Below are 72089 nucleotides of genomic sequence, written 5' to 3'. Positions count from 1 at the left end.
GACTGTAGGAAGGGGGACGCGCATACGGAATTGTCGCAGTGGTAATAAGGCGTTCTAATTGCCCCTAACATGGGCCTTCACAAGTTTGATTGTTTAAATGGGACAAAATGAGCTAGGAGAAAAATAATGTAATAAATTCATAGATAAATGAACCAGTAATGACAAAACATCTCTTTTTACAATTTCTTCTGTCGTTTTTGGGGTGAAAACTAAAAAGCTGTCTGGGCTAAAACTAAAAAGCTGTCTGGGCTAAAACTAAATGGACAGTAAAACAAACATTTTATGATAACTTGAAAACTTTTACAGTTTAAAGCCTCTAATTTTTCGTAAAAATATAGAACCCTAATTCCTAGTATCTCAAATTTTCTTGCAACTAAATCCCTATAATACTTCAAGTGGCAGAATTTTTTTTAAATTGCCTATCGTTCCAATTGCGCCCACGCTCTTCTACCATTGTTTTTTCGTTTGTTTTGTTGTTTAGTTGTAGTTGATGCTTCTGCTGTGGGCATCACGATTTGGAACACAAAAATTCTGGTTGATACCTAGCTTTGGCGATGTTGTAAAACAAAGCATACCCATGGCGATCCTAATTGATACATAAAAAACGATTAAGTTTCAATATAAATATCCGCATATAAAATGTATTAATATCTGTTTTTTTTTGTATTGTGTCAAACCGTATGTACTTTTCTCTTCTGATTTAATCCGGCAATGTTACTCTGCCCTTTTCCCCTTACAGTTAAGATTGCAGTGCGAAAAAGAGTGTAAGCTCAAGTGTGTGCTTGTTGGGAATATATTTGATTCCCAACAGCAGACGACGCGGTCTGGACGCCGCACGAGGCTGCAAGCCGTTTTAGTGCACGAGGCTGCCCAGCCGTTTTAGTGCTTTTGAATTGGGTGGTCCTCGATAGAGGGCCACCATTGTACATTTTTTACCATGGAAACGAGACTTCCCATCCCAAAGTCTGTCTCCCGTAGCCTACTGCAAATACAATTTGTAGTAGATTTGTAAAAATTTTTGGCCTGTATGTAAGCCCCGCCCTAGGCCTATTGGCCGTCTCGGAAGAGAGGGCAAGGGGCATTCAGTCACAAAATACATCTCCTACAGTCCACAACTAGTTCCAACCAGTGCCTCCCGTGTGTTTCAATTCTTCAACTTCAATTTGTTAAAGGTAAAGTCAGACCACGGGTTGACTATTCCCTTCATGGTCCTTCGTAACCGTTTAAGTATTCTTAATCTAAGTTAAAAATTTCTTACTTTAAGTATTTACTTTTTGTGTTCTGTGGGGGAGTTTTTCTGGGCTCACCCCTTTTAGTCCCTAGACACCACGTGGGAATTTTCCTTTTTTGAACACGTGTTAGCTTAAGCGTGTGAAACTTTTTTTGCTGTTTCACCACGCGATTAGTTAAGCTTGTGAATTTTTTTCTTTTTCGCCTTTCACCACTCGTTGAACTACCGGGTGAAAATTTTTTTTTTCTTTTCACCACGTGTGGAGTGTGTAGGCACCTAAGAAAACCTTTTTTTCCCCATTTGCCTTTCAACTGTTAGGGCAAACACGTGGTCGGCCTTTTTTCAAATTTTGAATTTTTTGGTTAAAATTTTTTCCTTTCTCCCTTTGAGAAACGTTTTGCTTTTTTTCCTTTTTCATCTCCCTTTCCATTTACTTCAAGTAAGGTTAGGGTTGAGTAGGGTGGAAAATTTTTCTTTTTTTCCTTTTTGCAATTTCGGTCGCGTGGTCTGCGGCCATTGCTAACTCCACCCCAAAATTTTTTTCTCTTTGCTTTTTTTTTCCTTTTTCAAATACACTGCTTCGCCTTGCCGCGTGCAGCGGCCATCTTTGTTGCTTTACAGTTTTGGGGGCTTTTTTCCCCTTTTTTCTTTTCTTTTTCTCCCTTATTGGAGGATATTTATATCCTCCCACCTACACTCCTTTCTTCTCCGCTTTAGCGGAGCACCATTAAGGTCTCCACAACAGCTTCAAAATTCGTGACGCCGAGAAGAAGGAGGAGGGAGCCTTAATTGTACCAACTCCAAGTGAGTTGAACACCCCCGAACAACAGCAGCAAAGAAAGGATTTTCTCGTGGACGACGTTAGCTACTCTCCACATTTGTCAACCATCGTGAAGAGCCCCAAGTCGGAGCAATAGCCGCAAGTGGAGCTGATCGACCAATCTCTCCAGTCGCCAGTGTTCCTGAGCAGCCCAAAATCGAACTTGGTAGAGCACGCGGTCGTGGTGGACAAATTTTCACTGTTTTTAACCACCTCTAGCCATTTGATCAGCTGTTACCCACCCCAGGCGGGGGGCGTAGCAACGCGTTGCTGACTAAACTTGCACCTTACAAGTCAGGGCCAGGTAGCACACGTGGACGTGGTCGGCCATTACTCAAGGAAAACCCTCTGCATGCTCCAATTCAAGACCCAACTTCGGCGTTGGCACCAGCCAGAGTAGTGGAGCGCGCAGCTAGAGAAGAGGAAGAAGAAGACATCCTGCAAATTGATGCCGATCCAAGGGATCTTATTGATCTTTATAAAAAGTTGTAATTCCCCATGTTACAATAAAATAATTGATCACTAACCCTTTTTTCACTCACCTTAAAGCAGGAGGAAACGGTTCAACCGTGCTCCACCAAAAGAAAAAACTTTCTCACATTTTATGGAGTTGGGCTCAAAACCTAAACTCCCACTAATTAATTTCTCTTTTTTTTTCTTCCTTTAGAAAACTAGCGCCATCTAGCGCTCAAAATTTCAAACCTTAATTCTCTATTTTTCAAAAAAAAACTTATTTCTTTTCAGAAATGCAAGCTTACGCCATCTAGCGGTCGAAAGCAAACTAAAAATCCAAAAAATTTCAAAATTCTTTTCTTTTTTTCAAAAACTAAAGGCCTGCGCCATCTAGCGGTCAGAAAAACAGACTTCTCTATTATTTTCATTTTTCTCGATTTTTGTTCAGAAACTGAACCCACCTGGCGGTCAAAAACCAAAGGATGGTAAAACTTTTTCTAATTTTTCTCATTTCTTCTAAAACTGAAAGCTTATGCAGCCTAACGGCCAAATAAGCAACTTTAATTTCCAACTCATCGAAAAATAGTCCTTTCCCATTCCTACCCATTGAGCATCGTGCTAGCAACTAAACAAATCTTGACATTTTTCTTATTTTTACTGACAACAAGGTCGGTTTTTTTCGCTCGAAAGTTACCGAAAGCTAACCAAGAGCAACAAATTTAAGCTTCTACTTTTCAAAAAATTGTCTGACATAGCAAGGAGGAGAAACCTCAACCAGTGGAGTTCAAAAAATACGCCCACTGATTGGAGCACGGCGTCAGCGCTGCTCCCTTTCCATTCACCACAATTTAGTGGAAGCACTAAAAGTAAAACTTTTTTCCCAAGTTTCCTTTTTTTCTTTCACTCCTTCAAGGGAAATCCAGGAGTGAACTCCGCTGAGGATTGCAAAGAAGAATCAACTTTCCAATTCCAGAAAAACAAAAAATGTCACGATCGGTTGCAGCAACACGAGCGTGCCTGAAAGGCCACCTTACTATGGACAATGGAGAAAATCAAGGGTTACAAGGATCTCACGATGACCGCGGAACTGGATAACGATATTGCAACGGATACAGAACTCCTCAAGCAACGTTACCAGAAATTTATTAAAGCAAGCGACCAAGTACGTTGGGCCTTGCAAACTACGAACGCTACCGAGGAGCAAATCGAGCAAGATTACTCCACAGTAGCAGAAGTAGAAGAAGAAATGAGCATCATACTCGCCTTCGTTAAAAACAAACGAGATGAGTATAAAAGACAACAAGACTTGGAATTTCAAGAGCTGCAGAGAAAAGAACAGCGCCAAATTGAGGAGGACAGAAACAGATTGCTCCAAGACCTGCTTACTCAACAGCAACAACTCTTCGCATATCAGATCCTCCAACAACAGCAAGCCTATGCCGTACAGATACAACAACTTATGGCGCAAAATCAGGCTCCAGTAGCAGCAGCAGCAGCCCCAGTCCGACAAGCAACACGTCTTCCCCAAAGACAAATCAAACATTTTAAAGGAGATATTCTTGAATGGACATCATTCTGGGAGAGCTTTAATGCCTCCATTCACTCGTCTACAATGTCGGATGTTCAAAAATTCGACTACTTAAAAGAATACTTGAAAGAGGAAGCGTACTTGTGCGTGGAAAATCTGGAACTTACCGCAGCAAACTACAACATTGCCATAGCAGAGCTGAAAAGAGTCTACGCAAAACCAAAGGCTCTTATTCAAACCCATTTATGCAAGTTTGACAACCTCGCTCCTGTTAAAACAATGGCAGATGTATCGGCGCTGAGAAAACTGCAGCTCACAGTCCAGTCGCATATTAACGCCTTGGAAACCCTCGGGATTCGAAAAGAAACGTTTGGAGGACTCCTAGGCACAAAATTAATGAAATTGCTTCCTGCAGAATTGCAGAAAGAGTGGTCGAGCTCTGAAGAAAACGACATTACAGACATCTCATCCCTACTGGATTTCATCAGGGATGAAGTTGACGCATCGGAGAGGTATAGCCGATGGAAATCGGAAACCACAAAAACGCCACAGCAGTCAACACCGCCAAGTCCAGCGAAACAACTACACGCTGCCACAGCATCACAGCTGGCGATTGGAGCCAGATCACAACCAGCTCCACACACCAGCAAAAATTCCAGACAATTTGTGCCCCCGTCAAACACCCCTTTTAGGAGACAGGACAATTTTATCATGCGAGAATGCACAAGACCATGCATTTTTTGCGGGGAGGTTCACTACCCCACGGTTTGTCCATTGAACCTAAAAGAAAAAAAGGCCATCATTGCTAAGAAGAAAAGGTGCGTCAGATGCTTCAGTGCAAATCACGAACTGCACCACAAACTACACCTGCAAAAATTGCTAAGCTATCCACCACACGGCTCTCTGCGATAAAAAGCAGACTCGCTTCGCGCACCAAACTGTTAATGGCAACAGTGCCATCACAAATGTTACGGCGTCTGCTGCAAGCGCAAACGCCCCTGGCGATCTCGTGGTGAAGACAGCTACAGTAAATGTAGTAGGCCCAAATGGCAAACAAACAATAGCCATTTTATTTATCGACGACGGCAGCCATAGATCTTGGGTTACAAGATCTATCTCAAAATTGTTGGACCTCAAGGTGGTAGCAGTGGAAAATATTGGTACCAGAGTTTTCAAGCAACGAAAACCCAATCCAGTGGAGAAGACCAATTCAGTCGAGTTGACATTTAGGGGCACTTGGCATGGTGCCCCACTCGTCAAAATTACAGCACTGGAGACGGACTACATTGGAGACACTGGTCCATATGCCCACACAGCATTTGCACGAAAATTGTGGCTGGACAATGAAAAAATGGCTGACGACAGGTTCGAAACAAACAGCCAAGAAAAGGATGTCGGAATTTTAATAGGAGTCGACCAGATATTTGAAATCATCCCTAACGAAGCAGCTATCCAAAGCCCGTGTGGCCTAAGGGCCTACAACACAAAGCTTGGGCGGATGATAGTTGGACCTTCAAAGGAAAGAAATTCGAAAAAAGGCAAAGCATTGATCCAGCAAATGCTGCAATGCAGTAGTTTCTCAGCCCAAACAGTAGCATCATATGCAGCCAGCTGCCTCAATTCAAACTACACCTTTACAAACCTTCCAGAAGAAAAGGAGAAAACGCCGGATGTAAAGGAGAAAAAGGAATCTTCATCTCCCCACCCGACGTCTATGGAAGAAATTTCCATAGAGAACTCCACAATTAAAAAAGAATAAAAGAAGATTGTGAAAGAAGAATGAAAGTTGCAGACGGACTTTGATCTATCCTTGTTTTGGAAGCTGGAACACTTTGCCATCTTAGACGATTGCGATGCAGTGGAGCCAGACGATCCTCTAGGCTCCTTTGGAGACAAAATCACCCGTCAAGAAGATGGGCGATACTGCACCCCAATCCCCTGGAAAACGGATAAGTGGAGGTTGGAAAAGAATTTCCTGATGGCTAAAGGAAGACTGGAGAGTCTTTTAAACAGACTCAAGAAAACGCCAGCGCTTCTATCTGCTTACCACCAGGAGATCGAACAACTTAGAGTCCCAAACTTCGTAGAAAAGGCAGACCTAAACTACGATGGACTCCACACTTATCTGCCACATCATCCTGTCATTCGACAGGACAAAACTACCACAAAGATCCGACCGGTCTTTGACGGAGCGGCTAAGTCCAAATTTGGACCAAGCCTCAACGACGTCCTAGAAACCGGTCCAAACCTGAATCCTGACCTGCTAGCCGTTCTAATGCGATTCTGATTAAATCGGATCGCATGGATAGTCGAAAAAGCTTTTTTAAACATCACCCTGCATCCTGAAGACTCAGAAGCAGTACGATTTCTGTGGGTAACGGAGCCAGAAACACCTGGCACCCCTTTAGTTGCTTACAAATGGAAACGAGTTCCATTTGGACTCAGTTCCAGCCCATTCTTGCTTAGAGTTACCCTCAACAAGAATTTGGATGGAATGGAGCCGCTGTACTCTACTACAGTTAAACAACTAAAAGAACAAATTTACGTCGACGACTCCCCACGGCATCCCCACAGCAAAAAACAGGATTCAGGAAACAAAGGCCATCTTCCACGAGGCCAAACTCAACATGCGAAACTGGGTGACAAACGACAAAACACTTCGCAAATTTTTCTCAGTGAGAAGGGGCTTATCAACCCCATTGTAAAAATCTTCACTCAGAAACTGGAAGAGGGCCAACCAAAGGTCCTAGGCATTCGGTGGGACACCGAATCCGACACGTTCCAATTCGACCCCGCGCCTATCTTTGAAGCCGCTACAGAATTGGGAGACCGAGTAACAAAAAGAAATATCCTACGGATATCTGCAAGAGTGTTTGATCCCATTGGGCTCTTGGCACCCACCACACTCTTGCTAAAAATCATCTACCAGAAGCATTGGGAAGCAGAAATTGATTGGGACGTCGAAGCGCCGCCGGAAATAAAACAAACATGGATAGCTGCAATGACTGGGTTGAACGAGATTGCCAAATTGAAAATCCCTCGCTGGATAGGCTACTCGAAAAGGGTCATACAATCAGCAGAAATTCACGTCTTCGGCGATGCGTCTGAGGCAGCGTATGGAGCCGTTGCTTACGCAAGGCTCCAAACCAAAAACAACGAAACCAGTATCCACTTTCTCGCCAGTAAAACAAAAGTGGCACCTCTCCCAAAGAAAAAAGTTACCCTACCACGACTGGAGTTATTGAACTCGATTTTAGCCGCACGGAGAGGAGAAAAACTGAAAAATTTTCTCCACATAGAGTCTTGGCGAACCATATTTTGGGCAGACTCTTTGGTGGCACTTGGGTGGCTCAGAGGAGATCCTAACAGATGGAAACCATTTGTTTGGAACCAAGTGGAAGCTATCAGGAAGCTGTCTGGAGTAAGTTGGTGGCGGCACTGCCCGGGCATACACAATCCTGCGGATCTTGCCTCCCGGGGAGCGTCAGCGTCAGCGCTGGTACACTCCGAGCTATGGTGGAATGGTCCACCATGGCTAAAGGACGAAACAGAATGGCCGGATTCAACACCCGAAGCAGGGGAGACGAGCATCTACGAAAAGATCGAAGCGAAAGCCAAAGGAAAAACCGTCATCATGTCGGTGGCTACCGTGGAACCAGCTACCCCAATGGAATGGCAGCTGGAACGAATTCCATCATGGAATCGCCTACTTCGACGAACCGCCTGGATGCTTAGGTTCATCTCCAAGAATCGCCCCACCAACAGAACGAAATACAAACTCCAATCAAGATAGGAGACGAAAAAGAAATACTAGTAGACCATCTTACAGTAGAGGAACTGACGAAGGCGGAGCTACTTATCTACAGGCAGCTCCAAAAAGAAGCATTTCCAAAGACGTTTCAAGACCTACAAGAGGGAAGGCAACCACACCACAAGGAGAAAATTGCCAAACTCCGACCCGTGTGGGATGAAAGAGACAAGGTGATCAGAGTGACCGGAAGGGTCGAGTTGGCACTAAGAGACAGGGACATTGAACCTGCCATACTGCTGCCCACTCACCACCCAGTTGTCAAATTGCTCATCGCGGACAGGCACGTCTCACTTAAACACGCCGGAGTGAAAACTACCCTCTCCGATTTAAGAGAACGTTTTTGAATTATTAAAGGACGTCAGCAGACTAAGTCAGTTTGGCATGCCTGCGTCAAGTGCCAACGGCTAACTTCACCGCCATTCACAGAAGTAGCTGCACCTCTACCACTGAATCGATTGAAACAAGGGAAAGCCTTCGAAATCACGGGTGTGGATTTCGCAGGGCCATTGTATTACAAACACCCAATATCACGTAAGAAACGCAAGCAAGCGGAACTTACGACCTCCGTGGATCCCCCACAAACGGATGATCCAAGTATGGAGACTCCAGCAGATCCTCCAGCCATGGAACAAATGGAGGAAAAAGAAAACCTCCAACCGGACGACTCAGGCAAGAAGAAAAAGGGTACAATCAAGCAACCCAAAAGTTATGCCTGCTTATTCACCTGTGCGGTGACTAGGGCCGTCCACCTGGAGTTAACTAAAACCATGTCAGCACGTGACTTTCTCCTAGCTTTCCGAAGATTTTCGGCTAGGAGAGGTAACGTGTCTGTCATGTATTCGGACAACGCACAAACCTTTAGGTGCGTTTCCAAACACTTAAAGGTCTTGAGATCCGATCCAGCTATCCATGACCTCTTAGCCATGCGAAAAACCGAGTGGATCTTCTCCGCCAGCCTAGCCCGATGGTGGGGAGGCTTTTGGGAACGCATGGTTAGGACAATGAAAGACCTACTACGGCGTTCCAATGGCCGTGCGTGTCTAGAATACGACGAGTTGGAAGTAAGTTTGATCGAGACAGAAAGCGTAGTGAACGCAAGGCCACTCAGCTATGTGGCAGAGGGGAGTGATGATCCACTTCCCATCACTCCAAATCAATTTCTGAACAACAGACGATCTAATTGCACTCCGCCGGAGCCAGCAATTAATCTACTGACTCCCGACCCAACCAACGCACGACTCATCGAAATGGACCGTCTACGCAGAGACTACGTCAAGGACACTTGCGAGCGATTCGTGAATGACTACTTGCTCCAAGTAGACAATTTCCATTGCAAGGGAGGGCCTGGACGCAAGATCCGAGTAGGCGAAGTTGTCATCATCCACGATGGCAACACGAAACGACTTATGTGGACCGTCGGCGTAGTGAAGGAGCTGATTTCCAGCCGAGACGGGCTGATTCGATCGGTAACAGTCAAGACCCCTAATGCGAACTTGATTAACCGAGCGATTCAGTCCCTACACCCCCTGGAATTATGCGACGACCAGCCCGATGACGTTGAAGCACTACCCGCGCCGGAGATGGAGCTGGAAGAAAACACAACTCCATCCGTGTCAGCCGTCAGCCCGGTCGAAGAGAGCGAGCCGTGGAGCACGGGCTCTGGTGGGGAGTGTGTTGGGAATATATTTGATTCCCAACAGAAGATGACGCGGTCTGGACGCCGCACGAGGCTGCCCAGCCGTTTTAGCGCTTTTGAATTGGGTGGTCCTCGATAGAGGGCCACCATTGTACATTTTTCCTGTATGTAAGCCCCGCCCTAGACCTATTGGCCGTCTCGGAAGAGAGGGCAAGGGGCATTCAGTAACAAAATACATCTCCTACAGTCCACAACTAGTTCCAACCAGTGCCTCCCGTGTGTTTCAATTCTTCCACTTCAATTTGTTAAAGGTAAAGTCAGAGCACGGGCTGACTATTCCCTTCAGTGCTCTTGGTCGTGTTCTGACTGATTACAATCTAGAATAAAAGTGAAAAACGTTACTCGCTAGTTCGGCTACTTTGTGAAGTTAATTCAACAGGTTATGGGCCCAGAATTAACGACGGTTTATACAGATAAACAGTTGTGAAAAATAAATCAAGAGCTGTACATCAAAGATGGCTACCGGAACGTTTTCTGCAAAGGACATCTATCACATTTCTATGTTCGATGGTACCAATTTGAGTTTTTGGAAATTCCAATTGAAACTGGTCCTAGAGAACCATGGGCTAATTGATACTGTGGAAGGTGCAGATATAAAGCCAATCCCAATTCAACTTCTAAACGATCAGTCCAACGCTGCAGCTGTAACCGCAAGAGACGCCCTAATCAAGAGCCGGAAACAACGTGATATAACTGCCCGCAATTTTATTGTCATCTCTTGATGAAAGATATCAGAGCATTCTAATAACTTGCCAGCAGCATGTGGACTCGACTCAAAACTCAATATGAACTTACTTCACAAGAAAAGAAGCACTTGTTGATGGCGAAATTTATGGGTTATGAGTATGAACAAGGCAATAACATCATGAGTCACATCACAGCCATAGAACAACTCGCCACTCAACTTAGTGATCTAGGCTCTGCTGTTTCTGAAAGTCAAGTTATAACAAAAATTACTATGACTCTTCCGCCAAGTTATCGACTATTCTTATCAGCATGGAATAACATAGATGAGACCAGGAAAACACTCTCTTTGTTAACACCTCGTCTTCAGGGTGAAGAAAATATTTCAAAAATGTCTGGCCTTGACGTCAACGATTCATCAGATGCAGCGTTCTTTGCTATTAAAAAGGAACAAAAGTGGCAGCAAACCCCAGCAAGTAATACGAATCAAGCAAACTCAAAGATTGAATACAAAGAATCCAAGAAGAGCCAATGTGGTTTTTGTCGAAAAGGAAACTTTCGATCATCTCATCGTGAAGAATTTTGTTGGAGGAAAGAAGCATACTTGCAAGGAAAACGTGATGCTACTGAAGAAATAGCATTAGCTGCAAGTCTGCAACACAAAACCAAATCTGATCAAAGATTTTCCGATGATGAGTACGCATTCAATTCAACCGAATCAATCATCTGCACAGGAAGCTGGTATGCAGAATCCGATGGCAGCCAGCACGTGACCGATCAAAGATCTATGTTTACAACATTTCGTTCCATCCAACATGAAGTGAGGATTGTTAAAGGTGTTGGAAAAGAAAATGAATCCCTGCCTGTACTTGGTGTTGGAGATATCAAGATTCGATCGAGAGTTAATGACGTATGGAACGATGGCATCATCCAAGACGTTTTGTATGTTCCAGGTCTAGGAGCGACTCTTTTCTCCATTGGAGCTGCAACAGACCGTGGATTCCAGGCAGTTTTTGACAATGATTCAGTCAATATAGTGAAAAAGGAGAAAGTAGTAGCTGTTGGCAAAAGAGTCGGAAAGAAACTTTATCAGATGGATATCACGTCACAAGAATTATCAGGCAATGATAATGCATTAGTTGCAAGTGATAAATCCCAAAACGTGGCACGAATGACTTGGTCACGTTAGCCATGTTACGATCAGGAAAATGGCTAGCATGAACATGGCTAACGGTCTCCTCGTCAACAAGAACTCCAGCGTACCACCAATATGTGAAGGATGCATCATGGGAAAACACCATCGACTACCTTTTCCCAGCCTTGGTCGCAATCGAGCCACTAGAATTGGCCAACTAGTTCACAGTGATGTTTGCGGACCCATGCAAACCCCATCTATCAACGGATCGCGTTATTTCGTCACTTTCAAAAACGACTATACGGGGTATGGAGTTGTTAAATTTGCCAAAAGGAAATCCGAAGTGTTTACACATCTGAAAAACTATGTTGCTGGGGTTGAAAATCAAACGGGAAATTCAGTTGTCACACTCCGCAGCGATAATGGTGGAGAATACATCGGAAACGAATTCAATGCCTGGCTCAGTGAGAAGGGCATTTGCCATGAGATGAGTGCACCCAAGACACCAGAACAGAACGGTGTGTCAGAGCGATACAACCGCACAATTATTGAATCGGCAAAAAGTATGCTCCATTCATCAAAATTTGATGTAGAAATGTGGGCCGAAGCCATAGCGTGTGCTGTTTACCTTCAAAATCGTGTATGTAAATCTATGGCAGACATGACTCCATATCAAGGGTGGCATGGACGAAAACCAATTTGTCTCATTTTCGCATTTTTGGTTCAGTTGCCTACATGCTTATTCCCAAGGATGAAAAATTCAAATATGATCGAAAAGGGCGAAAATGTCTGTTTGTCGGCTACTCTGAGACACAAAAAGCTTTTCGTCTATGGGATCCAGTGTCAAGAAAAATAAAAATTTCCAGAGCCATCTTCGATGAATCTGCCGAAAAACCAAAATCATTTTAATAACCCCTTCATCCACTAACTACTTTGAGTGTAACATTGAAAGCAAAAATGGAGAGGGCGGGGGAGCATCAGTTTCCATCGGACGTGCCGCCGAGTCCATTTCTCATGCTAACAATGAAACTCTCGATCGTGATGAAGCTCAAAATACCGAACGATAACCTGTAATCGAAGAGCATATTGCCGATCCGTTCCATGGATTTACACCCCCCAAACTATCACCTAGAATCAGAAAGAAACCACAAAGGCTGATTAAAGATCCTAATTTTCTAAGCTTGACAGTGCCTGCTCTTCTCATTCATGAAATGGAAGAACCCCCAATCGTACGCTGAAGCCATTTCATGTCACCAATCAAAAGAGTGGAAGCAAGCCATGCAGGAAGAAATTGATTCACGAAACCAGCATGGGACTTGGCGACTTGAAAAGCTTCCCGAAGGACGCCGCACAGTGAAAAACAAATGGGTGTTCAAAATCAAGTACGATGGAGAAGGTAAGGCGACTCGTTTTAAAGCTCGGTTAGTTGCAAAAGGGTACTCTCAAAAGGAAGGGATCGACTATGATGAGACGTATGCTCCTGTCGTCCGATACGAGTCAGTGCGAACAATACTAGCAACTGCAGCAACACTCGATCTTGAAATCATTCAACTTGACGTAAAAACAGCGTTCCTGCATGGTGACCTTTCTGAGGAAATTTACATGGACTAGCCCCAAGGATTTATTGTAGCAGATTAAAGTACTGCTGTGTGTAGACTCATGAAAAGTCTTTATGGACTCAAACAGGCTTCGAGAACGTGGAACGTGAAGTTTGACAGTTTTCTTCTAAAGTTTGGATTCGCTCGCAGCAATGCTGATTCATGTGTGTGTTTTCGTAAAGATGAAAATGGATGTCTAATTTTGGCCTTGTGGGTTGATGATGGGCTTCTGTGCGGTTCTTCCAGGAATAAGCTCACGGAGGTCACAGTTACCTACGTGACCAACTGGATATAACAACCGAAAAAGCAAACCATTTTATTGGCATCAAGATCACTCAAGACCGGTTAAATCGGACCATAACTTTGTCTCAAGAACAATACGTTGGTCGCGTTCTGAAGCGATTTGGTATGTCGGACTGCAACACTAAGATTGTTCCTGCCGACTCATTCACAAATCTTAATTCAACTGGTCTCGATGACGGAGAAAGTTTTGACAATTTTGATTCTGCAGTCTATCGCGAAGCAGTGGGGACGATTATGTACTTGATGGTTTGTACTCGTCCGGACATCGCATACGCAGTAGGACAAGTTGCACAACACTGTAGTCAACCTAAACCTGCTCAATGGAAAGCTGTGTGAAGAATCCTAGCTTATTTAAAAGGAACATGCAATTCTGGAATCTCATATCATAATACTGAATCTCCTCATTCGCTTCTAGCCTATTCTGATTCTGATTATGCCGGTGGCACGGTGTCGCGTAGATCCACATCTGGCTATATCCTTTTGCTAAATGGAGGGCCTATTACTTGGGCAAGCTGGCGACAGCAGTGTGTTTCACTTTCAACTACTGAAGCTGAATACATCGCGATGTGTGAGGCCACAAAGTAGGTGACATGGATGCGGCGACTACTTAGCGACATTGGCTCAGAACAAACTGAACCGACAACTCTAAAATCAGACAATCAAGGCGCTATCAAGCTAGTGTCCAACCCTGAGTTTCATCGTCGTACGAAACATATTGACGTCAAATATCACTATGTTCGACAACAATACCAAGCCGGAGTCATAAAAATTGATTACGCTGGGACGAAGAACCAGTTAGCTGATCTACTCACCAAGGCGTTGACAGGACCAACATTTCAAGATATGCGATACCAAATTGGAGTTCAAGCTTTACATGCGGTTTGCGTGGGGATGTTACTGTTTTTTTGTATTGTGTCAAATCGAATGTACTTTTCTCTTCTGATTTAATCCGGCAATGTTGCTCTCTGCCCTTTTCCCCTTACAGTTAAGATTGCAGTGCGAAAAAGAGTGTAAGCTCAAGTGTGTGCTCTTGGTCGTGTTCTGACTGATTACAATCTAGAATAAAAGTGAAAAACGTTACTCGCTAGTTCGGCTACTTTGTGAAGTTAATTCAACAATATCTACTGACTTTCTCTGGTTGATATCATAGCTCGTCATAGAGACAATGGGATCAACGCTTTGAGATGGTGAGTGAACGCTTGACTTTGCATCTTGTTGCCTTATCAGCTCTGTTGAATCATTCCTATCATAATTTCAAATTATTTTAATCTAAAAATTTATGAGCGAAATGCATCGCTAGCATTGATTATTTTGTCCTCGTTTGCTGGATCGTTATATGGGGTGAGTAGGAAAGGTGTGCAACCGTAGCCATTGTCCTCAAACAAGTATCCTTCTTCAAATTGTCCAGCAGCCAACTATTTCTCGATGTTACCACTTTTAAACATTGTGGACACATGGACGTTTCACAGCTTGCTGACATTGACGTTGAGAAAACAACCATTTGTATCGAAATAACCTATGCATTAATGGAATGGTTTACAATTAACATAGGCGGCTTCGTGTAGTTTAGGTCAAATATTCTGATTTGTGGCCAATACTAAAAACTAGTTTTTTTGAAAGGTGATTTTCGGGCTAAATTGTTGCAACTTAAAAGTAATGTAAATGTAGCATCAAACAATCAAAACTATCCAAAGCTATCTATTTCTGCGAAATTACGGCAAATTTTGAAAATATGGAAAAGTTAAAGACTAAAGTCTATTTTTATGTTTTTTTAATGCCTCCATTAAAGCCTTAGCTCGAAAAATAACAAAAACGAAAAACACCTTTTGCCTTTTAGACTTTTTCCTTTTGGAAATGTTGATAACAATTACACGGAAATGGATAGCCCTTACCAAGGGCAATCAATTGCCATCAAATCTATCGAATACCATAATTAATTTTGCTGACAAATCATAATTTTTTTTAGATTCTTTTGTTTTAGTTAGCATATAAATTGTATATATTATCTCATTGAACAAATTGAGAATTAATCAAATTTATATTGTTCGCTTCGAAAAAAATTTAAAGGAGATGTATTACACGCATCGTTGTTTAACTGGTTTAACCACTAAAACAACCAAATCAAAGCCCTAGTGGCGTCGGCAGACCCTTCGACCATAAAGAAAACGGTAGACGCGATTCTGTAAAACGTAGCACATATTTCCTCGTGACTAGCCTAATAAATGTACGTAATCGAATTACCTCAATCAAATTTTTGTCAAAAACTATTTTCTTCCACCACAACCCCCCCCCTCCTTCTTAGCCATAGCTGACAGTACATTGGAGACATCGTGGACAGCACGGGCAATAGAGGATAGGCTTAAATTCAATATATTTTCAACCGACAGCAAAGTTTCCTGTTGCATAAAACTGTACGGCAGCGAGCACTTGGTCTAAAAGTGTTTAGCCACTGTATTTCCTATTTAGTCCTATTTGTTATTTAGTGTAGTTTTCTTTCATTCTTCTCTATCTTCCAGTGCTTTGTATCTTTCCAAAAAGATATGATAACTTAAGATAAGATAACATAATAGGCCTACTGATATTTATCTTGTTTTTCATTTTTCAAAATTTTGTTCAAATTTTATCTTATCTTATTTATTTTTTTGAGATATTTAAATGATAAATATGTCACGTAACGCATTTTCACAACAAATGTGCAAGATAAATTTACAATAGGTTTAGTTATCTTTTTTTTATTTGATTTAAAAATCGCTTTAATTGTTGATTTTGGAATCGATTTGGAAATTGACTGATCTTTTACCTTATCCTAATCTTAAACCTTTTTGTTCTATTTTATCTTATCTCATCTTTCAAGATCAGTAAATTATCTTATATTATCTAGATGAAAAGAAAAAAAAGCGAAACACTGTACTGCACATAACCTTAAGCTTACCCAAGCCTTGAGTCAGCTTAAATGGCGATCGCTATAAGCCCTCCGAAGCTTATATAAGGCTTCTACGCCTAAGAGCCTAGTGTAACGAAGTCACAAAAATAAAACTTTTTATTATATTATATCTTCATTGTTTGTTTTCTTTATATTAAAATTATATACTATGTTCTATATTTAAAGTATACATTATAAATATAGTAATTCAAGGGTCATTGACATTTCCTTGAATTCTATTTTTATATTATACTTTACATCCTGCTTATTGCTGATTGGATGTGCTGGGTGCGTAGGACGTCGCGCCATGCATTTCTATGAATAAGAAATGCGTGTGCGACATTCCGTATCTGGCGTCATCTGACGGAAATGCTATGTTTCTCTCAATCTTGTGGAAGTATAAAAGAATGCCTTTTTGTTCCCATAAGTTCGTTCGCTTCAGTTCTACAGTTCTTCAGTTCTCTTCAATTCTCTTCAGTTCGCCCTTGTTTTAGTTCCAGTTCCAATTCTAATTTTCATCCTTAGTGCTACAAGTGCTGTTTAATTCCTAAAATCTAGTGAGTTAAATTTGTATCTGATTCAATAATTATTGTGAGTGCTTCTCGTCGCTTCTTGTGTGACCGATAGACTTATTATCTTTATTTTTTCCGTATAACATCTATCATCTCTATTTTATCTTCGCCACGGCGGTGACGGTAAGACTTCATTCGCATAACTCCATTTTATATTTCCGTTTCCCATTTATATCGTATAATTGTGTATTCTTTTATTATCTTTTGGCCTATTAGAATTAAATATATTCGGCATTGTGGTAACGCCTTCCGAGTTCATTTTTTTTATTACAATTTGTCTTTAATAACGTAAACTCATTCTTTCAATTGCTAAAAGAATGCTTTACACTAGCTAACCTCACCGTGCGTCACCAGCCTAGGTTTGGTAAGGCGAAAAACAGATTACTGTGGCTGGTATCAAACTCGGGTCACCCGCATTAGAGTCGCCAAAATTCCGGTCTCGCAGCTTCATTACACCGCTTCTCCCATTCCCCGTCAGGCCGCAGCTTAGTTTTGACGGATAGCTTCTGAAATAGCCTGAAATTTCCTGAACTCACTACGTAAAAGCAGCCAGAAATGCGTCTGCTTTTACAGCAAACGATTAGCTGTCACAGAAAAAAAACATTGTGAGTTCAGCGCCTCACGTGGGAATAAGATAAACTATTTTTTGACGGGAAAAACTTAGCACCGTCTTCACTTTAAAAATTCCCTTTCCTAAAATAATTAATATTAAGTGATATTGCTAAAAAGGATATAGTTTAATGAATATCCTATTGATTATTCTAACTGCGAGGTCTAGGAAACCTTTCCTTGTATGAAAAAAAACATTTCTAAAAAATTAGGTAGTGTCATTAGATATCCCGTACGCTAAACGCGGTGTTCGGTTAATAAATGACTAGCATGCTAGTCAATAAATCTTATAGATAAAAAATTGAAAAAAATTTTGCTAGATAGCGGATTGTTTAATTGCCTTCCGAGTTCATTTTTATTATTACAATTTGTCTTTAATAACGTAAACTCATTCTTTCAATTACTAAAAGAATGCTTTACATAATGGTGGCAGCGATCTATCGAACTCACCCACAATGACGGATAATATTTTTGCTAGTAGGCCTAAACTTTCTCGCACACCTGTATCCGCTACTAAAAGTCCTATTGAGCCAGTTATACAAATTGACGAAGCTGTAGCCAGAACTCTTAATTTTGATAAAACTTCCACTTCAAATCTTGCTGGATCTGATAAGTTTACGGGTAATAAAACTTCGAGGAAGGCAACAAAAACTATTAGGAAATCTGCCTCTCCTGTTTTGAAGCCTAGTGCAATTCCAGATAACCCCCAGTTAAGAAAGTTAAGATCGAACTCTGCATATGAGTTGGTAAAGCCAGTAGACCTTTCAAACGTTCGCAAACCACGGGCCCAAAGTAAAGCTGATACCACGACTGTAAGAAACTCTCCTTCCTTCATAGCCCAACTAGTAAACCATCTTTCACCCAAGAAAACGGTTTCCACAAACACTTCCCCAACAAACGCTTTTTTGAACACCGTCTCGGGCCTTTATAAAAAAAAGAAGACCACCAATGGAAGACCAAATCAACGTCAATCCGTCGAGGTCGAAGAATAGATGCTGTCGAAGAATAGATCGGTCGAAGAATAGATCGGTCGAAGAATAGATGCTGGAGCATCTATTCCAAGAAGTCAAGAAGAAACAGGACAGCATCTTCCAACTACCGAACAGCCAGCTACCGTTCCTACTGCTAGCCATCAAGAGCCTCAAGGAGAGGGAGAAGGACTTCCAATCGAGCGACCCGAAAATCTGGGATCACCTTGTCGCGTTGATGCGTGACATTCAGAGGAATTACGACGCCGAAAAATTAACACTGACGGATTGGAAACAACCGAAGACACTTCTGAAGTACCTGACATCCATTCTGGAGGTGAAAGCCAGTGTACCGATCACGAAGAAGACGAAGAAGCAGACAGAGGAAATTGTGACGGAGCTCAAGGAAATTTTCACGCGACACGCGAGACAGGTTCTGACTTGCCTACACGGACAAATTTACAACATCATAGACCTGCAAGAGGTCACACCAACAAGACAGCGAGAACTTTTCGGGTTCGTTCCAAGACGGGACATCACCGACAGAGATGAGGACGGGAGATACGTCGAAATCATCACCAAAGTAAGCGACATATCAATTCATCTGGAGGAAATTTTGCTGGAGTCCCAACGAACGTTCCTGAAAGAAGTAACCAACCTAGCGTCGTACGTAAAGAAACTGCAGCTGATCAGCAATTTGGGGGTGCTACAGCCGGAAATCATATTCATTTTGGACAAACTGAACAATTTTCCGGAAGCCAACAACCCATTCTTCGCACAGCAGCCGAGCGACATCAAGCCAATAATCACGCAAACGGAACAAAAATTGAGACAATCGCTGACGTTGATACAAACGAGACCAACGCAGCAGCAAAGCACGCCAATCCATCAAACATCGCCGCTGTCGGGAAGCATTCCGAAGAGGAAACGGTCACGCAGAAGAAACTATCGTTCCAATCAGTCACAAACTCGAGCCCGCTTACTCAGCCGATCGGATATAACGCAGGAAGATCTAAGGCAATTACGAACGACACTTCACAACACCCTCAGAATTCACCGGGAAGAACTTTGAAGTTTCTAAGATTTGATCCAAACATGGCGGAATCTTGTTCTCCATCAAGAGCGGCCACGGTCGATGATTTGAACGATTTCCAAAATAATCAACACACTTTTTTCCGTTTACAGCTACTTCACTCTTTTTCTGGAAATCCCTTTGTGCGTTTTGACTCCTGGTTAGAATCTTTTGAAAGTATAGTAGAAGGATCAGGTTGGTCTGAGGGGAAAATTATTCAGATGTTAAGGGCAAAATTGGCTGATAAAGCTTTCTCGATCATGCAGGCAACTTTGAAGGTTCATCCTCACAACTATGCTCTGATTAAAGAATCTCTTCTTGATCATTTTCATGGTGACGAAAATGCTGATTTTTATCAAAAGAAATTTAATAAAGCTAAGCGTAAGCCAGGGAAAAAGATTATAGAATATGCTCATCGTTTGCAGGAAATTTTCAAACGCGCATATCCTGTAGGCTATTCAGAAGCATCTTTCGCTATAATTCTTATGCAAAATTTTATAGAGGGGTTGGATTCCAAATTACAATCGAAAGTTAAATATAAAGAATTTAAGAATTTTAATGATCTTATTTCTGCAACACGAGTGTATGCATTGCGACTGGAAGCCATGGAAACGGATAGGGAAAAACATGATTTTATTAGGGCAGTGACTGCACCGTCTGATACCAAAGACGCAGAATTAAAAGAACTCAAAGAAATAATATTGGAGCAAAAAGAATTCGTCAATAATGCCGTAGCAAATATCAGACAGGGAAGCAAACAAATAGATGACCCTAAAACTGAGAAGGAGGAAATCAAGAGCGCACTTCTTGAACTAACGCAAGCGGGAAGACAATTGCAATTTGATAAAAACGTATCAAGTGCACTCTATAAGAAACAAGTTTCGTTCCAAGCTAGTAACAGTAACCAGGATAGAAATTGGAGACCTACTCAGCCGAATAACAATAACAATGGCGCACAAACTTTCAATAAATTTCCAGATAGACCTACAGCTCATAAACCCCCTTCTAACGATAAGCCTACACCGCCACAGCTGACTTGCAATTTTTGTGGATATAAGGGTCATTCTCAGACAGATTGTCGCAAATATCAACGGCAAAGTTTGGAACAAGCTCAGCCACCAATATGCTATTCATGTCGGGAAATTGGCCATAAATCAAACAACTGTCCAAAGGCAAAAAACCAGAATAGGCCTAACATTCCAGGTCCGCCTCCGAATCAGGGAAACCAATAGGTATCAACTGCAACTTCGGGTCAATTGATAGGGAGCCTCCATTTAAATCCCGACAAGTCGCAAAATTAACAACCATAACGAATGAATCGACACCGAGAATTCCATTGAAAATTCATCAGATCCCATTTCAAGCATTATTTGATACCGGCGCGTCTAAGAATATTATTCACGAGAGATTATTTAAGAAATTACCCCAAAGAGGTCAAGTGATCTGCAGTCAACTTGATTTTGATTTATACGATGTAGGGGAGAAAAAATTACACACGCTGGAAAGAGTTACTTTACCCGTACGATACGGAGAGTCAGTTTTGGAACAAGAGTTTATTGTTACAAATGGTGTTTCTGAGGACTGTATCCTTGGATGGGACGCAATCCAGAAACACGGATTTCGGCTTGATGGAGAAGCCAAGAGCATTTATTTAGCAAGAGATAAGCAGGGATCAGCTATTTCTAGCATTCCGGACCTGGCAATTACTTCGGTCAAAAAGACGACGTTATCTCGTCAGACGTCGCTAGTAATTGCCGCGCAAATGAAAGGGTCATTTCCGTTTGTTCCGCCTAATACAGCTTTTATATCTACCCCAGCAGAAGATTTGCCGGCCGGCGTTTTTATTGAGGAGTTCGTAGGAAAAGTATCGGGAGATGGAAAATATAATATTCTGGTTGAAAATCATTCGTTAAATCAGGTCAAAATTCCTAGGGATACGAAGTTAGGTGGCATCGAAGTTACTACTCAAGCGATTGGAAAAATTTATTTAAATAAAGTTGAGGACAGGCCTAACGTAGTAAAAGAGCCTATTGTAATTCCGAAAGACGACCCTGAATTTCAAACACAGCTCGCTAAATTATTAAATGACTTTCACGACTTGTTCGCTGCAAAAGATTCAGAATTAGGCAACACAGATCTTATAAAACATACAATTGATACACAGGGACGAGGCCCTATTCGACAACGCCCTTACAGAGTTACAAATAATCAAAGAAAATTATTGGAGGATAAGGTACAAGAAATGCTCGATGCCAATGTAATTCAATACTCGCATTCGCCATGGGCTTCACCTGTGGTTTTAGTTGAGAAAAAAAGTGGAGAAGTCAGGTTTTGCGTCGATTATCGAAAATTAAATAGTATCACAAAGAAAGATTCGTTTCCTATGCCAAGGATAGATGAAACATTGGATAAATTGTATGGGAAGAAATTTTTCACTACTCTCGATTTGGCTGCTGAATATTGGCAAATTCAGGTAGATGAGCCAGCTATAGAAAAAACAGCATTTGTTGTAGAAAATAATCTTTACGAATTTAAGCGTATGGCATTTGGCTTGTGCAATGCACCTGCCACATTTCAAAGACTAATGAATTATGTACTGAAAGACGTTTTGGGAAGTAAGGCGTTAGTTTATTTGGATGATGTGATAATCTTTTCTGATAATTTCGAAGACCATTTGAGGGATATTCGTGAAATTTTTCAACTGCTACAGGATGCAAATTTAAAATTAAAACTTAAAAAATGCCAGTTTATTAAACGATCGGTAAATTATTTAGGCCATGTCATTTCGACTGAAGGGATTAAGCCAGATCCAGGGAAAATCGATAAAATAGTGAATTATAAAACACCTTCTTCTGTAGACGAAGTAAGATCATTTTTGGGATTAGCCGGATATTATAGAAGATTTATTCAAAATTTTGGATCAATAGCTAAGCCATTGTCCAGATTAACTCATAAAGACCTTAGCAAAAAACCTTTTGTTTGGGGTACTGAGGAGTGTTGCAACTATTGCCCTCTCTCGTCGGTTGACTGTATTTTAAGTGCTGCCATCTTGTGTGAGCCTTTGTTCGCATGTCTTTCATTATTGTCACCCTTTCACCCCTAGAGGTCAGGTCGAACCTTAGTCGACTTCTGGCCTCTCTTTTACTTAGTCTGGGACTCGGGATTTGGCCCGACGTCCGACAGGACGTAAAGAGGGGGCTCTGCCGTTGGCTGGCCGCCCTCGTGTTAGTCCTTTAAAGAAGGAGCTCTGCAGGATTGCTGGCTTCCCTTCGCGATGTGTTTGTAAATAGTATATGTGTTGTAAGTATTGTGTTTATTTTGTATGTCTGTGTTGAATGCCTTTGTTGTATTTCTGTGCTGTAATGTATGTGTCTTCAATAATGTGTTTTGTTGGTATAAGTGTGTCAAAACTGTAACAGGAGCAAGCTGCCTTTGCGAAATTGCGAACTTCTCTAGTTACGTCCCCAGTATTAGTTTACCCCAATTTCAATGACAAATTTTTACTTTTCACAGACTCATGTGATTATGGAATAGGAGCGGTACTTTCGCAGATACAAAATGGCCACGAACATCCGATAGCATATTCTAGTAGACAATTAACGAAGGCTGAGATGAAATATGCCACTACTGAAAAAGAAGCTCTAGCAGTATCTTTTGGATAAGCCATTTGAAATTATTAGTGATCATCGTCCACTACAGTGGCTTAAGGATCAAAAAGATAACAATGGGAGATTAGGACGATGGGCTATATTATTAGCTGCGACCAATTATGAATTAAAGTATAGGCCTGGTCGTATTCACCAAAATGCTGACTGTTTGTCACGTTTAAAGGTGGCTGGTATTCAAACTGGAAAAAATATTAAATTTATTTGTGTAAAGCAGTTAGAAGATGAACTTTGTATAGCTATTAGGAATTATTTAGAGAAAGGAGAGCTGGATAAAGTTTTTCAACAAACTATGCCACATTGGGTAAAAGAAATTGAATATTTTGAAATTATTGAAGGTACTCTTTATCGGCATGAGTTGCCTTTTCCAAATAGCAAGCGCAGCGAAGTAAATTATCAATTGGTGTTACCTGTATCGCTCCGCCATCTAGTGCTCAAGGAATTACATGATGCACCGATGAGAGGACATTTAGCATTTTATAAAACTTATTTGAAAGTGAAAAACCATTATTATTGGCCTAACATGAGGAGCGATATTAAAGAATATTGCCAAGCTTGCGAAATATGTATAGCTAACACTTCCTCCACATATAGAGCACTTTTGCACCCCCATGAAGTTGCCAAAGCTCCTTTTCAAGTAATTGGTATGGACTTTTTAGGGCCTATTACTCCAATTTCGCCTAACGGAAATAGTTATATTTTAGTTATTACTGATTATTTTAGTCGATGGGTAGAAGCAGTTGCTTTAAAGGATCAAACTGCGTTAACAACAGCCGAGTGTATATATAAGAAGATATGTTAGACGTATTATTTGCTTATCGTCCAAGTGCACCCTCAACACTCGACACCCCTTATTATTTACTCCACGGTACTGTAGATATAGCAACGATAACTCTTATATCTGTCAATTAAAGATGGGGATAGCGTACTCTACGTTAACAGATTAAAACCTTTATCTGTACGAAACAATTAAAATTTCTTGCTTTGGAAGACCGAGCATTGTCCATCATTTGAGACCCCTTTTGAGTTTGAGAGTCGATTTCGTAAAATGATTTCAACTCAAACAATTGACTTATCGAAAAACGAGGATGGGCTTATAGATGAGTTTAATGATTTGTGTGATGTCCAAGAAACTGTAAACCCTTCTGTCGTAAACAACGCACTTCTGGACGAAGATATGAAAATACACACCGGAAATGGATTTGAAAACCAGAAATTTCAAGCAACGGAAAACAAACCAAATTCTATGGAATTACCAATGAAGACGGATTTCATTCAACGGAATTCACAAGATTCTGGAACTTCTCAACAAAATTTGAAAAAAGATGTTCCTCAAACAGTCTCGAACACCGGACGCCCACAAAGAAATCGCAGGAAGCCTATTCGATACACCGCTGGATTTTAATTTGAAACTTTTCATCTCTGATTTAATGATGAAAAAAAAGGGACTATATAAGCTCGCGGCACACAGTAGCAGATATTCAACAGTTCGCATTTTTACAACATGGACTCTCAAGACACTGTTGAATTGAACGAGTGGGACGTCGCCCAAACCATCGAAGTGGCGATGACTTCGCAATTGATCATGGGAGAGGAAGAGCCTGCGGAAAAAAAGTGCAAGCTCGAAGACGGTGAAGTCGAAAGCACCGACGAAGAAGAAGAAATTAAGAGGGAGAAGGATGTAGAGGAGTTTCTGTATCCAGCAGTGACTGAAGAACAACGAAAGCAGAGAGATGAAGCCGACAAGTATTGTGATGACATGTTGGAATCCTACCGAAGCCCAGAAGCCCATTCTGAGGATTCAGAAGACGAATACAACTGGCGTAAGGAAAAGAGGCGTTTCAACAGGGAAATGCGGAAGCGGACCAGGGATTTGGCGGACGAACTTCAACTTCATATCCGTCAGGAAAATTGGAGAAAAGCAGTTGTGAAATTGAAAAGAATTTTGGATCTTGACCCTGAGAATAGGAGCCCACCTCTCTACGGATGGTTTACCGAGGATTGGAATCCTCACTACCGTTGCAGATTCTGCAAGAACAATTAAAGAAGAAAGACAGATGAAGATTTTTTTTTTTTTTTTTTCGTCTTTATAAAATTTATTTCTTTGTTGTAATGCTTTTCTTGTGGCCTATCATATTATTACTTTTGTTTATGTGTTATTTTTCTTATGATTCTATTCTTGTGTCTCTTTGTCAACTTTTAGCATGTTTCGCATTCGCTTATCCGACAAACAATATACTTGTCAGTTAGATACAAATTTTGGGTATACAATTTTAATTTTGACTCTTACGGATAATAAAAAAGGGGAGAAGAAGAAGAAGAAAAAAAGAGGAATTTTTCTTTTCTTTAACGAGCCACAGTTGATGGAGACATTGAAAAAATTAAAAATTAATAATAAATGATAGCTGAAATTCAAATATAGCAAAGAGAAGAGTAGTATTACACTACTGCAATAGAAATTGGATAAGCGAACGGCAAGTTTGCGAATACAGGATGACATATACATATATATATATTCAAATATATATTCTTACAAAATGCCTAAGGACCATACTGGAGATTATCGGCTTTCTCCCTACACCACTCGTCGGCATAGTTCCGACAGATATTGGCGACTACGACAAGACAATTCGACTGAGCCGTAAGCGGGGCCATCTGTCACCCCCCGCACGTCACCTGTTCCGTCCAAGGTACCTTTTCCACCTCAAGTGAATTTGCCATCCCGGATCCGTGTTCCACCCTGGGTCCAATCCAACCCGGCTACACCTCAGGCGACATCCAACCCGGTGCGCGTAAGGCCAATCACTACGCTTATGCCGGAACCCGTACGTTCTTACCCCGCGCGCCCCACCTGGCCTACCCGACACGACTTACACCTGCACGAACTACACCTTCGCACAGGAGTCTTGAAATTAGAGCTACAAAACGCGTTATACGAAGAAAATTGGCAACGATCTTTGGAGAAGCTTCAAGAAATTTTGGAGCTCGCGGAATCGAATAGCGGAACCGAATAGCTCCACCACGAAATTGGGCGCTATCGCAATGGTGGGTGCAGGACGTGTGCCCCACCTGCAGACGACCCAGAAGGCGCCCAAATGGAGCAAGATTCCTGAATCCCAACGATTAAATTGTTGTTTCTTGTTTGTTATTTTTCTCCACACTTGATTCTCTTATAAATGTATCTTGTGTTTATTTAGTAGTTTATTAACCATTATATAAAATCTTGACATGGAATTTGTCTTGTTTCTCTTTCTCAATAAAAAAAAAAAAAGTATAGCGAATGAACAAACATAAAACATGCTACTACAGAATTCGCTAATAATAATAATAAAGAGAATAACCTCTGAGTAAAAAAAAAATATAATAATGAAAAAAAAAAAGAGAAAGGAAAAGACAATAACAAAAAATTCATCATTACTTTTCTGTGTCTTAATTATTTTCATACTTCTATTCCTCACTTTTGTTTTCTATTTTTATTTACAATGTTTTTGCAATATGTTTCGTTCGAATTGACAAAGTATGAAATTCTGTTCCATTTTTTTTATTATTTTATTCAAAATATAAATTAGTAACAGCCATTAACATAATGTTTAAGGTAGTTTACAAAAATTATTATTTACACATTTCATATAATAACAACACTAACACAATACATATTCCGTGTAGGAAACAAGAAACTTTTCTTCTAGATACACAAAATTGTTTTCACACAAAGAAACTTCTTTTTCCTAACACGCTAAGTCCACACTACTTTTCAGTTTCCTTTTCTATCGAACACTGAATTTGTTCCAACACTTCGCAGCAAGCGAAGAAAAAATATTTCTGCTCCCCCAATTTTGCCAGAGGGCAACTAACAAGCCTTCCCTTCCACTCGCGTTCATATTTCAAAAATTCCTCGTTCCTCTCCAAGCGCGTTAGCTCCACCAACCTGTTCATGTTTCACATTTTCTGCCCTCCGTTTCTAGCTAAGTCCCCTTTTCCCTTGCGTTGGACTTAGAAAAAATCGAAAATCTGATTTTGACTTTTGGCGCACGGACTTTTCCGCCGTAAAAATTTTAAACGTTTCTTTTCTTCTCCGCATAATTAAACGAAACAATCTTTTTCAATTATTTCTTTCTGATAAATACGAGCATCTTCTCCTCTTTCCAAGGATACCACTTTCGATTAAAAATAAATTTTCCTTCTGCCTGAAAACACAGTTATAATGCGATGCCCTCTATTTTTCTATCCTTTTGCCGTAGCGCAGCTACTGAAAAGCCGACGGGAGATCGTTGACGTTTCAAAGCTGTCGGAAAATTTTTCACTTTTACTTTCTTTTCTCTTCTTCTTTTGCCTTTTATTTTGTTTCAACTATGTATAATCAAAAATATAAAAAAAAAAAAAAAAAACCAATGTCGATGTAGAATATTTTTGGCCACTGCTCTGTTTAAATTTTTCTTATGTACTGTTTTTTTTATATATTTCTGATATATGTAGAAATTGTGCCTGATAAAATTCCACTTGACACTACACCAAATGAGTGCAACGATATGATTAACAGTCTTCGGTGCGACGATCAAAAAATGACTGCTGCGGAAAATAAATTTGTATTTGACCGTGAACCAGAAATTTTTGGTCATTGGTTACAAACGATTGATGTGGAAATTACTAATTGTCTACTCGAGAAAATTCGCCTATATCAAGATGTGGAAGATAGTAATTTTTCTACACCGATAGGAATTGCTTCTGCCTTAACAGGTCATTTGTCGAATAATCATTTGACATTAGTTTGGGACAAAACATATACTCAACGATCTGAACCAAAAGCTCATGAATCTGGAATTGGAAAATTAATACGAAAAACGGGAAATGATCAAATTTTTCGCCTTCAAGATGACAAAAAACAATTGGATTTTCATTTAACTTTTCAACCGCGTTGTATTCCCATACAAAACTCTTGTTCAAAGAAATCTGATGCCTTTAATATTCTCGGCCAATCAAAACTCTTCGTTACAACGGCGGCCATCATGGAAAATTTGTCGACAATAACATTGGCGGACCCCCCGCGCCACCTGGCGGCCAAAATTTGGACCATTCCGCTACTTTACAATATGTTCGTGATCAACTTACGGACCATGAAAATGAATTATCAAGATTAATTCAAATCTTACAATGTGATTCGAGAAATGCGAAACATGTAAGAGCAATTATTGCAGCACAATATAATGGCTGGTTAGCTGCTTCACATCTAGATCTACCAAAGTGCACAAAATTACAAGCCTTTGGAAACACCGCCACTGTCATCTCGTGTAAACTTTTAAATGTGACTTTTGAAACCGTCGTAACATCTTGCGGACCGCAACCAAAATTTAAAAATTATACAATTAACCTGGACGGTTGAGAACTCGTTAAATATTCGCCGTGTTATTGGACCAATGGATTTGTGAACTTCAATGACATCCTTATGCGTTTCGCAATAACACTTAGAAGCCCGTGAACGCAAGTATCGTGTTACCGGTACAAACTCTTGCGCATTCTTTTCGGTATGAAGATGTGAATTTTTCGACTATGAACATAAAAGTAACCCTGCGTATAGTGAAACCATTATGGATCATATGAGTATAATGGCTGATATTGCCGCAGCTATGAATGAACAGTCACCGAGTGAGTTTTCAACAAATAATCGACCAAGTGTGACCAACGTTTTATTATCAGCATCTGGAGTGAACACTTATACTAGCTGGTGGGAAACTATTAAAAATTTTTTCTTCATCGGTGTACTCTGCCTCCTGGGTTTTCTTTTCTTACGCATCTGTTATGGTTGTGGATTTTTTGGACTCATCTGCAAGCTATGCTTTCGCCCAGTTCAAGAACCGGAACCGGATTTCGCTTACCAAGTATGATTACGGGACGTAATCTCGCACTGCCGGGAGTGATGTAACGAAGTCACAAAAATACAACTTTTTATTATATTTTATCTTCATTGTTTGCTTTCTTTATATTAAAACTATATACTATGTTCTATATTTACTATGCTCTATATTTCTTTTGTTCCCATAAGTTCGTTCGCTTCAGTTCTACAGTTCTTCAGTTCTCTTCAATTCTCTTCAGTTCTCCCTTGTTTTAGTTCCAGTTCCAATTCTAATTTTCATCCTTAGTGCTACAAGTGCTGTTTAATTCCTACAATCTAGTGAGTTAAATTTGTATCTGATTCAATAATTATTGTGAGTGCTTCTCGTCGCTTTTTGTGTGACCGATAGACTTATTATCTTTATTTTTTCCATATAACATCTATCATCTCTATTTTATCTTCGCCACGGCGGTGACGGTAAGACTTCATTCGCATAACTCCATTATTATATTTCCGTTTCCCATTTATATCGTATAATTGTGTATTCTTTTATTATCTTTTGGCCTATTAGAATTAAATATATTCGGCATTGTGGTAACGCCTTCCGATTTCATTTTTTTTATTACAATTTGTCTTTAATAACGTAAACTCATTCTTTCAATTGCTAAAAGAATGCTTTACACTAGCTAACCTCACCGTGCGTCACCAGCTTAGGTTTGGTAAGGCGAAAAACAGATTACTGTGGCTGGTATCAAACTCGGGTCACCCGCATTAGAGTCGCCAAAATTCCGGTCTCGCAGCTTCATTACACCGCTTCTCCCATTCCCCGTCAGGCCGCAGCTTAGTTTTGACGGATAGCTTCTGAAATAGCCTGAAATTTCCTGAACTCACTACGTAAAAGCAGCCAGAAATGCGTCTGCTTTTACAGCAAACGATTAGCTGTCACAGAAAAAAAACATTGTGAGTTCAGCGCCTCACGTGGGAATAAGATAAACTATTTTTTGACGGGAAAAACTTAGCACCGTCTTCACTTTAAAAATTCCCTTTCCTAAAATAATTAATATTAAGTGATATTGCTAAAAAGGATATAGTTTAATGAATATCCTATTGATTAATCTAACTGTGAGGTCTAGGAAACCTTTCCTTGTATGAAAAAAAACATTTCTAAAAAATTAGGTAGTGTCATTAGATATCCCGTACGCTAAACGCGGTGTTCGGTTAATAAATGACTAGCATACTAGTCAATAAATCTTATAGATAAAAAATTTAAAAAAATTTTGCTAGATAGCGGATTGTTTAATTAACACCAGGACATTTTTTTATTTTTTTAGCTTCATTTTTTCTGTCTCTTTTTTCCATTTGCGCTAGGCTCGTTCCGCCATAAGACGCCATGTAAAATGGCCCCAAAAACCCCTAGTGTTCGGACACTTTTGGAGGGTACTGTAAATCCTAAAATATTTTACGTTTAATGGTTCGCTATAAAGGTGAGCTAGGCGTGATGTCACTGGAATAAATGAAACGTAAAAATTAGCAATGAAACGTACTGTATGAAAACGTTCACAAGATCTTGTAAAGCGTAATACTGTGGAGACAGTTATTTAGGAAGCCAGAGGCTAGATGGCGCTAGTGCCCTATGCGAGCTATCTAAATTCCGATCTGGAAGCTCCATTACATCGCTTCTTCCATTCCCCGCCAGGCGGCAGCATAGCTTTGACTTATAGCTTTTGAAATAGCCGAACAAGATAGCTTTTCTAATAGCGCGGTGGTATAGCAGGGTGAGGCATAGCATCCCAGGTTGAGGGGTGGGTGCTGGATAACACCCGAGGTTGAGGTGAGGGTGCTGGATAGCATTCGAGGTTGAGATGATAGCTTATAAGCAGTGTATTGGATTTTGGCAAATCAAATCCGCAAAAAAAAAAATCCAAAGCAAATCCAATTATTTGCGGATTTGCATTGGATTTTTGAATCATTCAACACAGCAAAAGTCCTCGAGTAACCTAACCTAAACTAACCTAAGCTAACTTTAACTAACCTAACCAGTAAAATCCAATTTAATCCACATCCGCAAATGATGTGATTTGGATTTGATTTGATTTGAGGATCTGATTTGTTAAAATCCAATACACTGCTTATAAGGTGCGCGTGATAATAATGGCACTAAAAACTTGCCATATTTACAACAAATATGGAGACAATCCGTCAGTTACAAATGAAAATCTGCATCGCGTTACATTGGATCCCCTGGCGATGCGTAAGTGAATCACTTATTCAATAGATATTTATTACGAGCTTGGAAGAGGTAGGAGGCAAATGGTGCTGAAGATTCGCTGCGTCTCGCAGAGACTATATCTTAGAAAGAAAATAAAAGATTGTCCTGTGCTGCAGGAACAGCGGGGAGAATAAGAGGGGGGGGGGACAGTGGGGGATGTCTCAGGATCCCATTTATCGTTCCCCGTTATAAATGGGATGTGCCACGACTGCTGTAAAGAGCATGCATCCATCTTTTTGCTCTATTCTTCTGACCATAAACGTTATCTCTTTCATCGCTTCGTCTTCACTTTCGTTTGTTGTTCAGATGATTTGTAGTTTAGTAATGAAAGCTGCGCTGTCTTAGTAACGGCTCCACGCTTAACACAAACTAACGCAGGCCAAACGCTCATTGAACAATTTTCTGTTACCCTTCGAGTGCGCAACAGTTGTCTCCAACGGCTGAGTACTAATCTCGAGAAATAACCCCTAAACTGTTCGATGCTTGCTAAAATTAATAGTGGCGCTTCCATTGACGGTCGCCGTATTGCCATGTCATTGATTACACTAGAAATTTAGAAGCTATTAAACGAATAAACTCGGAGAAAATAGTGTCGTGTTTTCTCTTGATGGTAGCGACTCACCTCTCCTTGCTCATGTGCTTTTTTTAAACCAAAATGTTACCTAAAACTGTATCAATGGCTATATGGAAACATCAGCACATTAAAGTGCGAGAATGTTGGCCTGATGGCTGCTTTATTCCGGATTTATCTGGAAAAAAACATCCGGTTCGAAGGTATAGGTAAAGATTCCCTGTGTAGAAAGTATATCGATTAGACGCATACACGTGACGCAGTTGCTTAGAATCCCAAGTTTTTGGTATAAAACAAAAAATGCTTAAAGTGACGATGATTACGGTTAGCTTGACTAAGATCAATATTCGGAAACCGAGGATAGTCTTATCGTTGTAACCACACAACTTGACCTACTTTAATTGCCCAAAATTTTGAAATCTATTTAATTGAACATCGTACCCATTGGTATCCATTGAAATACCGTTTTTTTTTTTACTTACTTTTTTTTGGTGGCGGGGAGGATGCATGAGGTTAATCTTGGTTTAAAGCCTCATTGACATCACTGTCGTGTACAGTCGGTGTATCTTACAATTATGATGCATCATTCTAGCCTAAATGGATTTTCACGGTTAAAATTGGCGTTTCTTATTTCGTTCCGCTTTCTGTGTTTTCCTTTACAATGAAAGGCAATACAATGTTCAACGAAAGCGTAGATTACTTCAATTAGTGTAGCCGTGAATAATCGAGTGGTACAGTGTAATATCAGAGAAACAAAACGTTGAACGGGTGATAATGACAATAACTGCCAAACAAAAACACTGGTTTTTTCACCAATTGTTAACGTGTTTCCTAATGGCTGGATTGAACTTATGCATACAATCTAGCCCTTTTCATTGGTATGTTTTGACTTTATGCTCGAATGAATAGTTATTTAAAATCCAAGTCACTCTGCTTCGGGTAAATAATGTATGATATCCATGAATCATGACATTAGCGCGTATTTACGGTTGATACTGTTTAGCAATTTTTCTTTTTCTTTTTTCATGGTTTCGTTGTTTGATTTAGTTTACGTTTATTGGCCTACCTTCGATTTTTTGTTAAATAGAAATGTTAAGGTAGGATTCGCTAGAAGCCATTCCCGTGATGTGAGACTGTTTTACCTAACTGGTGGACCTGTTATAAGAAAAATCTGTTTGAATTGTAAACATAAAATTAATAGTTAGCCGCTCGCAAGAAGAAAGCTTGTTGTTGCTTGCCAGAGATGTTAAATGAATACATTGTATGGAACTACTTGTCGACCGAACCAAACAATCACTGCATATTACCAATCATTACTTAATTTCAATGAACTTATAATTGAGAAATCAAACCATTCAATTTTTAGCTCATCAATGATTATGTATATTTCACTTTCGGGCACTATTTCAACAGATCTAGAGAAAGTTTTAAAATCTGTTGCTTATGTATTTGGCATAAAAATTTATTGAAGTTCTCCTTCTCAACTTGCTTAAACATTTATACCTTCCAAAGGTACCATACCTGGTAATTAGCGTAACAATGTATCAACAAAAGTGCGTGATTCAAAGCATACTGTACGTGGGTAAATTTAGGATTTCCTGTTTCTATTTTATTCAAAATTAAAATAATGTATTCCGATGACATCCTGGATGTCCGTTTCTTTCATCATCTTTCATTTGGACTTTACACGCTTTTGTATAGCCGTATGTCCCATGCTCCCATATCAGGGCAACTGCACATTCGTTAGAAACGTCACGTGTACTGCAAGGTAGTGCAAAATACGGGTCTGGATACGTAGGGAAGGCCACAGTTTAAATGTAGCTTCAAGAAATCCCCAAGCTTCTCGTCACTTTACTTTTTTCAACACCCCCCCCCCCCCCCTTTTTTCCCTTCTTTTTTTCTTTTTTTTTTCCTGCTTAAAATGCATCGTTTCCATATTCTTTGCCTTTGTCTCGGGGGTAGGACTATACCGACAACTATCCTTTACTATGTCTGTTCTTTAGTTTTTTATAAGGAAGAAACACTAAGCTTTCGCCTTTGACACAATAGATCACCATAGTCAAAGATACTATGTGGTGTATAGTTTAAATAGAATCAGTCATTTTCTTCGTAGCGAGAAAGCCATCGTTTTCATAAGAATCATAGCAAATTTCAGGTGAACGACATACGACGGTAACGCATCTTTCCCGACGCTGTAGCTAGAACCCTTCTCATTTTAGTATAAAAAGGGAAAGAAGTCAATGGAGTGAACGTCAATTTATACGTCATGAATTTGCGTGATTGAATGGAAATTTGTACATTTTGAAGAATGGACCGTGAGGTGGGCAGTTGCCCGCGTCTTCTACATTCGAAATGAAGATGAACATCCATTTAAGTTTATCCATGAAAACCTTCCGGTTTGAAAATCGGTGTCTGCGTATTCTGCTGAAAAGGTAGCAAACGCATGTAGGGCTTTATCGTTGCCCATAATTTCTCCATGCATATGATTCATGCTGGTTCTTTATTTAATCCTGCACCGAGATAGAGTGAGCTACACCGTTTCCGACCATTTCTAGATGAGCTCGGAAGGAAACATCCATCAGCACAAGGTTTAGAATGGCAACGACTCAACTACGACCTTCTATACAAATAGGCTGTACACGTATGTGCTATACGTGGTATCCACATTATAGTATCTGGCTGTCTTTGTCGACTGTGTCAGCTCAGGACGCGTCCAGATTGAATATCAAATGCACAAAAGGGGAGGGGGACGGGTCGTGGTCCATGACGTGTCCGGATATTAAGAAAGTGTCTGGCTACGGTAAACATCATGCTAGCAGGACTGGAGTTATTCAATCTGTCCAAAACCGGACAACTCAACGTTTAGGCTGCTGTTTTCAACAGCTCAAACATAAATTACTTTCAAGCTAACTTTTGTCGACCCCAATGCCCTGAACTCCGTTCTGTGTTGTGATAGACTTACATAAATCATGAAATGGCAGTGAACGACGACGGATACTTGATAGGCTTCTGTTTTCATATCAAACTTAAGACGTATGGCGTATGATGGAGTTTGGAAGCGCAAAGTGGTGATACTGGTATGTGTACTGCAACGGGTCTCATGTGAAGCGAATTTTAGCCAAGCCACAACGAGATATGCAAGGAAGAGATAACTCTGTACGCTGGTAAGTAAACCACTGAGGGGAATTCTTAAAATGTATGACAATCGCTGCGATACGCATTATTGAATTGTTGAAATCCCGTTTTCTGCGAACCATTGTTTAACATTCTGAAAAATGTTGGTTAATTTAATGTTTATTAAATTTTTTATTTAACGCGTTATTAACTACGGTCAAACAGTTTGTATAGTTAATTATAGAATGATGGATGTAATATTTTGTGTAAAAATAGCAGAATACAGATCTTTTGCGCGTAGAATATTCTGTATTGAGTAGTTCGTTGTTTTGTTAAATTTATCCAATCGATTAGTCACAGAAAGGACTATTTCATTCTAGAAGGAAACGTAAAAAAAAATGCATTCACATGCCAACGTTGGGTGATACGCATGTTTACCTTACCATAAAGCTTCTTGTATTTGCAGTTTCAAGTCGACAATAATAAAAGAACGTTAAGATACTCGTACAGAGATCATGGAAAATATTATGAATTGAGTTTATAATGAGCAGTGCGAAACCGTCAGAACAGGTCATAAAATACTGCACGTGGGACGCAACATGGCAGCGAAAACATCTGAAAAGCTTCGCCTACCGTAAGTTTACAATTTTTAATTATCAAGTTTAGCTAACCTCCGCATGTTACCACCATAACTCATCATTACAGCAAAACGTCGCCTACAGCTAGTTTAAAACACCATCGAAATCCAAGTAGCTTTTTTCAATACGAATTTCCCGTCATCAGTGCCTCATCTCTATAAGAATTACTGCAACCCATAGCAACGGCAAATTTCACAGCGTCGAAGCCGAGGACTCAGTATAGCATATATTTGGCTTCCTTGGTTACTGATTAACATTCGCCAAGTTGTGTTTGTGCAAGATCTTATTTTATATTTGACATCTCAAGTCCTATAGATGAATCCATTCGTCCTTTTATGTTTTATTTATTTTTTGCCGTAACATGCGTATTGCCAATGCTATGGTGGTCTGCATGTACACCAACTGTCGTTGTAAGCCAGCTTAGCCTCATCGCTGGTGAATTATTGAGGCTGGCTTTGACGAGAACTTTATTACAGTCTGGCGTAGCACTTGACAGTTTCCCTTGAAGCTTAAAAACTATTGAATGATCAGTTACTTTCTCTCGGACAGTTTTCCAAATGATCTGAGGTACATTTTTATGGCATTGTGTGGATATGAGTGCCGCTGTAACGTCAAGCAATCGGATGCAAAGTATTTACCAACCGGATAGAATGAAAAGAAGAAGCAAAATAGGAATCAGTTCGAAACCATTGCAGAAATGTGATCATCGCTTAAAAGCCAATTGCCATTAGCAGCCTAATTTGAGCCATAACGCCTAAAATATGCGCAGACCTTAACAGGCCGAACTGTTTCACCGGGTTAATCTAACAAAAAATAATAATAATGCTAATAATAAAATATGAGATCCATTGCAAAAATGACAAGTCGGCGCACTTTTGGCTGACTACCAGTTGCCGTGGTAACTGTTTCATATAATATCTAGGGAGATGCAAAAACCAAAAAAAAAATATAAAATAAAAACGAATATGAAATAAAAAATAAATATTGAAAATGTGAAAAGAGGGAGCTCAACGATATGTACGGGAAGAAGAAACGAAATGAAATGTGGTATATAACCAACGATGCCCTTGCAAAAGGTCGCTTTGAGTCACGCTTAATTGCTTATTAGGTGACAGATGTCAATCCCAAAATGGGTTTCTTGTCATCGGGCAACGTGCAGCCGGGTGAAGTCCAATTTCTGTTTGTGCACAAAGTAAAAAAATGAAATAAATGTAGAAAAGAGGAAAAGCAAAAACTGGTGGGATAAAGACGTAGCCATTAAATGGCCCATTTGGCCGTTGCTGGCATCCCCCAAATGCACTCAATGGTGTCAATCACCTAGTTACAACTCATACTAGTCCTTTAAGCATTTGTGCTAATGGCAAACGTTATCGCCGTATTATCTATTAAAAATCTTTAAAAAGAAGCCGCATTAGAAATCCGAATTTTGCGCTAGGAACCGACAGTTGAGCGTAGCATTTTTAACAACTATAACAGCTAAAAATGAGATAACTCTCTCGCCAGCCTTCCATTCGACGAGATGAAATTGGTGCATTTAACCATGGCTGATACCCATGATAAAAAAACAAAACAAAAAAAAACATAAGGTTTACTGTGCGGGTTTGTTTTAAGTGCTGAACACTGTACAGCATGACAAAACGAAGAATAAAAGATTTTGTGACCGTTTATTCCAGTTCCATTCTGCAGGTGATTACAGGATTCAGCTTATGTTACAATAGCCGGGAATGCTTCGGAAAATTATACGAAAGAAATAACATTGAAACGTCGTTCCTTGTATGTTTTTTATGCTTAAACTTTGTTTTCTCAAAGCAATGATATCAACATTAGAGAAGAAAAAAAACATGAAAACGAGAACAACAGTCTGACAAATAAATAATAATCCTAATGAAAAAAGGTCATCGTCAACTGGCAGGTTATGTTTTGAAATGAGTTGGCTATGTGCTAGAAATTTCCGCATAGTTCAGTAAACGTTGGTGATCTGCTTCATTCCAGATTGACTGCAAAATCTATTTTCGGGTTTGACATTTGTAACTGTCAACAATGATGAGCAAACCACGTTGATGATGTCAGAACGACTCCCATCAAAGTCAGATCTAAAAGAAAAAAAAAACACAGTGGACAAAGAAAATCTACTTTACACCTACGAGCAAGTATCAGTCGGATATGAGAGAATAAGAACTAGGTTGATCTACTTGAAATCCGAGTATCATTATCGTGATGCGAACATAGCAGAGATACCGGTGACGTCATTGCGATGCTAGCATACAGTATGTGTTGGCTGTTTTTTTTCTGCCTGGCATACGTATATTTACTAAACACCTACGGAGAAATTATATAAACTAACAGAAATCGTGTTCTTTTGGTGCAACATCATCAAATAAGAAGGCCTTTGGGCGGCTGTGTTTCATGGCTATATAACTTAAGCTTTCACGGCGACGCAAAACAAATGTGACACGTATAAAATTTGAGTTTTGAATTTCTGTCGAACCACAGTATACATTAGTTGTTGGTTACGAAGACACTGAAACTCACCTAGAATTCTGGCGATGGATGAGGAACCATTCGTAAAAGCTCCGTGCCGAGTATTGGCACTGGCGGCTGAGGAATTTGGAGATGGTTTAGCTAATTTGACAGCAACACGATTTCCAGGTACAGTCGGAGACGTGGTAGAGGACAGATTTCTTAGGACTCTAATATCAGATGTATCCGACTCTTCGAACAAGCCGAGGATGTGTGAGGTACATCGAAGCGGTAAGACGATGAAGTGGCCTTGGGTGAAAGCGTTCAGGCCCCTCGTTCTTTCCAGTTTATCAATGAAGCTTGCGATCCAATACATTGGCAAACGGAGCGTAGAACTAGTTCGTTTCAATCTTAAGGAATCGATGATGCCATTCTGAACCGAATGCGTGATAAACTGTTTCTCTGCGGGAATCTTTGGAAACGTTTCGAAAAAATATCGTGAATACCGTATCTTTTTTAATGTCATTAAAAAAATGTTTGCCTTTACTGGAATAGATGCCAAAGACCAGGAAAGTTGCGGAGCTGGCGTCGCCTCCATTCCACTGCAATTGGCAATTATGGTTTCGTTGACCATGCTCTCGTCGACAACGCCTTTCGACACCGTTACAAACGGGTGTCCTTTAGGCCCATCTATATAGTGCCGTGAAAACAAAAAAAAAATATCTCCATGCTCGCGAATTACATAAACAGAATCGATTCAACTATGGAACATTGTTAGCGGAAAATGGAACCCAATACGGCACACGCGTTTGCTTTGAGAAACGCTATTAGGCGAAGAATGAATCCAAATAGCCCAGATCATTTACTGCCCGGCATAGTAGTGTATAGAGCACATTAATGTACGATATACAGTACCTACCGACGTCTCTATTGTATGCAGTAGGCTATCTATTTACCGTATCGAACGAGATCATTACGTAACTGTTCACCAACAAACAGCAACTTGTAAAAAAAAAACCTTTGTCGCCAACCAAGTACGTTGTTTGGCAACAGACGTTTGTAGGCCTACATGCTACAAAAAAGAAAAAAGGGAAGCGGAAAGAATTAACTTTCATCATTGGCTGCTTATTATGTATGACATAGTTGTCTGGGGACTTCATAAGTCATCACTTGTATGATCTTCAAAATGATCGCCGCCAAGCACCGTAACTGTATCATACTTTTTGCTACTATAGGAACTGTAGTCGTGCGCCAGATTGTTGACATTTTCAAGAGGTTTTGAATCTGAGATGGTTTTCTTTTTCTGGTGAAGACCTTTTTTCTTTCTTTTTTCATTCCCACCCCACTCCCCCCCCCCATCCCCGCCTTTTTTCAAACGTAGCAGTGTGATATGAGAATGAAACGCACAAAAATGGCCTCGAGGGAAAGTGGATCGGCCGGATGCAAGTCACAAATTGCTCCACTTACTATGGCAATCAACGGAGAGACTTCGCTTTGTTACAATACCTTGCTTTCTTGTCAGTTGGTCGCTAGGCAACACCCTCTTTGCTTTGATTTTCACATGATGGCTGTACTGATGTTGATACTTCACGTGAAATCCGAGAACATCCCATTCGTCAGGTGAAATAATATATCATTCACTTGATGAGTTCGCGTTTTGCAATCCCTGGAACTTTTTAATGGAACTCTTAAATGTCGAGTACTATATAACTTAAATACATATACAACTAACTTTTATATATGTACATCTGTCGACATTAGATTTGTTTTAGGTGATATCGATGTTTTGATTTTGTTCAACTTGTCTGCGGTTTTACGAAGGTTAATGTGAAACATTTCCCGGAACATTTACCAGTAGGCCGACAAATTTGTTCTGAAATTAGCGCGGATTTTTGCTCATTTTATTTTATTTTTTTATATTTTTTCCTAATCTGCCTCAACACCCCCTCCCCCACCCACTCCCTTGTTATACTTCACGTTGCAGAATAGCGCTTTAAACACTTAGATTTTCTTGTCATTTTTGTTTAAATTCTTCATTCTTTTCCCTCCATGTTTAAGGATTAGTATCAAAGTTGCGAGCTGCGGATCTCATATAAGAAAAATAAAGTGGCCTAGTCGAGGACGGCATCACTATTCTTGTAGAACATTTGTTCAATGGCAATAGGTAAAAATGACGATCGACGGCAAATGTGCACTTACCTATGACATAAAACTGTGCTTCTCGGTCAGCTGTCTCGAATCCCGGTGCTTCGGCGGAAACTTCGCAGCGGTAGAGACCACTCGTTGCAGCGTCCACGTTCGTTAGCAACACGTTCGTAGAACTCGACGATTGAGTCTTTGCAACAACAAGGCACCCAATACGTGCAGATTAGTACTGTCGCATGTAAAGTATGTAGTAGGAAGAAAGTTATTCTTCTCAATACTTTAGGCTTGCTACCATAGAACTTCTTGCGTTTAGTCATGGTGCAACCAGAGCGCAAACTAATGGTTTTTCTATTATTATAATTTTTTGAATTTTTCACAAACTCTTCAGTTTGATGTTTATTTCTTTATTTCTCCGTTTTGTTTTGGTATTTTTTCTTTTCTTTTCTTTTTTTTTTAATTTTTAAACGACTTACCTTGATTCTAACGCCTGAGACGTTATAAATGCGGTGCGCTGGAGTTTCTTTGGGCATATAACGAAAGAATTCATTGCCGTCCTTATACCAGCGGAGAAAGTAAAGAGTTTCGGCACTATTCAGTTGATATTGGCAAATTAATTGATGGTCTTCGCCCATTTTGACGGCTTCCGGCACAGAGAACTCAATGATTTGCAAACAGCTGGCCCCTAGAAAATACATATGAAATTCGTTTTATTTACTCCATTGCATCAATATTAACACCACGTGTACCTATAGCTTGTAATATTTAATAGCGAAAAATGTCGTTCTGTCTGTCAATAGGGAGTCAACTGCCCTTTTGTTTATATATAAAGCAGCAACCCTCCTAGCTGTACTACAACGACGCGACTGCTGTTAATCTTTTCCAAGTAGCCCCTATCTCTGACTATAGGCTTGGGTTTTCTATTATGTAAACGGTGGGGTTTACGGCATTTTCCCCCTCTCTTGCTATTCACGCAACCAGAAACATTATTTGTAGTTTTTTTTAAATTCATGTCACATTCTAGTGTGGGTACCACAATATATGCTCACATGTGGCATTCTCGACAATGATGCCATTACGCGCGCATACCAAGTCAAATTTGATTGGCTACACGCCACAATAAGAAAAAAAAATGTATTATTGCGCTCGTATTATCGGCCAAAAAATTGAAATAGTTTGGAACAAATTCTAATTCTTAAGGCAATGTAAAGCAGCATGTTGTTCTATTCTTCCAAACAAGGTACGGTGTACATTTTTATAGACGTTTAAATTTCTACTTTAATAGTCTACATGGAAGATGTTTTTGTAACAAGACAAGATTACCTTTCCTTGCTTTAAATCAAAATTGACTCTTGAAAACAATCAGTCCATTTTCTGCGCTTATGACGTGCGCCACAGGACAAATTTAAAAATCGTTCGTCTGCAAAGGATCATCCAGTCAGCTTGCCAATAGCTGGAAATGGTCAGATTTCCTTTCCAAATGGCACGAGCTTAACATGAAAATTGTCTGAGCATGTTTCTTTTAAATGTCCGAGGGCCAAGTAAAATGCTCGTACAAAAAGCTGACAAGAACGCAATTCAACAACGCAATGCGCCAAGGATGTCTCCTAATGTAACAACATGCTATACCTGTGAATAAGACTGTCCAGCTTCCGATGAAGTTGATTGAAATAAAGAAAACCGACAGGGGAACACGAAATACGAACATTTTACATTTTTTTTTTTTTACAGCAGACCGTTGAGCAAGTATAGGGAGATGTAACCCAAGCGAATTATAACTGATAGACACGCCGAACTGTAAAGCCTCGGAAGCTCAACTGAGACGGGAAAGAGAATTGCATCTGCTTTTGATGTCCTTTGCACACAAGACGCAGCAAAGAGAAGGCGTGAAAGAGAAGAGTGACTATAGCCTCTGCTTTTTGCTGCGGCCTCGAGACGGGAAAGAAAACGTTGAATAGTCTTATTTTCTTTGCTACACGCACTGAGACTAATGCGCATGCACCGTTTGCCCTACAGCATGTGACACTCTAGTCTTTCAGATCGACACTTTGACCTGGTTCAACTCACCCTGCGAAGCGTTTAAGCCTTTGACAGGAAGGAGGCAAAAAACAACGAATCAAACGGTCTTTTTTTTTTCGTCCTCCGTATTCAATCGGATAAGTACATTCTATTTTCTTTTTGGTTTTTAAGTTCCTCCTTACCAGCCCTATGAGGCACAATTCTAAATAATGACGTTCCATTTTTTTAAGAGCTTACCTTTCATTCCGAGATGTGGAGCCTTCGCGTTGAAATCAGAGTGTTATTTGTTGACTGGGTGGACGTGGTTACGTACGGTTTTGGTTGTATTCACCATATTCCACATATGTTTTTTATTCAACGAAATGGTAACAATAAAAGGACGTTGTTATCCTCTTCTGATTTTCGTCGGCCAGATGCAATCCGAGTTGGTTTTCCATCTAAATTCATTAAATAATTTTAAGTAAGTAAATGTTGACGAAATATATCGTTACCGTCTTGTTGAGGCTTACGTGTGTATAACGTATGCGGATAAATATAGAAATAAAATTTCCTTAAAAAAATGTATAGCTAAAAAAATGAAAATAAAAATAAGGGAATACAGGATGTTGCATGAAAAAGTCATGAAGACAACGAATAGTGTCAGTACCAACTGCGTTTTTGTCCGTAGGCATGTATATCATGCAGGCTCTCTCTTGCAAAGGCTTTCTATCTGCAACTTGAGAGGGAGAGGCTCTTGTTCGAGCTTTTGGTTTCCGATTTCCATTACTGTGCGACGGATCAACTCGGTGGCGTTTTTATTCGCCTGTGCCGAGAGGTGGTCTTCGTATACCATCGACATCCATCAGCCTCCAGATGAGTAGCGGAGGGATTTAGTATTGAATTGCGACTGAGGCGTCTCCTTTGGATGGATCAAGTGATGAACGGCTTATATGTCCTACGACAACATCCAATGATATGAAATCCATTTTTCAAATACAGCCCATGGCGCCGTGCGCACCGTTTTTTTTTTTTTGTTTTTGTTTTTTAAGTGCAAGAGTATCTTTCTCGCTATTCGTCGAAAATGCCTGAGTTACAGAGATATACGATCTCGATATAAAACTGAATTGTTCTATTGTACTGGTGGGTCGAAAAAATGGCGGAAAAATGTGATAATGATTGACTGATTCGTTTTACATCTCGATTTGCCCATACTTAGTCCTCCTTAAGTGTCTTTATTTTGAGCTTTTATTTTTCTTCTTCGACCCTCTCTGTACCCAAATTACAACCTTAACATCATAATTGGTTCTGCATATCAAGTTAGTTAACTACTTTAGCCTAGTGGGCTTCATTGGACGATATACTGTATATACACTGCAATTTCGGACACTGTATGGAAAAATGCTATGCCTGTTGCACTTATTATAATTGAATGTTACTTAAGGTTCTTGGTCATGTGTGATATCTTGCCAGTCAAGCTGTGCAGCTATACTATTTTTGATTAGCACTAAAGGTTATGAGCGATTATACGTAAAGCTCTTAATGGCATTCTCTGTCGTAAAAACATCAGTGTATTGAAAACTGGAACATTTTGCACCATCGTAGATCTCAGACTGGGTCTCCGTCACTCTGCGCTGGATTTCGTTATTTTCTGTTGACGATTACAGGGGCCATTTTTTCCCCGCCTACTTCTTTTTGTTTATACCTTTCTCAGGTTCAACATAATTTCGCTTTAATGCAATGAAACTCATTTCATTTCGCAATCCTGTAGTGTTTGCCATCGTTACATCTGTTTTGTTTATTTTGTTCTTTAGCTAATGGATCGGGCGTAATATAGGTACGCCCCACTGAGTTTGACTCTTCGTTTCGTTTAATTTATGCCGTTATAAAGAATGAATAATGGAATCCTAAGGCAAGTGTTTAGGTAGTTTGGCGCTCGGTGTGAATGACGGGTTTCTTCAATTTTTTAATCAGGCAATAGAATTGAACTTCTAGCGAACCAAATTTGTTCTGTATTTGCGTTTCTCTGTCACTGGCCAATTTAATCATTTTCGTTTTAACAGTAGTGCAGCGTATACTTTCTCTCGCATCATTTAATCAAGTATAATTCAAAGACAACATGTTAAAACTTGGCCAAAATCTCACCCAAAAAATAAGTCGGGAAACACCGTTCCAAACGGCGGAATGTTTGGACAAATCTGAGTATGTTTATATTCCTTGTAATTTTTTCGTGCCTGTAGACGATCGGCTGACTCGGTGACTCCAAACCTTATTCCGTACGTTTGACAATTCCATATAGTGTTGGGCTGTGCTGCTATATTTACGTCTATTTCTCATATCTCCATTTCCTGAAGCAGCAGACTTCGGCACTTTGATGTGGATGGGGTTCCATCATCACCGACTCCCTCGCTATATTCCAAATCCCGCTTTGTCGCTGATCCGGGATCTTCCAACTTTTGCCCGGGCTTTCCAAAGGATTTTGCGTGCCCCACTTTTTCGACTCATTTCCTATTCACATCTGGTGGGCTGTATTGCCTTTTCCTTTTTTTTTTCCCCAGAAGAAGGAAAGCTTTAAAGTGGTGACCCTCTCGGTTAACTTTCATTAATAGTGCCATGCCGTCGATATATTATATACCCCCTCGTAACGTATGTTGTATGCATTACGTGTCCACAGGAAAATGTGCACCGCTGTCTCAAAATTGTCACCAGAAATGTTTTAAGCATTCAAGAACAAGTTGACAACATCCAAAATATTCTTAACGACACCTGGTAATGGCGAAGGTGGTGCCTTCGTCTAACTTATTCAAAGCCGATATAGGGTAGCTGTATTTAAATTTATTTTAATATTGTAAACTTTAAAGCTAATGTGGTGCACTGGCCTCGATATCGTTGGTTGTTTTGAAATTTACTAACGTCAAATTCCACTACAGCAACTAACTGATGAACAATGTTAGTACTGTACGTAGTAAAAGAACATCTGTTCCCGTGCTCGGGTATGCCAAAAGTTGCACAATAATGACCACGCGGTAAAAGTATCCCAAATGATAGTTTCGGAATTATAGGCCACTAAATGTTGACCACACGTTGGCAAGGGTCATGGCGTATCAGCGTTCCAAGAATTTTGATCACGTGTACAAAACTATGTGCACAAATAAGAGAATATGGGGAATCGTTCGATTTTCGCAAGAAATAGCAATTTCAACAAGAATGCTTGAGCTGATCCTAAAATTCCTGTTGTTTTCCCTCTAAAAACGGATATTTTGTGGTCCCATACGGCAAGTTTGCAAAATAACTGTTTCCTGCCCTTTGTTTTAAGAAAAATAATTCCAGCCTTTTCCCTCCCCAGGTTAGGGGAATAGATAGAAATACTGTGCCTTCCAATGGTGTTCCCTAGTCAATTTTAGTTGGAGACCTTTTTCAAACTCCCTCTTTGGCGACTGAACAAATTTTTTTTTTTTTTTTACCTTTTGAGGAAATGTGCTTTGTAGTGGGTACTTTCCTTGATTTATAATGTAGGTTTAATTAACACCATGTTGGTTTGTAAAAATACCAAAAAAAAAAATTATAATTTGTAGCCCTTTTTCGACTTTTGCTCATCGGTGTCGTTTGTGGCCACCCCATTTTTTTTTTATCCCCTCCAGGCCTCCACTCTACATCCGCATCCCTAAGCCTAAAGGGAAGGCAAGGGATGTCAAATAATCGAATCGCGTGTTTTGCAACTTTTCAAACGTGATTTTGGATCAAATCGGATTTACTAGAAAGTTTCGTAAAAATCACTTGAAAAATCATGCACGACATTCGCCTTTTTAAAGCCAAATCAAATTAAAGTTGTTTCAAGAGTCATAAAACGATTTTAGCATCTCGCTCATATTTTGCTGAGGACTCATATCCTGCTCTTCCAGGTTGGTTAACAATAAAAATAAAGGCCTGCTGATTTGTTATTGCCATGTACTTTCGGCTATCTTTGATGCGTCTAATAATCGTCGAACACAGACTGCTGTTAGTAAAACAAGAAAGCAACGCATGTGACAAAATTACGTCAAGGGTACATTCATTCCGCGAAGTATTTAGTGCCCTGAATTACATTGGTAATTTAGAATTCGTCCTCAACGCATTCATAATGATCCGTTAGTACAGTAAAACAAGATGGGAACAGCCCAAAATAAAATAGCTGAATTAGAAATATTTTCAAAATTGGTTGCATAAATGATTAGGCCCATATCTAATACGTTACCGGGAAAGTCGATTGACAATGCGACATGCATTGTTGGCGCGGCACAAGCTGCTTTCGGATTGTGTTCGACATAATTTTGTAAAGCAATACATATGTAATTGTGGCTATTCTGCGACTTTTAGTGAACTCGTGAGAGACAAAAGGTCGGACTTTGTTATATACTTTTGCCTGAAGTACATTTGTGTTGGTTTTTCGTTCATCAGAAAAGTTATCACACAATGTATGAATAATAAGACAAGTTAAATGAAACAATCAAAAGAGGATCCCCTTCAGAAAAAAAAGCCGGGAAAATAGCGTACGCTTCCACGTTTTGTTGGAGTGCTAATAGGCTGCATATTGTTCCCGGCAGCACTTTGTTTGTAAATCAGAATTTGCAAAGCTCACTAAAGTCATTTTTGAAAAAAATTTAACTCATTTTCGTTGAACTAGCGATTCTTACCTATTAGAAAAACTTCGAACTTTCATTTAAAAATTTTTTCAACGGTTCACACGTCGCATCCAACTCTCGAGTGATATATACCGACCGTTCTGTTTCAGTATCATCACCGCAGTATAATTATACAGACGGGATGAACCCGCTGTTCTTCGTAAGTTGTTTATTTTGTTTGAGTAGTTACATGGCAAAAAGAAAATTCCATGTCTCAAGCAGAGATCTGTAATTTCTTTGCTCGCAGTTTGCCATTAGCAGGTTTTAAATATTACTCGTCAAGTTGTTTGACCATCCCCCCTTACAAAATCTGTTTAAGATTTTTTGTTTAGAATTTGAGACTAAACATTTAATTTAAAAATCAAATTTAAAAATCAAATCCTAATTCTAAATAATAATCATCAAATCTAAATTTTGAATAACGCACACATTGGGCTGTACTTAGTTGCTAATATTTGCATTAAAAAGTAAATGCGGAAGTTTTTAAAGTATTATTGAATGAGTGATGTAGGCTCGTGTAAAAGAAAATTTTAAACATTCATTTTACTAAAAGTAGTTCTTGCAAAAAATTTTATTATTCTCTTGATTTGTGATGCGAAGGTGTTACAAGTACGGTTTAAAAAAAAGTCGTTGGTATTTTAATAATACGTTGAATTGAAATTTTAATCGTTCTGATGCAGCCTAGCTTGATAGAAAAAGAAAACAATATGCAAGAGGCTGCAACTAAGAAAGAACGCGTGAATTAATTAAATGCTGTCCGGTAGAGTTACTAAATAAATCGTATGCTCGTCGTGTTCCCCAGTCTATTCTTTTTTCTTTCGTCTACAGACATTCAAAACATGCTAATTAGGCACTATCTGTTGGGGAACATTAAGGGAGTAGAGTGGTTCAATGGTTCAAAGTTTTCAACATGAACAAATGGTACAAACCAAGCGTACAGTACATCCATATGTTCTGGAATAGCAAAAACATTTCAGTTTTTTGTTGCATAGAAATGCGTTTTATTCAATTCGACGCCACTTGTGCCACAAAAGTATAATGTCATCAGTAGACGAATCAGTTCAATAGCAAATCAGTAATAAGCTTCCTTGATCATTTTCTTGAATCTTGCTTTAATCAATAGACCAATCTCTGCGAATTAAAAGAAAGGATGAACAATAGATAGACGGAAAACAGCATGAACGACTTCAATAACATGCAATTGCTCGGTGTTCTATTTGTTCCACCATCTCTAAAGAAAACAAGAAATAAAGAAGACTGCAAAGTGGGTTCTTGGTTGTTACGAGACAACGCGAGAATCGAACGAAACGTGACTTTTTGGACAATCTAAAATAATGAGCGGGATGTAAAGTTACGTACACGGAACTACATACAAGGGTGTGTCTGCTTAGTTCCAAGCGAATTAAAAAAAAAAACCTTGATAGCGCCTATAAGCAACACAAGGCAAACGAGTTATTTAACTGTGGTATAACGTTCGGCATTACTAAATTTCAGCGTTATTAACGGTTAGTAGCCCCTGTCGATGTTATTGCTTTTACAAAAAGAACGAGATACAGGGGGAGTAGGCCCACATGGCCTCCATGGTCTAGCGAACGTTGATTTGAAAACACTTGTTCGTGACAGTATCATGAATGTGTGAATAGAAACGACCACCACCCGCTGTTCCAGCTGGCGGAGTGGCAGCAAATAGATGAAATGTCTCTCTTCCAAAAAAAGATATGGCTTTACGTTCAATAATTTTAAAAAGAATTAAATTTGTCAAGATGGCACTCCTAAATCGCACGTGTGGCAGGTAGTCTAAATGCAGGACAAAGGCTAGAGCTTGCAGGGTAAATAATCAATACTGTATGCTACTGGATCATAAAAAACGGCTGGCTTTGTGAAAATGAAGTTTCGGGCTATTTACAACGTAATACGTGAAGGATGAAATTATTTCCTGTAACCTTCTGCTTGTAAAACGTTTAAATAAATCAACATGTTATGTTTTATTTTTTTTTTTTTAACTTTATTGGGCGAAACGCCGCGATCCGAACACATGTTTCTTTTCGGTAAAAATTGTGCGGCGATGGGCGGGAAACATTGGTCCCTGTAACGGAAATCTTTTCCTTCCCAAGTTTCCATAATTCTTTTTTTCTCGGTTTCACGATTTCCAGTAAAAGGTATTTAAAATAAAATTTAAAAAAATAGAATTATAAATAAGAAAAGGCAAAAACAAACAAAAAAACAAAGAAACGCGAATCAAAACTGGAATGGTTTTCTATCTTTGGCCAGGGTTACATTTTACGGGGCACAATAAAAACGAATTAACATACAAATCTGAGAACGTAGAATCATATAATGCATTACGGACAAATCAGAGATAGCGGCTTTACAGATTAATTAGCAGCGGACGAGGAAGAATAGATTAAAGGAAACATTTTTTTGTAGCTTGCAATGCAGCAGATAACAAACGTTGAGCATTTAACAGATCCAAATGTGCCCCAAGTAATGTATGCTAAAGAGTTCGCAGAGCTTTTTCTTGTTATATAACCTCTTAGCATCCCTGAAAATAGAAACGTATATTTTTCTACCGTATTGAAATATTGATACAACATCCAAGTGAACAAAAACGAGCATAATCCGAATTACAGACATATTTTATATTTCATCTTCTTCGTCGTTGCACGCGGATTAAAAGTCCATAATTCCATAAAATAAACGTGTGTTTTTGGGGTTGTAAAACAGACAATTGTTCGGTTAGAATTTCAAATGGATGCCATCAATCAACGCCAAAAACCACCCTAGTTACGACATCTCTTCGATTTCAGCAGCAGTCGGATTCTTTTTAGTTAATAAACAACAGAAAACTATAACAAAAAATTTTGCTCAGACATCAGCGGTCCGAAGTTTCGTCTTTTTTCACAAAATCAAAAAAGTAATACTTGCGCAATTATTTTAAAAGCTACGGACGTAAGCTTATGAATAAATAGCTTTCAGAAAATATATACGTTTAGGGTATAATATTTTTCGTTTTAGTACCAACGCAACATTCATCCGATGTTCCGTTCCTCCAGTTTTAGAAAAATACGGATTTGACAGGTTTCAGATTATTTCGAGCGGATACAACGAATGATTTTTCAGTGGCGTAGCTTGTTATATCGTCTGTTTGCAGCAAAGAAAAAGAACAAAGTGCAGCTGTAGAAATGAGGGAAGAAAATTGAGCGGAGGGAAAATCTGAACAAAAGAAGCATTCGAGAAATTTCATGCATGGTGGAGGGGAAGTGTTTGTGTTTTAACGTAACGGAAATATTTATTCAAGGGCCCGTTTTTGTGACAAATTGTGAAATTGGGCCGGTTAAAAACACGGGAATTGCGTTACATATTTGTAAAACACTATCTGCACTAGGTCTGTGTCGGTGCAAATTTGCCGGTTAATGATAAAATGAACATTTAGATGATCAGGTTAACGCAACATTAGCTATGGTAGAGGTTAACGAAAACTAGTCCGTTAACCAGTTACCTGTAAATTCCGTAGTCATCGATATTTAAGACTTGTCAAATCTATCGAATAGATAACCGGTTAACAGCTGCAGACGGCAGCTCGGTAAAGTCCACCAGTGTCGTACACTTGAGTACAGACGACAAAAAAGATGGATGTTGACGTGTCAAAAAATGTGGACGATCTTGTTCAAAAAGTTTCGTTACATATCCCGCGACCCACAATTGTTCATGGATATTCAGTTCCCTTCATATTTTTGTATGGACTTTGGTTTTATTTGTGGGTTTTCGTTTATGGGGTTGAAGAGTACCCAGAAGCAGGATGGATTACGTTGGCCGGCATTGGACTAATCCAAATTTTAGTTTCACTATCGTGTTACTGGTCCGTTCACATAAGAACGCTTCTTACTTGTTCGAATACTTCCGATCCGTTAAAAGCAATTTATGTAAAAGTTGTCCCCACGCCTAACAATGGTGCATCTCAACTTGTAGCAATTCATAAAGCAAAGGTAATTTTATTATACACTTGGTTTAAAAGAATTACTAACCAAAAATTTTCTCCACCATTTAGGATGTCCAAGGAGAAACTAAAATTTGGTTTGTTTTTCAAAAAACCAGATATAACTGGTAATACTGGCATTGGCCTAATTTTTTAAGAACACACTGTGACAAAAACGTTTTAATTTAAATTTTATTTCACTTTAGGGATTTTGAAGATAAATGTTTCAAAGGAACAGTTTTTCCCATTACCCATAGTTATCAGAATTACTTGGATTGGAAAGGTTATCAAAATGACAATGAGATAAATGAAGCTGAAAATAACTTTGGCAAAAATGAGTAATGATACTTTCAGCTACCCAAGTTCTCGTTTAAGAGATTGCATCCATGTGTTGCTATAATTTCAATTTTGATTTTGATAGGTTAGAAATGGTTGTACCAGAATTCATGGAACTTTTTTTGGAGAGAGCAACAGCACCATTTTTTGTTTTTCAAGTATTCTGTGTTTGCCTTTGGTGTTTGGATGCCTATTGGTAAGAAATCAATTTTGTTGAATGTTTTTTGTACCATAATTACCATTAATGTTTTATGTTAGGTATTATTCCATCTTTACATTACTTATGTTGGTTGCTTTCGAATGCACTCTTGTTCAGCAACAGTTGCGCAACATGTCCGAAATTAGGAAAATGGGCAACAAGCCATATTCAGTTCAGGTAGGGGTACTTTTTTTTCTTTTTCGTGGATGCGATAAACTGAGATTTTAATTTTAGGTTTATCGTAGCAAAAAATGGCAAATGATCTCAAGTGATCAACTAGTTCCTGGTGACTTAGTTTCCGTCAGTCGTTCCTCAGATGATTCATTGTTAGTTCCATGCGACATGCTACTTCTTCGCGGACCATGTATTGTTGATGAATCGTTGCTAACTGGAGAATCAGTTCCCCAAATGAAGGAACCACTAGAAAATCTAGCTTCTGATGAGCTCAATCGTTGTTTGGATCTGGAAGATGAAAGCAGGCTCCACATATTGTTTGGAGGAACCCGTATAGTTCAACACACTTCGTAAGTTGAATACGATATCAGCAGTAAATTTAGAGGTCTTGTCTTCATGTTTATTAATATTTTTTAGACCAGCAAAAACAACTGGACAACTTAAATCTCCCGACGGAGGCTGCATTGCCTATGTTCTTCGTAACAGCTTTAACACTTCTCAGGTAGTTATACATGAGTAAATTCTCTACATGAAAATTTCTCTGTATATTTAATTATACAGAGATCGGTTTTCTTAAACTTCTAGCCAAGATTCTTTTTGTGTGTTGTATTTTACGAACTAATTGTTTTTCTTAATTTATATTACTTATTTTACTTTTTGTTGTGTCTGCAGGGAAAATTGCTACGTACAATTTTGTTTGGCGTAAAACGCGTCACGGCCAACAATCTGGAAACTTTCGGGTTCATCATTTTCCTTTTATTTTTCGCAATCTTGGCTTCGGGTTACTTGTGGATTAAAGGCACTGAAGATCCCAACCGTAACCGTTACAAACTGTTTTTGGAGTGCACATTGATTTTAACATCAGTGGTGCCTCCAGAACTGCCTATTGAACTGTCGCTAGCCGTCAACACTTCATTAGTCCAACTTACCAAACTTGGAGTTTATTGCACCGAGCCTTTTAGAATCCCATTCGCTGGCCGGATTGAAATGTGCTGCTTTGATAAAACTGGGACCTTGACCAATGATAACCTCGTCGTTGAAGGTATCGCAGGTCTCGACAATAGTGACCCGGCAGTTGTACAAAGCATAAATGAAGTACCTCTGGAAACATTGCAAACGTTGGCTACATGCCATTCGCTCATTCACCTGGACGAAGGTTTAGTTGGCGACCCTCTAGAAAAAGCTACACTGACAGCAATTGATTGGACGTTAACGAGAGGTGACGCGCTGATACCTAACAGTAAATCGGTAGGTTGCTATCTTGTCGAAAACAATTTGTTGTGTTTTTCATTGTTCTACTCTAATTTCTTCAGGTTAGGAGCCCAGCCTTAAAAATAGCTCAAAGATATCACTTCAGCAGTGCTCTGAAGCGAATGGCTGTTGTAGCCGGTTACACCTTATCTGGCTCTACGGACGTAAACTACATAGCCTCCGTAAAAGGAGCTCCTGAGACCTTAAGATCTATGTTCGTCTCGGTGCCTCCTAGTTATGACGAGGTCTACTTAGCGATGTCCCGCAAAGGAGCTAGAGTCTTGGCCCTGGGCTACCGTAACCTGGGCATGTTAAGTCATCAAGCAGTTCGGTCACTGAAGCGTGACACCGTTGAATCGGAGCTTAAATTTGCCGGTTTCTTGATTCTTTCGTGTCCGTTGAAGAAAGATTCTCTAGCGGTTATACGAGAAATTGTTTCATCATCGCATCGTGTCGTAATGATAACCGGGGATAATCCTTTAACTGCGTGCCATGTTGCAAAGGTGCTAAAATTTGCAAAGAAAGCATCTACCTTGATTCTGAGTTGTGTTAACAACGATTGGATATGGCAAAGTGTTGACCAAGATGTGGAGCTTCCACTGATACCATCCGACCTAAAACGTTTCACATCCGACTATGTGCTTTGCATTACGGGTGTGGGCCTTACTCACTTGCATAATGCGCATCCTGAATTTTACCAGCGTATTTTACCCCACATCCGCGTTTATGCCCGCGTGAACCCCAAACAGAAGGAATTAATTATTACTTCGTTGAACGGACTCGGCTACGCCACCTTAATGTGCGGAGACGGAACTAATGATGTAGGAGCATTGAAACATGCTCATGTCGGTAAGTTAAAAATGTTTTTAATTGAATGAAATTTGTATTCATTTGCAAATGCTGTGGTCTTTTTACTAGGTGTCGCTATTCTATCCCACCTACCAGAATCTACGTCCAAATCGAAAAAAGTCGAAGACAAAACGAAAGAAACAGAAGTGAATATCGCAAGCCAGGAAAAAAATAAAAGACTAGTTTCACGTCACGGTGAAAAGGGAAGATCCGTTCCTGGTTCTCACGATGTTGTTCATGCCTTGGATCCTCGCTTGGAGCGCCTAAACAGGGCACAAGTTCAGTTGCAACAAATGATGAAAGATATGGAAGAGCAAGAGCGAGCCCAACTAGTCAAACTAGGAGACGCGTCTATTGCTGCCCCGTTTACATCCAAAATGAGCTCTATCCAAAGCATTTGCCACGTCATCAAACAGGGTCGCTGTACGCTGGTCACTACTTTGCAAATGTTTAAAATCCTAGCATTGAACGCCCTTGTATTGGCTTACAGTCAATCTGTCCTCTATCTCGAGGGAGTGAAATTTAGTGACGGACAGGCCACGTTGCAAGGCTTGCTCTTGGCAGCTTGTTTCCTATTCATTTCCCGATCAAAGCCTCTCAAGCATCTGTCGCGAAATCGGCCTTTACCCAACATTTTCAATTCCTACACTATCTTGACTGTACTACTTCAATTCTTGGTCCATTTTTCCAGTTTAGTATTCTTGGTTCAACAATCGTCGATGCGCTTACCACCAAGAGAATCCCCTTTCCCCGATTTAGACAAGGAATTTGAACCCAATCTCCTCAATAGTACCGTTTACATCATAAGTATGGCTCTTCAAGTATCGACAATCGCCGTCAACTATCGAGGTCATCCCTTTATGGAAAGTCTTAAAGAAAATCGCGCCTTGCTCTACAGTTTGGTGGGAACTGGATCGTTTATTCTGGGTCTAGTTCTTGGCTTGATGCCAGAAATTAACCAAGAATTTGGAATAGTAGAATTCGAGCCTCAATACCGCAATCTACTCGCGGGAGTTCTCTTGGCCGATTTTATTCTTGCTTTCGTGGTAGATCGAATTTGTTTGTTCATTTTTGGCGAAGGGAAATTAAAAATTGAAATTGAATAAAAATGTAAACCTTGAAAGATCAATACAAGTAAATTAAAACGGCTTAGGGAGATGTTAACATATAACATTATTTCAAAGATTTACGTAGAACGTCATGTATTTCATTTTTTATCACAGTCACTAGTAACGTTGGGCCCGTCCAGGGCCGGGGTACAGGTGGCGCTAGCGTATCCTTACGCTATTTCTAAGAAAATCGTTCCACTCCATTTTTTCGCCCGTCTACTTTTAATTTTTTTCACAATCAAGAGTTCCCCTTTCTTGCCCGCCAACCCACTCACTGTTTCTGCCCTTCCATCCCCTCACTTTCACTGCCCGTCAATAAAACAGATGAAGTTGCCCGTCGACCCCCTCTCTGCCCGTCAAGCCAACCTTTGCCCATGAAACCACTCTTTGCCCGTCAACCCCCTCTCTGCCCGTCGACCCCCTCCCTGCCCGTCAACCCACATTCTGCCCGCAAAAATGCCTCCTGTAGGGGCACATGTACCTTTTTTTGCATTTGCCCTCCCTTTCGTCACAGTCTCTGCCCGTTAAAACCCCCGGTATAGTTGTCCGTCCACTCACTTTTTCCTTCTGTCCGTCAACCTACTATGCCTGCCAAGAAACCCGCCGTTGTTGCCCGACGACCCCCTGTCTGCCCGCCGACCCACTCTCTAACCGTCGGCCCGCTAAAACGCATGCTGTATGGCGCATCGACCTTTTGTTTGCATTTGCCCGTCTTCTGTCACAATTTCAGCCCGTCAAAATGACCGCTTTATTTGCCCGTCCATCTACTCTTTGCCTCTGCCCGTCTTTCCTCGTACAGTCTATGCCCATCGTCCCATTTACTGTGCGCCAAAAATGCTCCTTTTAGTTGCCAGTCCACCCAGGCTTTACCTCTGCCCGTCTTACATCCCACAGTTTTGCCCGTCACGCCAATCTTTATTTCCTATTTAACGCACCCACTATCCGTTCCCGTCGGCTTACGTGCTGTTGCCCACCCGTTATACGCAATACTGGAAAGAAATGAAAAGTAGCTTAAATCCACATTTCCAGCCACATTCTAGTTTTCCAAATCCCCATCCCGCCGATTCACTGCAGCCGGCGGCGGTCTGAACCCTTTTTCAGGTAGTCCCCCCGCCAGCCAATCACAGCAAAAGCACAGTGTGACAGACAAACAAACTCCTCCCCCAATTTCCTTGTTGTTTTGTATAGTATAGACTAGTAACGTTGGGCCCGTCCAGGGCCGGGGTATAGGTGGCGCTAGCGTATCCTTACGTTATTTCTAAGAAAATCTTTCCACTCCATTTTTTCGCCCGTCTACGTTTAATTCTTTTCATAATCAAGAGTTCCTCCCTCTTGCCCGCCTACCCACTCACTGTTTCGGCCCGTCCATCCCCTCACTTTCTCTGCCCGTCAAGAAAACAGCTGAAGTTGCCCGTTGACCCCCCTCTCTGCCCGTCAAGTCAATATTTGCCCGCCAAACCACTTTCTGCCTGTCAACCCACACTCTGCCCGTCAACCCACACTTTGCCTGCAAAAATTACTGCTGTAGAGGCACATCTACCTTTTTTTGCATTTGCCAGTCCTTTTGTCCAGTCGTTGCCCGTCAAAACGCCCGCCGTAATTGCCCGTCCACCCAAATTTTGCCTCTGTCCGTCTTCCCTCGCAAAGTTTCTGCCCGTCAACCCACTTCGCCCGCTGTTATTGACCGTCGGCCCCCAACTGCCCGCCTGCCGTCTCTCTGCCCGTCGACCCACTCGCTGCCCGTCGGCCCACTCGCTGCCCGCCAAAACGACCAATATAATTGCCCATTGACCTTTTCCTTGCATTTGCCCGTCTTTCTCTCACAGTCTCAGCCCAGAAAACGCCCGCTGTAGTTGCCCGTCCACCCACTTTTTTCCCTTTGCCCGTCTTTTTTTAAAATATTCTCTGCCCGTCAACTCCCTTTGCCCATACAAAAAACGCTGTAGTTGCCCGTCTTCCACCGTACAGTCTCTGCCCGTCGGCTGAAAGCCCGTGGACTGAAAAGCCCGTAGACTAAAAAACCCGTAGACAAAAAAATTTCCTAAATCCACATTCCACCCGCAACTTAGTCTTCCGATTCCCCATCCCACCAATTCAGTGTAGCAGACAGCGGTTTTGGCGCCAGCCAATCACATCCCACCAATTCACTACAGCCAGCGGCGATTTCCCTCCAATCACAGCAAAAGCACAGCGTGACAGACACAGGCTCCACCTCCAATTTCCTTGTTGTTTTATAGAGTATAGACTAGTAACTTTGGGCCCGTCCAGGGCCGGGGGATAGGTGGCGCTAGCGTATTTTAACGCTATTTTTTGAGAAAATCGACCCACGCCTATTTTTCGCCCCTCTACTCTTATTCTTTTTACATATCAAGATTTCCCCTTTCTTGCCCGCCGATCCACTCACTGTTTTTCCCCGTCCATCCCCTAACTTTCTCTGCCCGCCAAGAAACCAGCTGAAGTTGCCCGTCGACCCCTTCTCTGCCCGTCAACCCACACTCCCGTCAACACACTCTCTGCCCGTCAACCCAACTCTCTGCCCGCCAAAACGCCTGCTGTAGGGGCCCATCTACATTTTTTTCATTTGCCCGTCCTTTTGTCACAGTCTCCTTCCGTTTAAACGCCCGCTATAGTTGCCCGTCCACCCTCTTTTTGCTTCGGTCCGCCTTTCCTCGTAGAGTCTCTGCCCGTCAACCCCCTTTGCCCGCCAAAAAATCCGCCGTTGTTGCCCATCGACCCTCTCTCTGCCCGCCGGCCCACTCTCTGCCCGCCGGCCCACTCTCTGTCTCTCCGTCGGCCCGCCAAACCGCCTGCTGTATGGCGCATCGACCTTTTGTTTGCATTTGCCCGTCTTCTGTCACAGTTTCTGCCCGTCAAAATGCACGATTTATTTGCCCGTTCATACACTTTTTGCCTCTGCCCGTCTTCCCTCGTACAGTATATGTTCATCGTCCCATTTAGCCCGTACAGCCAAAAATGTTCATTTTAGTTGCCCGTCCACCCACTCTTTGCCTCTGCCCGTCTTCCATCCCACAGTTTTTGTCCGTTACGCCACTCTTTATTTTATATTTAACGCACCCGCTATCCGTGCCCGTCGGCTTACGCTGTTGCCCACCCGTTTTACGCAAAGCCCGTAGACTGAAAAATTGTCTGAGTCCACATTTCCACCCACATTCTAGTTTTCCAAATCCCCATCCCTCCGATTCACTTCAGCCGGCGGCGGTCTGAACCTTTTTTCAGGTAGTCCCCCCGCCAGCCAATCACAGCAAAAGAACAGTGTGACAGACAAACAAACTCCTCCCCAAAATTTCCTTGTTGTTTTATATAGTATAGACTAGTATATGGCGGCCCGTCCCAGGACGGTAATAGGTGAAGTCTAGTATTAAGTGTCTGCTCTCGTTTTCTCCCTGCCTGCAGCTCCCCCCCTTCTTCCACCCTCGGCTCACGATTTGCCATCCGTCTGCTTTTTCATACTGACTGCAATTTTATTCCAGTCCTTTTAAGTTCGAAAAATAAATGTTGAACTCTTGCCGGTGGCAGTTGGAAATATTGTTCACGTTTTCGAACCTTACTCCAGGTATTTGAATGTCATGCGGTTCCTATTCGACCAATGGTAAGAGGTACGGAAAAGAAGAAAGCAAAATGTTAAGCCTAGCCAGAATCAGTTGAAGTTTTTACTTCGTTTGTGTTATAAATTCTTACACAACTTGTTCTTTGTTATCTGATGATGGGTCAAGAACGAATCGGCAAACGAACGATCAGTCGTCAGTTGGACAACAACGTTGATTTAGCATTACGCTGATGAAATTACAAAAGCTTCTGTTTAGAAATCGTACTCATTGAAGTTTAACATGTCCCCTTCTCGTAGGTGAACAATTTCCGAAATCCACTGTAAATTGCCAATTGTGGTCGGGAGCGTAAACGTTACCTGAAGCAATACTGCAATAATCGAAAATAAAATGAGAAAGCTGGATGTTGTCACTCGCTCGATTGTGAACCCTGTTAAAAGATATGTTGACAGTCAAGAGCTTGCAGCTAAATGTTTAACTCGTTGACTGCTGATATGCACCTCAAACGTGACATCGTTTCTCTAGAAGGTGTAATAGTTCCAGAAGATTTAATTTCTCTGCCGTGTAATTGAAAACAACGCGTGATTGTAAAATTTTCAGCGAGCACATGAATGTAACGTGTCACTTGTTGATATGAATTTGTAAGTGAGTTTGCAAATTTCAGATATTCACCATTAGTTTTGAAATAAAGGCAGTCAAGTTGTCCTATTATGGAACTACAACATCATTGTTAAAATGGAATGAATCTGGAGATGCAGCCAGTTTTTTTTTTTTTAATTTGTTTTTAATCTATTTTTTTAATAAATTTCCATTCAATAAGGTACCTGTTGAATAATAAATATTGCAAGCTTTAAGTCAAATGTGATTTGTTGAGTGCTTCGAATCTTCGAGTTTGACATTTCTTTTGGTTGACCAGCAGTCCATCCTCGCACAACTTTTCACTTTGAAAGTTACGAATGAAAGTATGCTTCAGAAATTTGCAGGATGCAACTCAAACATATGCTTTTCGTTTGCGTTTGTTCATCTGTAAACAGGAGAAAATTTGTGATCTTCAGATTAAGCCACCGTCTTCTTTTTAATCTTAACAACAGTCAAATAGAGAATGAAAACCATAACGCATGTTAAAATAGAATTGAAGTGATAAATGCAGATCCCCTTCATCTGGGGGACGTTAAAAAACGGAATGCTGTTGGTTGAGAGTAGCGCACTTGTTGAGTGGCATGCTGTGCATGTTTAAATGAGCTATTTGTTGACATAAGCACTGAAAGCTTTATGTCATATGTGACTGGTTGAATGCTTTGTACGTGTGACTTTCAAATTTCTTACAGTTTAGTGGTGGTTTAGCTTAGCTTAGTTTAGGCATCCTTTTGGGCGAGCGCAGAAGTCAAAGAAAACTGTTGTCACCTGGTTGAAACGCAGATCCTTATGTGTTGGTTACGTGGCAGTCACACTTGTCACCTGGAAGTTCAACCAATTCTGTACAAATGTAATTGAGGCCTTCGATGACATGGCATACACAGTTTGCTGAGAAGTGCACTGCAGAATAGAGATCTAGCCGCAGAATGCTATCAGCTGTTCCAGTGAAGACTTCGGTGAGAAACAGAAATTCAAAAAATATGTGGTAAAAAACGTTTAATACAACCAGTTAATAGCCATAGTGAAAATGCACAGTGCCTTCGCCAGCAAGGTTTGAAAAAATTGAACGTTGTTGGTTGAGGTTGGTGGAACTTGTTGAATGCTAAAATCTGGACGTTTTAATGACGCACCTGTTGACAATCAAAGTGATTTGTCTAGTGCTTTGCACCTTTGAGTTTGACAGTTGTTTTCATTAATCATCAGTCTGAACTGGAACGGAAATGGAGAGCCCTATCCCATGTACTGGTTTGACAAAGTTGAACGCCGTTGTTTGATTTAGCGGAAGTTGTCAAATGCCAACCTCTCCACGTTTCAGTGAGGCACCTATTAGCAAATAACCACTGGTAGCTATAAATAAAATGTTACTTGTTGAGTGCTTGACACCTGTGAATTTGGTATTTATTTTAGTTGATCAACAGTCCGTCCTCGCGTAGCTCTTCACTTCGAAAATTGCAAATGGAGTGTGCCTGTGAAAATTGCAGTATGCAACTCAACGAATTCTTCATCTGTAAACATGAGAACATGTGTGATCTTCAAATTAAAAAAACGATTTTTTAAAAACGTAAACAGCCAAACGGTAAACCAAAATCACAAAGTATGTTGAGAAAGAACTGAAGCGGAAGTGTATATCCCTTACCTGGATGGGTTGGTAAAGTTAAACTCTGTTGATTGAGGATGGTGGAACTCGCTGCATGCCAACATCTGCACGTTTCAATGAGGAACCTGTTAATAAGTAACTACTGAAAAGCTTGAAATGAAACGTGACTTATTGAATTCTTGGCACCTGTGAGTTTGTTATTTCTTGTAGTCGATCAGCAGTCCATTCTGGCGTAGATCTTCACTTTCAATGTTGCAAATGAACTTGGCCAGTGAAATTTGCAGAATGCAAATCAATGAATGCCTCATCTGTAAACGTGAGAAAATTTGCGATCTTCAAAGAAGTCACTATGTCTTTGTGTAAACGCATACAACAGCCAATTGGTAAACAGAAGCACCACAACACTTTAAAATGGAATTGATGTGGAAATGCAGAGCCCTTTACCTGAAATGTGTCGAAAAAGTTGCACACCATAGGTTGAGAATGGTAGGACTTGTTGAACCTCAAAATCTGGCCGTATCAATGAGGTTTCTAATTACAAATGAACACTGAATCGCTTACGTCAAACGTGACTAATTGAGTGCTGTCTACCTATGCCGATGACATTTCTTTTAGTGGACCAGCAATCCATCCTAACATTGCTTTTCCCTCTCGGAGTTGCAAATGAAGCGTGTCTCCTAAATTTGGAGATTGCAATTCAAGGGAATGCTTCACCTATAAACGGGAAAATTGGAGGTTTTTAGATGAAGCCACTGTCTGTTGGTAAATTAAAACAGCAAAGCAGTGGAAGAAAACATAAACGCACGTTAAAATAGATCTGAAGGTAAAAATGCTCAGCCCTTTCATCTGGAAGGTGTTGGAAAAGACTGAAATCCGTTGGTTTATTAGGGTATTACTTGTTGATTGCTTAAACGTGCATGTTTGAATCAGCTACCTGTTGACGAATAACCCCTGAGAGCTTCAAGTCATACGTGACTGGTTTAGTGCTTTGCACCTGTGAGTCTCACGGGTTTGTTGTAGTTTAGTAGGAGTTTAGTTTAGTTTTGTCACCCTTTTCGCAAGCCCAGACGTCAAGGAAAACCCATAACTGTTATCACCTGGTTAAAAACTGTTATTACCTGGTTGTAAACGCGTTCTAAAAAATTTTCTTAAAGAAATCGGTTACCCTGGTCAGTTAACAGCTGAGAATACCGAGCTCTTTCGCCTGGAAGATATTGAAAAAGTTGAGCGCAGTTGGTTTAGTGTGGCGGAATTTGTTGAATGCCCGCTTCAATGCGGCACCTGTTGACAAAAAACCACTGAAAGCTTGTTTGAATGTTTAATACCTGTGCGTTTGGCATATCTTTTTGTCGGACAACAATCCATCGTTGCGTATTACTTCACTTTCAAAGTTGAAGTTTCACCCTCGGCTCACGATTTGCCATCCGTCTGCTTTTTCATACTGACTGCAATTTTATTCCAGTCCTTTTAAGTTCGAAAAATAAATGTTGAACTCTTGCCGGTGGCAGTTGGAAATATTGTTGAGGTTTTCGAACCTTACTCCAAGTATTTGAATGTCATGCGGTTCCTATTCGACCAATGGTAAGAGGTACGGAAAAGGAGAAAGCAAAATGTTAAGCCTAGCCAGAGTCAGTTGAAGTTTTTACTTCGTTTGTGTTAGAAATTCTTAAACAACTTGTTCTTTGTTATCTGATGATGGGTCAAGAACGAATCGGCAAACGAACGATCAGTCGTCAGTTGGACAACAACGTTGATTTAGCATTACGCTGATGAAATTGCAAAAGCTTCTGTTTAGAAATCGTACTTATTGAAGTTTAACATGTCCCCTTCTCGTAGGTGAACAATTTCCGAAATCCACTGTAAAATGCCAATTGGGTCGGGAGCGTAAACGTTACCTGAAGCAATACTGCAATAATCGAAAATAAAATGAGAATACTGGATGTTGTCACTTGCTCGATTGTGAACCCTGTTAAAAGAAATGTTGACAGTCAAGAGCTTGCAGCTAAATGTTTAACTCGTTGACTGCTGATATGTACCTCAAACGTAAGACATCGTTGCTCTAGAAGGCATAATAGTTCCAGAAGATTTAATTTCTCTGCCGTGTAATTGAAAACAAAGCGTGATTGTAAAATTTTCAGCGAGCACATGAATGTAACGTGTCACTTGTTGATATGAATTTGTAAGTGAGTTTGCAAATTTCAGATATTCGCCATTAGTTTTGAAATATAGGCAGTGTCCTATTATGGAACTACAACATCATTGTTAAAATGGATTGGATCTGGAGATGCAGCTAGTTTTTTTTTTTTTTTTTTAGTTTGTTTTTAATTTATTTTTTATCAATTTCCATTCAATAAGGTACCTGTTGAATAATAAATATTGCATGCTTTAAGTCAAATGTGATTTGTTGAGTGCTTCGAAACTGCGAGTTAGACATTTCTTTTGGTTGATCAGCAGTCCATCCGATTGGCGGAGAAAAAGGCCCAGACGAAAAAGGCCCGCGAAAAAGGCCCAGACGAAAAAGGCCCACTTTTTTTCCAAATTCAAAAGTGGGCCTTTTTCTCCATTGGACTGGGCCTTTTTCTCCGCTCAATTTCCAAGTTCGTAAGAACCTCATTTTTGTTTCAAAATATATTTCCCACCTACTATTCCGTGGAATTTGGAATGTACGAAGGTTGCTGAAACCGCCACCTGCTATAAGGTTTGTCGAGATCAAACAATGTTAGCGTATGTGCGCTAGTTAATTTTTGATTATTGATTCGGTAGTAATCTGATTTCCGATTATGTTAGTATTTATCCATTGCTAATATCCCGTTATATGAAGTTCATTTTTTACAATTTTTGTTTATTGAACAACTATCGCTTCTTTGAACAGAATATAAGAAATCTATGTTTTTCGCAATTCGCCTTGTTCTGTCCAACCTCTTTGCTCATTCCCCCCCAACTCGCCTTCCACCTCCCTTATCACTTCCCATTGCCGATGCTTATGCCATAGATAAAGACCGTTTGTTCATTTTTAATACGAAAATTGAAAAAAAAAATTGAGTTTTGCGGGGCTTTTGTGGGTGCTGGGAACAAAGATATGTTAACATGAAGACTAGTTCGTTCTTATTAAAATTTGATAAACAATGCTTATAGGAATATTATTATAAACTTCAAGTATCATTTGAAGTAAGGAACAAAAAAAGAGAATGTTATAATTCAATATTGATTTTATATCATTTATTTCCTTATCATATTTTCAATTCTTTTCAAAGTTACAAAGAGCCCAATATATATATTAAAATCATAACCTACTGCTATAACTATGCCAGGCGGTGTGACTGCTGACTGTTATCTAGGCTAGGAGCGCTTTTCACCAAAGCAATAAATAGTTCAAGCAAAACTGGAATATACAATTTGCGTAGGAACATCGATGAGTCAAAATTCGAAAGTAAATGCATGGCTATTGTTAAAGAGCAACCGTTTGTTAAAGAATAACCTCACATTTACTCCGAGAAAACCATCTACGTCTCTGGCAAGAACTTGCATTTTTCCAGCATTTTTATAAATGATTTTTTACGTTGTTCGTATCTAGTTTTCCCCTTACGCACATTTTCAAGGAGCTATTGGTTACCTAATTACATCACATACTGCACTGAAATATAAGGAAGCTTTGTACTTGACGTTAACAAAGCTACTAATAATGACAAATCAATTGTAATTTCTACCACGAAAGACTTTTTTTATGAGTCTATGATTAATGAAGACATGAAACCTTTTAAAATGAATCTAAGATTTTTTTTCTTCAAATTTTCCACGATCATGGAAGGCATTCCAGTGTATTTTTGTAAAAAACTATCACGACATGGCTTGCACATTAAAGAACACGGAGCTATCTCATCCATGAGACAGTATCGGTCTTTCATACGATAAACTTGCCTTTTATCTTTGGTTTTCTCAGTTTATGCTCTTTCTTTTCAGTTTCCTTTTTCTTAATGTTGGCTTTTCTTGTTTTCTGTTGTTATTCCATTCTCTTTTCCTATTCTTCGATGTGTTCAGCCAACTTCTTTTTACTTTCTGATTTGATTTCATCTCGTTTCTTAATTGATTTAGCAAGCAATTCCACATTGTTTTTTACCTATTGCAATACAGAAAGGTTAGCAGTTTTGAACATCTTACAAATATGTTTGTCAAATTGAAAGTTTACCTGAAAACCTTCAGCTCTTTGCAGAGCAGCTTTTCATGCCTGTTTCTCTTCAATACTTCTTGCATTCTCAACTTCAGCTTGGCCATAGAAGATTTTCACTTTGTCTTTGAGTTTTTTTTAGTTTTAATCATTGCCGCTTCTGGCTCTAAAGTGGTCTTGTTTAGAATCAGTTAGGGATTAGGTAGTTCTCCTCAATCAAATTTTCTGAAAACTAGGCAGCCTTCCCCACATAGCACATCTCTGCCGTCGGATGTCCGACTGTGATCCGAACATCCGTTAGATATCCTGCGCCATATCGGGTTGTTCCATGGATGTCCGTCGGCTATTAGAATTTGAAGCCCGGTGGAGGTGTCAAAACAAGATCCTGAGGACGTCCCTGCAACAGCAAAGAAGAGTTTCAAATTTTTTTCTTTTTTCTAAATAATTGTTGTTAAAAAAAGAGAATTTAAACCGTGTTTTAAATCGATTTCGAAAAGACCTCTTAGGTTTTGATTCAACTTGAAAAAGCTTTGTTAAAGATCACCATACGTAAAAATGATGTTATATAATTGAACGGTCGTTGAAAAAAATATTTGATTAAAACTTAGACCATGGCGAATGAAATGACAAAATGTTAAACATATTACATAATACATTGTACATTGCAATATATTTATCTCATCAAATCTTACTCAATTTTCAACATACGTTACAATAATAATTTTAATTTTCAATTATTTTTTAATTAAATAATTACAATTCCTAACATTATTCATCTGATTTGTGTCAAAACTAGACTAAAATATCTTATCTCCTCGTTCATCCTACGAAGGTAGATAATGCCGTTACCAATAAACCAATCTTAATAATGATAAAAGTAAATACATTCGGCAATTGCTCGAAGTGCCAAAATTCCTGACTCTTTTTATCTCCCAATCCACACAGAAAAGTGTCTCCTTCAGAATGATAAAGGAACAGGTAACAAATTGTCTTTAAAAACATTTGCTAAAACGTCAAAAGTTGTTTGTGTTAAAATGGGGAAGATTAGGTAACCATTTACGGCCAAGAACCCCATCAATACCTTAAAGAAGAGCACATAAAGTGTTTGCTGAAACGTACATGTTAATGAAACTTTCTGTTGGACTGACCAATTGTGTAGAGTAGAAATTTCTCCCTCACTGTGGGCTCATTTTGGCTCGGGGAGCCACAACCTCAATAGAAAAATATACAAAATCATTTGGAAGATAGCAATGGTAAATAATCCCATTCATCTCTAAGTATAAATTGTCGAACTCTGATATCTAAATATAAGAAAAATGTAACGTTAACCAAAATAAACTACAGTAAATGTAAACTTGCCTGATATTCTTCTGATGTCTCACTCGAGCAGACGTTACTTTAACAATCGCCAACTGAATTCAAATTTAGCATTGAGAGGTAACCCAATGTTAATAAATAATTCACAATTATCATCTAAAACGGACTTTAAACACTTACTGTAATGTTTAAACTATATCCTTGTAAAAAACTCCTTCAATAATCAAGTTATTATATAAAAAGATTTTTGAGATGAAACCATTCCCCGGTGTTTAGGGAAAGACTACTGAAATGATAAATAATGGTAGTTTCGACTTTCCAATTTTCGCATGCTGATTCAGCATTTCAGCTAGTCATCGCTTAGTTGTTCGTGGTGTAGTTTATCGTCTGTGCTGTTTATGTGCTGCGTCTGGAGTTTTCGTGTAACATTAAGTGAATTTCGCGTTTGGAACTTTTCTCGTTAACAACTAGTGCTTCTGTTACTCTGTGGGCTACTACCGTCTTCCGATTTTGTCTGTGCTGTGCCGTTCCGGATTACTTTCAGTGCCTATGTGCTTCTCTCGATGCTGTCCAGCGGCCTGCTCTGTCTGCGTAGTCTGCGTAGGTAACCTCTCCAGCTGCGTAGTCTTCCTACTGAGGCCCCTCACTGTAGATTATTAAAATGGATCAGTTTTTTATTTGTCTTCCAAACTTGAAAGTTGCATGTTGTATCTTATATGTCGGTATATGTCAATACAAAGAAATTTCTCACCATAATTCCATCGTTGTGTTACATTATTTATTTTCATACTTTACTTTAGCCAGGAATGCTTAAACAAAGGTATTTCCATAATTCTCACATGTTCAGAGCATGTTCTTTTCCCGTCCAACAGGACTTCCCTCGGATATCAATCGGCATATTCCCGGGAGGTCTTCTAATATTCCGTCGGCATCCGATGGACATCCAACCAGGAGGTCGGGCAGTTCCACGGATGTTCGTAAGATGTCATCGTTATCCAAATAGGATATACCACGGATGTCCGTGGGACCGAATTGTGCTATGTGGGTTCACTGTTGAAAATTGTTGTTAGCAGTGTACTTGTTGTTCTTGGTTCAGGAATGCCAGTTTCGACAAACTCTGTGAGATCAGAGGTTGATGACACTGATGCTGCCTCTGTGGCTTGTGCAAGATTGGCAATTCAGGACCTCTTCGTCTTATTTTTCCTTTTTAATTTCTTCTTCATTTCATCTAACTTCCGTTTAGTTTGGCTTTTGTTGTCTTATCAGACAAATCCAGCTTTTTCCCTGAAAATCGATGGAATAAACTGGCCGGTCTTCCTTAAATGTAAAGATCAACACATACCTGTGAAGTGTGAGAGCTTAGCTATTAGACGGTCTTCCATTTCTTCAGGATTGGCAGCACGGTTCCTGGTGTTTTTTCAGAAACGGCTTGTATATCCACATCGTTGCTATCAGGATCTGTATGAAGCTGTTCAGCAACATAATCAATAGCAGTCATCCATTCTTCCCTAGAATCCAATAACGAAGTTATGCTCACAATTTTTGTTATTTCATGCACGAGAAAACCACAACGTGTGAATATTTTTAAAATTAGGTTTTGACCCTTCACATACCTTTCTTTTTCAGACTCAATATGAAAACTTGTTTCAATTACATGCATCCATTGAAGACCTCGAATCAGAAAGGTGGATGGTTTGGATGATCCTCTGGTATCATGCAAAAACAAAGTAAAGGTATTCTAAGATGTATTGGTTAGTAAAATGTTATACCGCTTTCATAATTTGGCATCCTTTCACAGTAAAATTGTTGAGTGATTAAGCAAGTCCTATGTTTGGCTTTGGTTTATGCTTGGATCCTAGTAATAATCAAAAATCCCGTATAACAAAATATCTTTGACGCAAATTTTAAATGTTTTCTCCTAGAAAACAAAATAAACATTGAATGTGAATGAGAATGCATAATATGTTCCACGTCAACAATTTAAGTGCAAGCTGCACCTAAGTCTCTGTAGAAGAGCTTACTCAATTTACCTCTTTAAAGCAGCTATCCGTCCTTTATGGTAAAAGGAGTTTTTGGTAGAATCTATTGCACGGAAACATTTTGTCGACGAATCTAGCATATTGTTATTTTCTTTAAAGAACGACATTTTCAAGCTAAATCTAGCTTCAGGACGCCTCCACTTGAGGGCAGTATAAGCAGAGTAAGTATCCAAAAAATCGTATGAAGGGTAGTACAAAAAACAAACGTAGTAAAATAAACTCTTAAGATTGCCGATTGAAATAAAAAAAAAATGTAAGTCTTGTATTACAAATTCAACAAAATTTAGTTACTTTTTTATTGTTCATGGTTTCCATCTGCTTATACTGCCCTCAAGTGGAGGCGTCCTGAAGCTGGATTTGGCTCGAAAATGTCGTTCTCTAAAGAAAATAACAAAAAGCTAGGTTCAGATAGTGTGATTTATGGAGTGATCAGTGATAATGTTGAGAGATCAAGGTAAATAATAATAAAGTTTAAAGGTTATAATATGAGAGGCAGTTTTTGTAAATGGAAAAAGAGAAAACAAGAACTTGAAAGTGACGTCTAAACAAAATTTGTAGGAAATGAAGACCCTAAAAATCAAGAACCTTATAAAACGCGAGGGTCCATTGACATCGTCGCTCTTAAAAAGCAAGTCTCTCCTGAAGACTTTTTCATTTCTAGCTTATTGACCAACTTCCAACTGAAAGTGTATCTACAGTTGATGATCTCAATAGCAATAAGGTTGGTGTTGAACTGGAAGAATGTCTAGCAGCTAACACCTCACACTTAATAGGTGTGTATTAATCTTTACGTTTAAGGAAGGCGGGCCAGCTTATTCCATCTACTTTCAGGGAAAAGGCTGGATTTGTCTGATAGGACAATGAAAACAAAACTTAAAAGGAGTTAGAAAAATTGAAGAAGAAGAATTTAAAAAAGAAAAATAACAAGAAGCGGTCCTGAATTGCCAAACTTGCACAAGCCACCGAGGCAGCATCAGTGTCATCAACCTCTGATCCCACAGAGTTTGTCAAAACAGGTATTCCTGAACCAAGACCAACAAGTACACCGCTAACACCAATTTTCAACAGTGAAGGCTGCCTAGTATTCAGCAAATTTGATTTAGGAGAACTATCTAATCCCTCACCCATTCTGAACAAGACCACTTTAGATTCAAAAGTGGCAACGATAACAAAAAAAAACTCAAAGCCAAAGTGAAAATCTTGGATGGCCAAGCTGAAGTTGGAATGTGAGAAGTATTGAAGAGAAACAGTCATGAAATGGTGCTCTGCAAAGAGCTGAAGGTTTTCAGGTAAACTTTCAATTTGACAAACACATTTGTAAGATCATCAAAACTTTTAACCTATCTGTATTGCAATAGGTAGAAGACTGTGTGGAATTGCTTGACAAATAAATAAAGAAACGAGATACAAACAGATCAGAAAGTAAAAACAATTGGGCTGATCGCATCGAAGAAAAGGTAAAGAGAAAAGAATGACAACAGAAAAAGAAAAAAGCCAACATAAAGAAAAAGAAAACTGAAAAGAAAGAACATAAAGTGATTAAACCAAATCAAAAAAAGGAAAATTTATCGTATGAAGTACTGATACCGACTCATTGATGAGCTAAACTCATGTTCTTTCATGTGCAAGCCATGTCGTAATACATTTTTATAAAAAATACAGTGGCATGCTTCATGATCTTGGAAATTTTGAAGAAAAAAAATCGTAGATTCATTGTAAAAGGTTTATTAGTGTCTCCACTAATAAAGACATAAAAAAAGCCCTTCATGTTAGAAAATAAACTAAATTGGTTTGTAATTGTTAGTAGCTTTGTTAACGTCAAGTGCAAAGCTTCCTTATATTTCACTGCAGTATGTGATGTGAATAAGGTAACCAAAAGCCGCTTGAAAATGTCCATAAGGGGAAAACAAGACACGAAGAACGTAAAAAATCATTTATCATTGCTGGAAAAACGCGAGTTCTTACCAGAGACGTAGATGGTTCTCTCGGGCTAAAGGTGAGGTTATTCTTTAACAAAAGATTGCTGTTTAACAAAAGCCACGCATTAACTTTTTAAATTTGACTTATAGACGTTCCTACGCAAATTGAATATTCCAGTTTTGCTCGAACTATTTATTGCTTTGGTGAAAAGCGCTCCAAGATAACAGTTGGCAGTCACCGCCTGGCATAGTTATAGCAGTAGGTTATGATTTTAATATATTTATTTGGCTCTTTGTAATTGTGAAAAGAATTGAAAATCTGATAAGGAAATAAAAGGTATGAGAATCAATTTTGAATTACAATATTCTTTCTTTTGTCCTTGCCTCAGACGATAGTTTAAGTTTGTTACATTATTCCTATAAAGATTATTTATAAAATGTTAATAATAATAAACAGGTCTTCGTGTTAACATATCTTTTTTACCAACAACCACAAAAGCCCCGCGGAACTCATTCAGTTTCGGTATTAACAACGAATCAGTGGTCTTTACCTATGTCATAAGTATCGACAAAAAGAAGTTATAAGGGAGATGGACTGGGGGTTGGGGGAATAATGAAAGAGGGTGGACAGAACAAGGCTAAGTGCGAAAAACATTTATTTCTTGTATTATATTTAAAAAAGCGATAGTAGTTCAATAAACCAAAATTGTGAAAAATGAACTTTATTAAACGGGATATTAGCAATATATAAATACTAACATAATCCGAAATCAGATTGCTAACGAATAAATAATCAAAGGTTAACTAGCGTACATACGCTAACATTGTTTGATCTCGGCAAACCTTATAGAAGGTAACGGTTTCAGCAACCTATGTACATTCCACTTTCCACGGAATAGGAGGTTGGAAATATATTTTGGAAACAAATATAAAGTTTGTAGGAACATGGAAAGTAAACGGAGAAAAAGGCCCAGTCCAATGGAGAAAAAGGCCCACTTTTAAATTTGGAAAAAAGTGGGCCTTTTTCGTCTGGGCCTTTTTCGTCTGGGCCTTTTTTGCGGGCCTTTTTCGTCTGGGCCTTTTTCTCCGACCTCCGTCCATCCTCGCGCAGCTTTTCACTTTGAAAGTTGCGAATGAAAGTATGCTTCAGAAATTTGCAGGATGCAACTCAAACATATGCTTCGTTTGTTCACCTGTAAACAGGAGAAAATTTGTGATCTTCAGATTAAGCCACCGTCTTCTTTTTAATCTTAACAACAGTCACATAGAGAATGAAAACAATAACGCATGTTAAAATAGAACTGAAGTGATAAATGCAGATCCCCTTCATCTGGGGGACGTTGAAAAACGGAATGCTGTTGGTTAAGAGTAGCGCACTTGTTGAGTGGTATGCTGTGCATGTTTAAATGAGCTATTTGTTGACATAAGCACTGAAAGCTTTATGTCATATGTGACTGGTTGAATGCTTTGTACGTATGACTTTCAAATTTCTTGCAGTTTAGTGGTGGTTTAGCTTAGCTTAGTTTAGGCATCCTTTTGGGCGAGCGCAGAAGTCAAAGAAAACTGCTGTCCCTGGTTGAAACGCAGATCCTTATGTGTTGGTTACGTGGCAGTCACACTTGTCACCCGGAAGTTCAACCAATTCTGTACAAATGTAATTGAGGCCTTCGATGAAATGGCATACACAGTTTGCTGAGGAGTGCACTGCAGAATAGAGATCTAGCCGCAGAATGCTATCAGCTGTTCCAGTGAAAAACTTCGGTGAAAAACAGAAATACAAAAAATATGTGGTAAAAAACGTTTAACACAACCAGTTAATAGCTATAGTGAAAATGCACAGTGCCTTCGCCAGCAAGGTTTGAAAAAATTGAACGTTGTTGGTTGAGGTTGGTGGAACTTGTTGATTGCTAAAATCTGGACGTTTTAATGAGGCAACTGTTGACAAATGAACACAGAAAGCTTTAAATCAAAGGTGATTTGTCTAGTGCTTTGCACCTTTGAGTTTAAAATTTGTTTTCATTAATCATCAGTCTGAACTGGAACGGAAATGGAGAGCTCTATCCCATGTAGGGGAGACCGGACCCATCTTGGACACTGTACTAAGTTGTACAGTGCCGTGTAAAATAAAGTTATCAAAATAAAAATATAATAATTACATGATATGTTCAAAATAGGTTTTTATGCATGGTGTAAAAATTTGATTCCCGT

General features: G+C 39.7%; 2 protein-coding genes across 2 annotated transcripts; one reads left to right on the top strand and one right to left on the bottom strand.

Annotated features, from left to right (window-relative positions):
- Positions 1-37137: 37137 nt before the first annotated feature.
- LOC130697315 (uncharacterized) lies at positions 37138-41923 on the bottom strand. The gene is made up of 6 exons (XM_057520233.2): positions 41722-41923; positions 40569-40777; positions 40150-40285; positions 38498-38640; positions 38023-38422; positions 37138-37583 (listed from the first exon to the last, which is right to left on the bottom strand). Exons 1-6 carry the CDS (start codon positions 41798-41800, stop codon positions 37525-37527), a joined length of 1026 nt encoding a protein of 341 aa, XP_057376216.1. The 5' UTR covers positions 41801-41923; the 3' UTR covers positions 37138-37524.
- An 8414-nt stretch (positions 41924-50337) lies between these two features.
- On the top strand, positions 50338-54681 carry LOC130697314 (endoplasmic reticulum transmembrane helix translocase-like). The gene is made up of 10 exons (XM_057520232.1): positions 50338-50734; positions 50797-50852; positions 50931-51062; positions 51146-51256; positions 51319-51436; positions 51494-51783; positions 51851-51935; positions 52106-52681; positions 52747-53533; positions 53603-54681. Exons 1-10 carry the CDS (start codon positions 50378-50380, stop codon positions 54637-54639), a joined length of 3549 nt encoding a protein of 1182 aa, XP_057376215.1. The 5' UTR covers positions 50338-50377; the 3' UTR covers positions 54640-54681.
- The last annotated feature ends 17408 nt before the right edge of the window (positions 54682-72089 follow it).

Source organism: Daphnia carinata, chromosome 9 (assembly GCF_022539665.2).
Source record: "Daphnia carinata strain CSIRO-1 chromosome 9, CSIRO_AGI_Dcar_HiC_V3, whole genome shotgun sequence".
In the NCBI taxonomy this organism is placed as follows: Eukaryota; Metazoa; Arthropoda; class Branchiopoda; order Diplostraca; family Daphniidae; genus Daphnia; species Daphnia carinata.
The sequence above is the reverse complement of the archived record's forward strand: the minus strand, read 5'-3'. Positions and strand labels throughout refer to the sequence as shown.

Excerpts from the sequence above, each read along its gene's own strand:
- LOC130697314 (XM_057520232.1), top strand. The coding sequence starts at position 50,378 with ATGGATGTTGACGTGTCAAAAAATGTGGACGATCTTGTTCAAAAAGTT. Across the intron at positions 50,853-50,930 it reads CAAAAAACCAGATATAACTG|GGATTTTGAAGATAAATGTT; the intron begins GTAATACTGGCA and ends ATTTCACTTTAG. Across the intron at positions 51,257-51,318 it reads TGGTGTTTGGATGCCTATTG|GTATTATTCCATCTTTACAT; the intron begins GTAAGAAATCAA and ends GTTTTATGTTAG.
- LOC130697315 (XM_057520233.2), bottom strand. The coding sequence starts at position 41,800 with ATGTTCGTATTTCGTGTTCCCCTGTCGGTTTTCTTTATTTCAATCAAC. Across the intron at positions 40,778-41,721 it reads CTGGACAGTCTTATTCACAG|GGGCCAGCTGTTTGCAAATC; the intron begins GTATAGCATGTT and ends TGTATTTTCTAG. Across the intron at positions 38,641-40,149 it reads AGCACAGTTTTATGTCATAG|ATGGGCCTAAAGGACACCCG; the intron begins GTAAGTGCACAT and ends GGCACTATATAG.